This window comes from Calliphora vicina, chromosome 3, assembly GCF_958450345.1.
Source record: "Calliphora vicina chromosome 3, idCalVici1.1, whole genome shotgun sequence".
Lineage (NCBI taxonomy): Eukaryota > Metazoa > Arthropoda > Insecta > Diptera > Calliphoridae > Calliphora > Calliphora vicina.
Window position 1 is genome coordinate 63,315,158 of NC_088782.1, and position 65,061 is coordinate 63,380,218.

The following is a 65,061-nucleotide window of genomic DNA, read 5'->3' on the forward strand; positions in this document are numbered from 1 at the left end:
CGACCTGTACTCTGCGCACAAGGTTTACATGGACAGCCAGCCGACCAGCCAGCCAGCCAGACGGACTGACGGACGGACATCGACTCAGAAAGTGATTCTAAGTCGATCGGTATACTTTAAGGTGGGTGTTAGACCAATATTTTTGGACGTTATAAACATCTGCACAAACGCATTATACTCTCCCCACTATGGTGGTGTTGGGTATAAATATATGAAATGGAAACTCAAGTAACGTTACGTAACGTCACTAAGATACCTGCTCACTTCAGGTACCTTGGTAACGACCACTCATTACAAAACAAAGTATTTAGTAACAATTTGCCATTACCAAAATTGTTCATGGGTACATTTGAAAATATCTACAATCGTAATACTTCATTTGCATATTGCTCTTTGATTTCCACATCTCGGAGTATTTAGCAGTATGTCTGCTGTAAGTCGGAATTTATCATTTTATACAAAGGTCAGGGTGTGTATCCTGACAACTGATGCTCGAAGAAATTCCGTGCTAGTTCATCCGCAGTTTCCTTGTCTGCGCTACAGAGCCATTGTTAAGGACTTTTTATGAGCTGGAATGGAATGAAACTTGGATACAAATCTTTACAAACATCTAAGTAGAGGCCATTCATAGTGACACTGCGAGTTCAGTTTTTTCACCAGGTCAGATATTATGTTAAATGGACTGATTACAAAGGGCAACAAAATCGAGAAAAATTTAAACCATTACACAATTTTGATGTATTGTGGGTCCAGTAGTACAAATATGGTCCAGAATTTTAAGTAAAATTATGAATTTTTTTAAACGTTTCTCCACATAATTAATGATTACTAAAAAACGGTTAGTCCGATATTATTAAAGTAAACTTAAAAAAGTGGAATTTGCATAACCTTTAATGCGTTTATATATTGCGTTTTAATCGGCTCAGAAGTTTCGGAGTATGGTCGGTCAAGCCCGACTATATAATACCCTACACTAAGTAAAAGAGCAAAAAAAATGTTTCTTTTAAAATTTCAATAATTTATATTTTTGAGTGATTTTTGGAAGTGGGCTTTATATGGGGGCTATGACCAATTATGGACCGATCACCATGAAATTAGGTCGTGTGATTTATGTCTATATTATAGTTAACTATGTTGAATTTTGTGTGTTTACCAACATTTTTAAGCGATTTATGCACGTTAAAGTGATTTTCGGAAGCGGGTCTATATGGGAGCTATGACTAATTATGGACCGATCGTAACAAAATTTGGTGACATAAATTTTGTGTATATAAAACTTATTTGGAGCGGAACTTGTGGAGATACATATATAAATTAAACATTTATGACCGATAAAGTAAAATTTCGGGAGGACATCTGCACAAACGCATAACACCCTCCCCACTATGGTGGTGTAGGGTATAAATATATATTTTTTACCTGAAAATAGCAAATTGTTTGGTTTTAAAAAAATCATGAAAAATAAATAACGGCAGAAATTGTTCAGGTTTATTGCTCTATCGCCAAGCCACATGTAAGAGCAACAAAATGAGACATCGACCATAAAAATCCATGGATTCTTTTTGAATTTATTCACAATTAACTGAATTTGCTCATTTTAACAAAATTTAAGTTTTTTGTTTGATATACAAAAAATTGAGTTTTAAATGTTCTTCTCTCTATTGATTGATTTTGAAAACATTTCCCCATGCTATGTATAAATTTTCAGATATATATTGCGTTTCAATGGGCTCAGTAGTTTTGGAGTTATAATAACAAATTGAAGCAAAAAATTTATTTTTATGTGAAAATATAAATTTTTATCGCAAAGCCACGTGTAATAGGAACAAAATGAGATATCGATCATAAAAATCGATGGATTCATTCATTCACAATTAAGTGAATTTACTCATTTTCACAAAACTTTTCTAAGTTCATTTTAATAACATCAGACTAACTCTTTTTAAGGTATCAATAATTATGTGGAGAAACGTCTAACAAAATTTACTTAGGTTGACATGATGCATCAAATCTATATAGTGGTTAGTCAAGCCTTTTTTGCTGTGGACCTGTGTTATCCCATTTAAAAAGAAAAGTGATTCGCTTAAGAAAAACTGAGTATGCTGTATTACTATGTATGATCTCAACTTTGATGTACATGTCAATTTTTCCAAGTATATGGAAGGGAAAATATTAAAATTCAAAGGTCACCATGTCACACAGCTCATTAAACAATCGATCTCTTGCGCACCAAATTTGGTAACCGTGTTATCGTCTAATAACGTCCAAGCTATTCATGATATAGAACCAGAAACCTTCAACAAAGTCTTCAAAAATTGTACTGACGGGATAAGCTACTGCACATTCAGCCGAGGCAGTCACATGAATGGAATCGTGTGAATATTTGTTTTTTCTAATAAAGCAATAATATACTACATACAAAAAACAAGTTTAGTTAATATAATTTTTAAAATTAAACTTGTAATTGGACAACCGTCTATTTCATATACATATATCTCTCAATCTGTAGGTATATCTAATTCCCAACTTCTCACATAATAATAAATATGTAACTTCTAAACAAATAGCCCGATTTTAATAAAATTTCCCATGGTGCCCCAAATTGGGACACCTCGGGTATATCAAAAATGTATATGGAATTTACTAGAAGAGATCTAGAAAAACTTTTGGGGCATTGTGGCTCGAGACCCCCTTGGTGTTTTTAGCCCAATTTTAAAACTTAAACTTATCAACACCTCATCTTCCTCCGTACTGAATGTTGACCACTTTAAGGAAGTTTTCATAAGCCGATTATATTTCAATCTTCCGAAAATTTGTTCCAATAAAGTTTTCATCCAATAGCAAAAAAAAATAGGCAATGAAATAAGAAACTAATCTACAGCAATGGGACATTGTTTTAAAGTTGGGCTATTCGTTTAGAAGTTACAGCTTTATTTCCACTTTTTCAGTTCCTCGACTGTGCGTCCCTTGCCAAATTTCATTCTATGAACCATTAGTAGATATTTCAATAGTTTCAGTCTTATGATTCATATACTTCAAGTCAATATTCAAAGGAAAAACAAATTATTTTATTATGTTTTAAACCGCAATGGATAAATTTACTTACATTGGAAATTTCCATTACCAATCAATATTTTTTTACACCCAATAGTTTGTGTTATAAACTACTTACTTTAACCACAATATATATTATTTTAATAATACTTATTCTTACATTTGAGCTCTTTACGATTACTATATAAAGCCAGTGAATTTTGTTATGGACAATCAGTCAATCTTTAAACTGTAGCAAAAATGAAAGTATTTCAAATAATAGTTGTAGTGGCTTGCATTATTGCTGGCGTTACCTGTGATCCAGACTACGTAAGCTACAATTAAATAAATATTATTTTTTTATTATATTCAATTAAAATATTTTATACCGTTTTACAGAACTCAGTACGATTAGGCAATGGCGTTCATCTGGTTTCAAGCACGAATTAGATGTTGACGACAACTTCAAATGGACATTTTCAAACATATTTTATATTAAATAAAATGTCTAAAATGCTAAATTAAACATTTATTTAACTGTTACTATGTTGTAGTGAATAAAAATTATATAAAAGCAAATATAAAGAATCCATATGTTACCATGAAAAAATTCCCAATAAAGCTACGTTTTCGTATACACCGTAATCGGCCCCATACACCGTAATCGGCACCGAAAACGAAATTCCATACATTTGCACCGAAAAAAAGTTCGTTTCACAACATTTTTTCGGTGCAAATGTATGGAATTTCGTTTTCGGTGCCGATTACGGTGTATGGGGAAACGTAGCTTAACTCCTATCAAAAATGAAATAATTCCCAAACTTGAAAAATAAAATAACTACCAAAGGGTACAATAAAATTACTCCCCATAATCGGCGGTATCATAATTTTAAAAATATTTGATACGACATAAGGACCAAGCCTATTGAAACTGGCTGAAATCGGTTCATTATTTCAACTAGCCCACATACAAATGTTCACCCGAAATTGGACTTTATCGGTCATAAATGTTTAATTTATATAAGTTTTAAGAGTAACACAAGTTTTACTCCAAATAAGTTTTATATATTCCGAATTCATGTCTCCTAATTCTATTATGATCCGTCTATAAATAGTCCCGCTCCCATATAAGACTCGCTTCCGAAAATAACTTAAACGTGCATAAATCTCTTAAAAATATTGGTATATATGTACATAAAATTCAACATAAATAACTTTCATATAGACATAAATCACACGACATAATTTCATGGTGATCGGTCCATAATTGGTCATAGCTCCCATATAAAGCCCACTTCCGAAAATCACTCACGAATATAAATTATTGTAATTTTAAAAGAAAAATATTTTTGCTCTTTTACTTAGTGTAGGGTATTATATGGTCGGGCTTAACGACCATACTTTCTTACTTGTTTTATTTTTCAACATAGTCGATTTTTTCGAGGTCATCAAAATAGCAATTTTTTTTGAGATGGTTTCTTCATTGGAGTCAAATCTTTTTCCGCCGGTTTGGAAACAAGCAATAGTCACTCGGGGCTAAATCCGTAGAACAGGGTGGAGGAAGGAGCAATTCGTAGCATAATTCACGTATTTTTGCCATGGAAACTGCACATGTGTGCACCTTTTCATACCTAAGTGATCATTCAAATTTGAAACCACTGAGCCACGTGAGATGCCTATGACTTCCATCTTTTACTTCAATCTCTTAACTTCAATCTCTTAACGGCCAACACTATATCCTGTATTTTGTGAATTATTTCGAGTGTAGGAGACCTCCAGAACGTTAGGCATCTTCCGTGCTTGTACGGGTACAACGAAAATCAGTAGACCACTTTTTTACCATTGACATTGATGGTTCAGAGCTCCCATAGAGTTTATCAAGATTACATTTTTACTTTCACTTTTTTACATTTTCTCCTCAAGTCAAGCGGTAGTCTGCTACAGTTGTCCTTTCAGTTAAGAGCTGGAAATTCAAAAAGTATCGGCCTTATTAACCTGCCCTCTTATTTGTGTTACACACCTGATCATCAAAGTCCGTCTGGGTTATAAAATGCGGCGGTACATTATCGCCCATATAATTTCGTGTTGGAAATAATTCCAAAATAATTTTCGGTTAAGAGTCGATGTTCAGCGATTCAACATCAGTAGCAGATGGAATTCTGTGGACTCCTCTGATGAAGCATTAGGCTTTGAAGTTGAACGTAGTACAGCTGGCTTCACTGAATCACATGGATTGTAAGGGATTTTCTTCTACATTGATTCTTCATCCTTATGGTGTTGGCCTTAGTCTAGCAGAAGTAGCTCGAATCTCAAGAATGTTCACTTCTCTTCAATCAAGTCACTGGATAAACATACATAACACAGGGCAACTAAATCGAAAAAAATTTTACATACTTTTTAAACCAATACACAATATGGATGTATTGTAGTTCCAGTAGTACAAATATGGTCCAAATTTTTAAATTATATGAAGATGTTTTTTTTTTAAATATCTTTAGGTAAAATTGAGAATTTTTTAGACGTTTCTCCACATAATTAATGATAACTCAAAAACGGTTAGTGCGATATTTTTAAAATAAACATAGAAAAATTACATAGCAAATTCACTTAATTGTGAATAAATTCGAATAGAATCCTTAGATTTTTATAACCGATATCTCAATTTGTTCCTAATACATGTGGCTTTGCGATAAAGTATAAATCTTAACACTTTCTGCCGTTTTCGATTTTTCATGATTTTTTTAAAACAAAACAAGTAAAAGTACTATATTCTCCTGTGCCGCCTTAAATACCCTCCAACTAAATATGATGATATAACAATTGATATTTTATTTCAAATGTACAACAAATTGTATATAATTCAGCAATTTATAATTGAAATTCCTATTAGAACGTATAAAAATTAACAATTTATATACTTAATAATTAGTTAATACATTTGGATCAACATTTTTCCCTTTTGACCTCAAGTGAAGAAACAGAGTATAAACAAGTAAGAAAGTATGGTCGGTCAAACCCGACCATATAATACCCTACACTAAGTAAAAGAGCAAAAAAAATGTTCTTTTAAAATTTCAATAATTTATATTTTTGAGTGATTTTCGGAAGTGGGCCTTATATGGGGGCTATGACCAATTATGGACCGATCACCATGAAATTAGGTCGTGTGATTTATGTCTATATTAAAGTTAACTATGTTGAATTTTGTGTGTTTACCAACATTTTTAAGAGATTTATGCACGTTAAAGTGATTTTCGGAAGCGGGTCTATATGGGAGCTATGACTAATTATGGACCGATCGTACCAAAATTTGGTGACATGAATTTTGTGTGTATAAAAATTATTTGGAGCGGAATTTGTGGAGATACCTGAATAAATTAAACATTTATGACAGATAAAGTCCAATTTCGGGAGGACATTTGTATGGGGGCTAGGTGAAATAATGGCCCGATTTCAGCCAGTTTCAAAAGGTTTGGTCCCTGAGCCGAAAAAATAATATGTATCAAATTTCATCGAAATATCTTCAAAATTGCGACCTGTACTCTGCGCACAAGGTTTACATAGACAGCCAGCCAGCCAGCCGACCAGACGGACGGACGGACATCGTTTAATCGACTCAGAAATCTGTGATTCTAAGTCGATCGGTATACTTTAAGGTGGGTGTTAAACTAATATTTTTGGGCGTTACAAACATCTGCACAAACGCATAATACCCTCCCCACCATGGTGGTGTAGGGTATAAAATGGGTATACAAATATATTTAGAAAAATTTCAAAATATTTGGTTGTCGGACTTATGTGGGATCTATGATTCGATTGTCATAAAATATTTTAAAGTGATTTTTATGTATTTATATGAGAGCTGTGGCCAATTATGCACCAATATTCACAAAATTCAGTACTATGATTCTTGGATACAAATTACTAATCGGTGTAAAATTTTTGTTCAGTATAGATTTTTATGGATATTTGTGCAGGTTAATGTGTTTTCCGGAAGTGGTTCTTATATGGAGGCTATGACCAATTATGAACCTATCATCGTAAAATGTGGTACATCGATTTTTGTATATATTGAACAAATTTGTTTGGAATTTCATCCTTATAACTAAATTTGTAAGAAATTTATGAGGATTTTAGTGATTATCGGAAGTGGACCTTATATGGGAGCTATGGTTAAATATGGACCGATATTCACAAAATCCAGTAGTATGATTGCTAGATACAAATTACTGATCTGTGCGTAATTTAATTTTAATATCAATTTGTTTTAAATATTTTTTAAGGTTAATATCTTTTTCGGAAATGGGCCTTATAGGGGAGCTATGACCAATTATCGACCAATCTACATACAATTTAGTACAGTGATTTCTATGTATATTTTTGTCATATACATTTTAACATGATAAAGATATTTATGAGTACTTAACTGATTTTCTGAAGTGGACGTTATATGGGTGCTATGGTCAAATATGGACCGTAACAAAATCCTCTAGTATTATTTCTAAATATAAATTATGGATCTTTGTAAAATTTTGTTTTGATATTGCTATTTTTAGATATTTATGTAGGTTAATGTGTTTTTCGGAAGTGGTCCTTATATGGGAGCTATAACCAATTATCGGCCGATCTTCATAGAATTAAGTACAGCGATTTTGGTATATATGGGGAATATTTATGACGAATTTCAACTTAATAGCAATATTTATAAGACATTTATGCTTATTTAAGTGATTTTCGGAAATGAACTTTATATGGGGGCTACGGTCAAATATGGGCCGATCCACAAAAAATTTCGTGTTGTAATTTTTTTAAGCACGAAACTTATTTTTCCTGCAATTTGTGTGGATACTGCAATTTTGTAGGCATTTACAGACCATATAACCATATTTCGGGAAGAAATTTGTTTGGGGGCTAGGAGAAATAATAGACCGATTCTTATAATTTTTACCAGAGTTAGTACTTTTAACATAAAAATATTGTGTGTAAAATTTGATGGTATTATCTGCAATATATTTGCACAAATAACAAAAACTATTTTAAAATTATCAAGTTTTTTTTTAGGTTGTCTCACATTTTGTTCATAACTCTGGTTCCACGAAACCGATTTTGCTGATTTTCAATACCAAACTGCTTAGAAGAACAATAAGCATTGTTCAAGTTTTCCAATTTTGTTTGTCTATTTTGGGCGTGAGCGTGTTTTATACAGACAAACAGACAGACGGACATGGCTCAATCGACTTAGAATTTCATAAGGATCAATAATATATATACTTTGTTGGGTCTCGGGTGAGTATTTCTCAATGTTACACACGAAAGGACAAACTTATATATACCCTCATACAACACTTATGGTGGTGGAGGGTATAAAAAGGAAATTCTTTAATATTTTGATAAAGTCTCGGCTAGGTCTTGAAAAAACATGCCTGCGCGTACTATTTATCTCTTATAACTTCCGAGATATAGGCATCTTAAAATTGAAATTTTTAAATTTTTGTCATACCTTGATAAAATTCTTTTAAAATATAGGTCGTAATTTTTGACCGAATGGACTTAATTTTTTTGGTTAGTTAGACAACTAAATTACCAAAAATATACAAGATATTTCAGAGCAATATCAATTATGGATTACAAAGATATTTGATGTTTTTTGGACGAAAAGGTGACTTAACTCTTTTTTTTATTAAAAAAAAAAAACTTTTTCTAAGAACATATAACAATTTTAAGTTTTCTGTAAGGTATTTTTACAGAGAATATTTTGGTATAACATACATGTTAAATTTTTCGAATATGTCGCCCTTCGGAATACGTGTTCTAAAAACCCAAAGCAGGGATTTGAAAACTTTGATGTGTTCTCTAATTATCCCCAAAGTAGTTTCCCACCCCGAAGGAAATGTGGACCCCATGTATATAGTAAAATACCATTTTTAGGATTTTCGCTTAAATTTTTAGGAATTGCGGGATTCTCTTTGACCTTTTGACAAGTTTTTATACACTTTGTTATATAGAATGCCAATTTAAAAAAAACGTTTAAAATGTCATTGAGTTTTGTTAATAAAGACTTTATTACATATTTATTGAGTATCTAAAACAATAATTCATATCAAAATTTTAATAGTATTGCAATTATTGGGAACAATTTGATCCAGATATATTTTTTTGTTTAGATAAGTTAATTTTTGTTCTTACAACGTCAAGTCAATATCACAATTAGATTCAAAAATATGCCATTTTTAAAATTCAGTCCTTCAAAAATATTGCACTTTTGCATATTTTACTATAAAATGTAACTAAGGCAGAACCAATGACTTGTTGTTGAATAAAATCTTAAGAAAATGTATCCAAAAAATTAAAAAGTGCAATATTTTTGAGGGACTGCGTTTTAAAAGTGGCATATTTTTGAATCTAATTGAGATATTGTCTTGAAATTTGTTTTTGTGTTTAAAAAATTTACATGCCGAAGGTACCCAACTTTGAGCCCCCATAGCGCCGCCCCTGGATCATTTGTTGGACCCATTTTAATAACTTTAACTCGAATACTCCTTGTTTACGCCCGCGTCTTATTATCCCGATCAGACCAGCCGTAAAGAAATGCCAGATTTATTTCCAAAACAATTTTATTCTGCCCCACTGTGCGTTACTAGACCACTAATCGATTTATAACTAAGTTTATATATAGATGAAAAATATTTTTATATTCCTTTATTACTCACTTGAATTTAGTATGAATTATTCAGAATATTTTTTATACCTTCACCACAAGTGAGTGCTAAAGATAAATATGTATAAGATTGCCATTGCGTTTTTCTACAATACTAATTAGTGATCCTGTATATATAGTAGAGTGTCCCTTAGAATTAAATTTTTTGAAATGTTGACATGGTAGCCCCTGAAAACTTTCGTAATGACCTAAAATACCACCAACAAATTTTTTAGCTTGTTCTAAGAAGGGCAACCCGTGCCGACTTTCAATTTAGTTTTGAGGTGCATTTACAAGGGGAAAAAATGCATTTTTTCAGTTTTTTTTTAATTTTTGCCATTAAGTAATTACTTTTGCAATTTAATTTAAAAGAATCGAAATGTGTACGTAATTATCGTCCTAATGAGATATAAAAGACAAAAATTGGTTAAAAAATGTTAAAGTTATTAAAAAATCGCCTCGCCATTAACGTGTCTCAAGACACTAGAACAAGAAATGTAGGAACAAAATGAACATATTTTGAGAAATATTAAAACAAAAGTTTACTGTTACTTAAAATATATCCATATTTACTTGTATATGAGCTTGTATCTTCATAGGATACAGTTAACCTATTCGCAGGTACAACCAAAAAAAATATTTTTTTTAACGACAGTTTCAAAACTCCAATTTCAAATTTAAACAAATTTCAGAATTTTTTGATCATCACATGGGGATTTATTTACAACATAATAGGGAATAAAAATGTGAAAAAATATGTCCAAAAAAAACCCGTGTCTCCCAGTTTTGCCCAAATCCATGTACTTTTTTTTATGGGCCCCAAAGAATTGGGACCTCGGTGGCCGTTTTGCGAAAAAGTTATGATTTCTCTGAGTCAAAGTTGTAGCCCTTGTCATAAAGAACAAAAATTGTGAACATATAAAATCAAGATCAAAATCGCAAAAAACTTTAAAAAATTCGATTTTTTACTTTTCCTTTCCTGTTCGGGTTCATAGATATCATGACTTTGGGCAAAACTGGGAGACACGGGTTCTTTTTTTTTTTGGTCTTTTATCACGTAGTGGTGTCCGTATATGGTTATTAGTTTTCGTGTTGCACTGTGTTTTCAACCACCATACAAGCGATCCATATCCAATATTGGTGGGTGTACACTAGTTGCAATGGCGTCAATGAGAGCCTCACGCTTTCGCCATTATGAGATTGCCTCTATAACACAGAGACTACAAAAACGTGAACTCGACAGGAAACGGTAATATCCAATAACCGATATTTACTGGAGTGCGTATTGTACAATAGTGTGAGGCAAGACTCAGTGTTCTCTCTGTAGCTGTGAGCACAATGCTGTATGACAATATGGAGAAAGAAACATTTAGGAAAATGTGAAAACAAATTGCCACATTTTCAAGGGAAAAATATATCATGATTCATGACTATGTCCGAGTAACTGTTAATTAAATAACACTGTGCAACAGTGAAAAAAAAACACGCGATCATAACTGTATAGGTTCGACTCTACTACCAAAGGGTAGTAAAACCCTATACTCAGTTTGTCTATTTTGGTGACCGATTTTTTTTATGGGCCCCCAAAGTTTCTGAAAATCAGTGGGGCCTCTAAAAAAGGTGTCATCAGTTTTTGGTTAACAGCTAATTCAGATTTTGTGATACGGCTTAACTTTATATGGCAATAATATAGCTAAGAGTCCGCCAAATAAATTTTGTTAAAACTTTTTCCAAAAAATACATTTTTCGTGCACTTTTGTTGTCAAAAAAATAGTAAAAACCTAAAATTTTTAAGCTACAAAGTGATTTTTAACAGCTATTTAGAGTGCCTAGATATGTTCAGATTGCATTCATATGTTCATAGGAGTTATTCAACTTTACCGTAGCTACAACTTTGCTAAATATTGTTAGTGAAAAATTAGGAGTCCCTGGAAGTTATTCTAAAAAAAGGAAAAAAAAAAATTTCTTCCTATATTTCTTTCAACAAAAGTGCACGAAAAAGCTATTTTTTTTAAAAAAATTTTAACAAAATTTATTTGGCGAACTCTTAGCTATATTATTGCCATATAAAGTTAAGCTGTATCACAAAGTCTGAATTGGCTGTTAACCAAAAACTGATGACACCTTTTTTAGAGGCTCCTCAGATTTTCAGAAACTTTGGGGGCCCATAAAAAAAATCGGTCGTCAAAATGGACAAACTGAGTACAGGGTTTTACAACCCTTTGGTAGTAGAGTCGAACCTATACTTTCATGATTTTGTTTTTTCCAAAAGTCTTCATTTGTTGCATAGTGTAATGGTTAAATCAATCCAATAAAGAATTATTTTAAATACCCAATAGTTACTGTTATAAACTACTCTAACCACAATCGATAATATTTTAATAATACTAGCTGTTACATTTGATCTATTTACAAATAGTATATAAAGCCCTTTCTAAATAACATTGACAATCAGTTAAACTTTAAGCTTTAGCAAAAATGAAAGTATTTCAAATAATAGTTGTAGTGGCTTGTATTATTGCTGGCGTCACCTGTGATCCTGGCTACGTAAGCTAAAATTAAATATAAATTAACTCATTTACTATTATTATTATTTAATTAAAACGTTCTACATATATTTAATTACAGCACGCACTAAGCTTAGGTGATGGTAATGTTCGAATGATTTCACAGTCACGTTAGATGTTGGCGACAACTTTAAATGACAATTTTCAAACTTTAAAAAAATTTCTAGTAAATGGTTAAAACTCTGCTGAATAATGTTGTAGTGAATAAAAGTACATAATTGGTATTAAAGCAAAGTTTAGGTATTTTGTTATTATATGAGATTGTGCTTCACAAGTGTGTTAAAATAATTTATGAAGCAATCATAAATCTTCAATTCTGAGTGGCTAACATAGATCGACATTGATGAACTTCATTAGTTTTCAGCAATCAGGTCAAGTTTAAATATGCACAAGCATATTTAAAATAAGCTAAAAAGGTCATGCTTAAACATGCACAAAAAAAATTGAAAATAAGCAAACAGATAAAAAATGGAAAATATGCAAAAAAAAAAGAGTGGATATGCATAGGAAAAATCAAAAAATTGTAGTAAAAATTGTTTACAAAGAACCAGAGCGCCAGAGATTGATCCTTTTATAAAAGATGTATGAGTATTTAAGTGATTTTCGGAAATTGACCTTATATGGGAGCTATTAAGGTCCAATATTCACATAATCTACACCATTTCCAATTGTATTTCAGAAATTTCTAATTATATTTCAGAAAATTCCAATTGAATTTCAGAAATTTCCAATTATATTTCAGAATTTTCCATTTATATTTCAGAATTTTCCAATTATATTTCAGAATTTTCCAATTATATTTCAGAAATTTCCATTTATATTTCAGAAATTTCTAATTGTATTTCAGAAATTTCCAATTGTATTTCAGAAATTTCCATTTGTATTTCAGAATTTTTAATTTATACTTAAAAAGTTTCTAATTGTATTTCAGAATTTTCCAATTGTATTTCAGAAATTTCTATTTGTATTTCAGAAATTTTCTTTTGTATTGCTATTAGAATTTTCTGAAATACAAATCGAAATTTCTGAAATACAATTGGAAAATTCTGAAATACAATTAGAAACTTTTTAAGTATAAATTAAAAATTCTGAAATACAAATGGAAATTTCTGAAATACAATTGGAAATTTCTGAAATACAATTAGAAATTTCTGAAATATAAATGGAAATTTCTGAAATATAATTGGAAAATTCTGAAATATAAATGGAAAATTCTGAAATATAATTGGAAATTTCTGAACTTCAATTGGAATTTTCTGAAATATAATTAGAAATTTCTGAAATACAATTAGAAATTTCTGAAATACAATTGGAAATGGTGTAGTAGTATCGTTTGTAAATAAATATTACGGATCTCTGTAAAATTTTAATTCGATATCGATATTTTTCATATACTATATGTATTTATGAAAATTGATGTGTTTTTTGGAAATTTACTGATCTTCATAAAATTCGGAAAAGCGATTGGTAGCTATATGGGAATTATTCATGTCGAATTCCAACCTATTATTATTATGTCCTGTGGTTCCTATAAGGAACAAAGGGCCACCATAAACTGATTCCATTCAGTTCTATTAGATGATTTATGCTTGATTTCCCTCCAGCTAAGACCGCTTTGTGTTACCTCGCATTTAAGTTGACGCCTCCATGTGTGCAATGGGCGGCCTCTTCTTCGCGTATTACCCTGGGGTGTCCAGTCAATGGCATTTTTTGCTATATCTGCTCTGGGCCTGCGCAAAGTATGGCCAATCCATCGCCATTTTCAATAGAGTATTTCAGTCTGGATTGGACGTTGATTTGTTAAGCTCCATAGATTTCCGTTTGCTATTGTTGCAGGCCAGAATATCCGAAGAATTCTTCGCAAGCATCGGTTGGCAAATACCTGTATAGCATTTATGTCACGTGGCAGCGCGTTCCACGTCTCGCTCGCATAGAGGAGAGCGGATTTGACACAGCTGTTGAACAACTTTATTTTGGTGTTGAAAGATATGATGGCTGATTTCCATATTGGACTTAACATGGCCCTTGATATGCGGTATGCCACATCGTTACTAGAGCCGCCATTGTTCGTAATGATACTACCGAGGTAACAGAAAGACGTTACATCGTCCAGGTCGACGTTGCGTATTTTAAACCTGTTGGTATTGATGGTGTTACATCGCATGCTCTTGCTCTTGGCGGTGTTTATCTTTAGACCAGCCTTTGCCGCTTCGATCTCTAGAGCCTTCAGTTTTGACACCATGTCTCTGTGGCTATGTGACAGTAAGCAGATGTCGTCTGCATATTCAAGGCATTCAAGGCGTTCATTGAGGCCCCATCTAATTCCTCTTCTAGCTCGAGTTGTATTACGTATGATAACGTCGAGCACAATGTTGAACAGCAAAGGCGCAAATACGCATCCTTGCCTGACTCCTGTAAGGACTTCGAAGGGGTTACTTAAGATATTGTCATGCACTACTCGACAGCAAACATTCTTATAGAGTGATTGGATAAGATTTATAAGTTTTGGTGAAATACCTTCACAAGCAAGAGCGCTCCATATCGCGTCATGTCTTAAGGTATCGAAAGCTTTTTCGAAGTTGATAAAGACCATATATAAAGGAGACTGCCACTCGTTGGACTGTTCCGCAATCATCCGCAATGTATTAATGTGATCAATACAAGACTTCTGTGGACGAAATCCAGTTTGCTCCTGCCGAAGTTCCGGCAAAATAGCTTGGGATATTCTATGATCTTGTTCACTGCACTGAGAATTGTTATACCTCTCCAATTTTTACATTCCGTTAGGTCCCCTTCTTGGGAATGTTTACGATAATACCCTCTTTGAGCCGTGCATCCAATTCGTTAGTAGATCAGAAGATTTGGATCAGTGGTTGTAGGAAGGACGATGATGTTTGGCTGTCTGCTTTGATCATTTCAGGTGCAATGTTATCTGCTCCAGGGGCCTTATTTGCCTTTAAGGCTGAAACAGCACTTAAGATCTCGTTAAACTCGGGAGCCTCAATTGGGATATCTTGTCTCACGCAATGGCTAGTGCAAGTACATATGCTTTCAGTAGCAAAGGTTGGGTTGGACAGCAAGCTAGAGTAGTGTTGTCTCCATATTTCGAGTTGTTCCAACCGATATGTTGTTAGCACTCCCTCGCTGTTCTTTAGGGGCTTTGTGGTTGCGAAGTTTTTTCCAGTGAGCTTTTTGGTGATACATAAAGATCTCTTGGTCTGTGCTCTTCCGCTGCATTTTGGGCATCGCATGCGAGAATTGTATAAAAGCGTCTTTTGTCGCTTCTAGCGTTTCGCTTTACTTGTTTGTCTTGTTGACTGTAGACCTCCCTCAGCGCAACTTTCTCTGATCGAGTTCTGGCTGCATTGAGTTTAGATTTAGCATCTCTTCTGGATTGTATCAAATGCCAAGTGTCATCAGATATCCATTGCTTTTTCCGTGGTGTTCTGTAACCAATATGCACTCTGGCGGCGTCCTCAAAATGAGCTTGGATGTTTGGCCATTCAGTAACCGGATGGGCGCGTTCAACATTTAAGCCTTCCTTAAGCTCCGTGATGTAGTTATGCCTCCTAGCAGGGATTAGCAGATTCCTTACATCGTATTTCCTCGCTGATGTTTCGGGTCTTCGGATTGCAGCGACCTTAAGACGGATAGATGCTATTAAAAGGTGTTGATCGGAAAAGCATTCCGCCCTTCTTTTAGCTCGTACATCGAGAAGGCTTCTGCGCAAAGTTTTGCTGATGGCTATATGGTCTATCTGGTTCTCCGTCATGCCACCTATAGCCTTAGTATAAAAAGGCCCTAAATCGATTTATATTTTATTTATTATTATTATTTTATATCGATTTATATGGGAGCTACTCGAATTCTCTTTGCACAAAACGTAGTTGTACCGGATTTTGTATGGACACTGGACCAAATTTCATATGTCATTTATTATCACATTCTTATTGAAAAGTCGAATTTTGTGATATTATAGATGGCAATATCTCGAAATCGACTTTTGCGAAAGAGGACTTTTTTATTGTAGAAAATTATTCTCTGGTGTATCAGAGGCAATGTTTGTTCTAGACTTTTTTATTTCAGAATTTTTTGAAAAGATACCGTTATTTTTATGTTACCCAAGAAAATCGCATTTTTGACCTTCAAAACAAAAAAATTTGGCTTGACAATGTTCAGCATCTTTATTCAGGAATGTTAGGACTACATTTTTTGCAACAATAGGTGAAATAGAAAAATAAATAATTTCAAAACCTTTCAAAAGAGGTATCTGTGATGACTTTTTTTCAAATAACCCCCTCTAACTCAGAGAGCTCTTGACCGGTCCTGTTGAAAAATTATGCCTGCTATCCAATAGGACTAACATTGGTGCAAAATTTCACCCCGATCGGAAGTAATCAGTTTTAAAAATTTGTTCACTTGACATGAAATCCCCCATATATGTAGGTACAGTTTACCGTACTTCAAAAAAATAATACCCTAATATCCATACCAGGGGCGGGGTTATCGGAAGCCTTTACAAAATAATTAAGAACATAATGGACCATCTAAAATGGGTTACTATATTTTGATATCGAATATGCGATTTTTGAATTTTTGCCCTAAAGTTGAATTTTACAGAAAAAAATAGGCGTTTTTTGAATGGACCTGGTCTCCTCGGTATCAAAAATTGTAATATTTTTTTCATTTAAAATATTTGGTGTAAAGTTAGCTTTTCAAAAAGTATAAATTCATTATACATCCTTTTGGAAATTTTTTAGATAACATAAAAAGAAAAAAAGTACTTTTTTCCCAAAAAATAGCAAAAAATCGCCTTTTTTATTTTTTTTTTAATCAAATGCATGTAACTTTGGACTCAGTCATGATTTTTAAACAATTTTTTATTTGATATATATATACCTCTGTTGTTAATCCTATGAAAGAAAAATGGAAATATTTGGAACCGCGGTCATCAAAAAACTGGAGTAGGGTGGCTAAAAATGTTGAAAATTTAATTTTCAAATGCATTTCGATTCTTTTAAATTAAACTGCAAAAGTAATTATTTAATGGCAAAAATTTAAAAAAAAAACTGAAAAAATGCATTTTTTACCCTTGTAAATGCACCACAAAACTAAATCGAAAGTCGGTACGGGTTGCCCTTCTCAGAAAATTTTGGTCATTACAAAAGTTTTCAGAGGGTACCTATCAACATTTAAAAAAATTTAATTCTAAGGGACACTCTACTTGTTATGTGTTAACTAATAGTTATACTGACTGTTTTCATACACAATTATTTTTAACCGACAGTATGATTATGAGTTAACGCATAACCAGACTTCGTGTTAATGGGGATTATGCGTTTTTTTAAACGATAATATTTAAAATGAATGTTTTTAATCCTGATCTAATATATAAACAAATTTCACATTGAAAAATTTTTTTTTTCGTTTTATGCTAGTGTTGTACGTTTTGTTCAGCACAAATTGTTTTAGAATCCATTTACTAGTAAAAAAATTAAAAAAATTTTGCTAACTTGATTGTTTCTAGAAAATTTCAATCCAAATATTATAAAAATATCGAAAAACACATTTCTGAAAAAATGCGAAAAAGTACCTATTGTTCTATGGCTCCTAACATGTAAAATTTACATTTTGTTCCTATTACATGTGGCTTTGCGATAAAGCAATAAACCTGAACAATTTCTGCCGTTTTCGACTTTTCGTGATTTTTTCAAAACAAAAAAATTGTTATTTTCACATAAAAAATATATTTTTTCTTCAATTTGTTATTAGAACTCCGAAACTACTGAGCCAATTGAAACGTAATATATAAACGGATTAAAGGTTATGTAAATCCCAACTTAACATCGGACTAACCGTTTTTTAGTTATCATTAATTATGTGGCAAAACGTCTAACAAAATTTATAAATTTACTTAAACATTTTTTTTAAAAAAAGCTATCCATAGAACTGAAAAAATTTACCATTTTTGTACTTAGGTTGCCATGATGCATCAAATCTACATAATGGCCTTTTTTTTTGCTGTTGATCTGTGTAATCAAAAACCCATCGCTAACTTGATTTTTTAGCCAAACAATTTATAAAACCAGTACCAAATGTATAAACATTTGTTTACTTTTTCTATAAACAAAAAGTAATTCTAGCCTGATTTTTAGAAAAATTAATTTTAGTAAAGACGTATGACTAATATCAATCAATTATAACAAGTATACATACCATAGCAGGCAGGGAACCCATAAACAGATGGATGAGTGGTGTTCTAAAATTATGAACAGACGCTATTTTTGAAATTTGTAATCAGGAATCCCGCAATTCCCAAAAAAGTATTGAAAAATTCCAAAAATGGGATTTTTTCGTTTTTTGGCTATAATATCCATACTAGGGGCGGGGTTATCGGACCCCTTTTCAAAATTATTAAGAACATATTTTGCCATCTAAAATAGATGGCCCAAATTTGATATCGACTATGCGATTTGAAAATTTTTGCTCTAAATTTGAATTTTACATAAAAAATAGGAATTTTAAAATGGCAAAATCTGACACTGTGCTGTGGTGGGAAACTGTGATAATAACTTCTTTTATTTTTGTCCATTACTTATATGAGAACAAATACCTTAAACCTTTATTCATTTCTTTTTGCCAGGATACACTAATGATCAGTACTTTTTTACTTTGTGGTGAATTTATAAGTTTCATTTAAAATATTGTTCGAAATTGAACTTGAATTCAAATATAACGTTTTTAACGGCTGATTTAAATGTAGCATAATGCTTTCAAATAGCAGTGATGTAATAGCAAACTGTAACATATCTGTGGGCATTATTAACATTGAATAAAAAGCTTTCAGTTGACCATTGATCGTAAGTATGGCAACGCTGTTTGCTGCGACCGTATATTCGAATTCGAATATTCAGTTAAAGAACATTGTAGAAAGTACACCACAGATGGTGTATGTATTAGAAAGATCTAGAATATACGAGCTTTGACAGTTAAAGAGCAGTCTAGAGTGCAGATGACAGTGTTATAAATAGTGGCAGAGGTTGCATTAGTTAGTGAGTTTATCAGAGACGCTATTTGAATACAGTGAATTCGTGTACATTATAAAGTGTGACTGTATTTCTGCGAATTTATAAACGTGTATAAAAAACATTGAGTGACTATTTAATTCTGTGGTTGTTGTACATCTATATATAAAAAAATAAAATAGTCCATATATGTAATGTCAAGTGAGAACGGCTGGAGCGATTTGGCTGATTTTTTTTTGTAAAGAAAAAAAATAAAAAAAAATTACGGCTAAAACCGGCTTTTTTGAGTCCAGTCAACTGTAATAAAAAAGCCCCTAAAGTATGCACTACAAATTTAGATATTTTATTTATTTTATCTATAAATAATTGGAATATATCACAAACAAGCATAATTTGAAAAGCGCGTAATACAATTATTATGAATTTATAATTACGATATTTTTATTTTACCACAAAAGTTTTATTTTTATAATTTAATCATCCACTTATAATCGAGATCTCCAGAAACATCTATAAATATGTTGGAAGGTTCTTAATTTTATTAGTTATTGTCGCAGTTCCTTGCATTATTGCCTTCGCCATGGCAACTCCAGGTAGTTCACAAAAAAAAACCCAAAAGATTGGTTTTAAATATTTCTATTAGAATTTTGTTACATACATATCGCACTGGTTCCTCTAAAGTGCGTCAAATCAAAATTTTTCAATTTTCACTTTTTCCAAGAAATAGATGTGCAGTGGTCATATCTACCGGGTAGATATACAGTGGGTAGATTCTACCCACTGTAAAAATCTACTATCATTTTCTTCACTCTTTCGCCGAAATTACAGTTGTATCCTTACAGTTGTTTCATTGTAATGTATTGAAAACAAAACAGTTTTTTGCTTCTACTGAACATTTTAAAATTTTGAATTAACGCTCTTTAGAGGAACCAGTGCGATATGTATTTTTGTACAGAATACAATTACAGGAGATAATACTGCTAATAATGCACTGGAGAATAGTAGTGCCGGAGATTGTTTAGTCAAAGGTACAAAAAAGGATGTACAACGCTCTAAGCATTATCCAGGAAAATACATATGTTTATCCAGAGAATTGGTTGAGGCGAACTGAGGATTATTTCTGCCTGACTCAGGCGATGACTGAAGAATGAATATAGAACAAGTAAGAGTACTATATTCGGCCGTGCCGAATCTTAAATACCCTCCACCTAAATATGATGGTATAACAACTGAATAATATACTTAACAATTGTTAGAAATATTAGTTTACGCAGACAATATTTTATTTCAAAAGTACATAATATAATTGAAATTCCTATTGGAACGTATGAAATTTAACAATTTATATACTTAATATTTAGTTAATATGTTTGGTCAACATTTTTCCTTTTTTACCAGATTATAAAAAAAGGGTATACAAATATATTTAGACAAATTTCAAGCTATTGGGTTGTGGGACTTATATGGGAGCTATGACCTATTATGAGTCGATTGTCATAAAATATTTTAACGTGATTTTTATGTATTTATATTGGAGTTGTTGCGAAATATGGACCAATATTCACAAAATTCAGTAGTATGATTTTAAAAATTACTGATCGGTGTACTATTTTGGTTCAATATATGGAAGCTATGACCTATTATGGACCTAAGTATTTGAGAGCTATTTTTGTACAATTTTATATAAACAACGTCATTATCAAAAGTGGACATTATATGGGAGATATGGTTAATTATGGACCAATATTTTAAAAATCTTGTAGTACGATTCTTGGATACAAATTAGTGATCGGTGTAAAATTTTGGTTCAGTACAGATCAAGGCATATTTAACCAGGTGGCAGCGTAACGCCAGCTGACTATTTTTTGCTCTACTCGTGCTTTGCCTTGTGAAATGTCAAAAGCTTGTTTACAAACATTTTTAAATTTGTTATAAGGTTAAAAAGATTATTTTATATTTAAAAAAGTGAATATTTGTCACCGCTTTATGTGTATAAAATATTTAAAAGTGTTAAAAAAAACTATTTCATTTATAAAAGTGCGTTTTTGCGAATTTTATTTTGACACTTTACACGGTTTTACACAAACAAAAATGACTATTGTTCTTGTATTGTTGTAATTGTTGTAGTTACGCTGCCACCTTGTTAATACATCTTGGTACAGATTACTTTAAATATTTGTGCAGGTTAATGTGTTTTCCGGAAGTGATTCTTATATGGAGGCTATGACCAATTATGGGCCTATCATCGTAACATTTGGTACATCGATTTTTGTGTACATATATTGAACAAATTTGTTTCGAATTTTAACCTGATAACTATATTTGTAAGAAATTTATGAGGATATTAGTGATTTTCGGGAGTGGACCTTATATGGGAGCTATGGTTAAATATGGACCGATATTCACAAAATCCAGAAGTATGATTACTGGATTCAAATTACTGGATCTGTGCGTAATTTCATTTTGATATCGATATGTTTTTAATACTTTTTAAGGTTAATATCTTTTTTCGGAAATGGGCCTTATAGGGGAGCTATGACCAATTATCGGCCAATCTGCATAAAATTTGGTACAGTGATATCTATATATATGAGTATAACTTTTGTCGAATTTTAGCATGATAAATGTATTTATAAGAGATTTATGAGTACTTAACTGATTTTTGGAAGTGGACCTTATATGGGAGCTGTGGTCAAATATGGACCGATATTCACAAAATCCAGTAGTATGATTTCTAAATATAAACTATGGATGTGTGTGACATTTTGTTTCGATATTGATATTTTTTAGATATTTATGTAGGTTATTGTGTTTTTCGGAAGTGGTCCTTATATGGGAGCTATAACCAATTATCGGTCGATCTTAATAGAATTAGGTACAGCGATTTTGGTATATATGGGGATTATTCGTGTCGAATTTCAACTTGATAGCGATATTTATAAGACATTTATGCTTATTTAAGAGATTTTCGGAAGTGTACTTTATATTTATATATTTCTTTTCCACGAAACTTTTTTTTGCTGAATTTCATGTGGATATTCCTATTCTGTAGGCATTTATATACCATAGAACCATATTTCGGGAAGAAATTTGTATGGGGACTAGGAGAAATCATGGACCTATTCTTATAATTTTCACCAGAGTTACTCCTTTTATCACAAAAGTAACGAGTGCAAAATTTTATGATATTAGCTGCAATAAATTTACAAAAAATGTCCAAAAATATGTGAAAATTATCAATTTTTTTTTTAGGTTGTCCTACATTTTCATTCATAACTTTGGTTCCACTGCACCGATTTCGCTGATTTTCAACACCAAACTGCTTAGGACAATAATAAACATTTTTCTTGCAACTCTACAAAGTTTGTTTGCGTATTTTGGACGTGAGCGTGTTTTACACAGACGGACAGACAGACGGACATGGCTCAATCGACTTAGAATTTCATAAGGATCAATAATATATATACTTTGTTGGGTCTCAGATGAATATTTCTCAATGTTACACACGGAATGACAAACTTATATATACCCTCATTCACCACTTATGGTGGTGGAGGGTATAAAAAGAAATCCTTTACAATAGCTGTTATTCATTGAAGCCAAGTGAACTACGTTCGACGTCAAATCCTAAGGCTCGATCAGAAGTTTCCATAGAATTTCATGTGTTTTTGATGTGGAATCGTTTACATCGACTCTCAATATTATAATATTTGAATAAAATATACAGTTGTACTCTGAATATTATAAAATTGGGTTATTATCATTATTAATAGTTGCGTCAATTATTCGATTTGATTAGCTGTAATACATACTTTTTATTAAACAACCTATAAACCCTAATAAAATCACCATTTTGCTGAAATTTTTGTTCTGTCATAAATATTCGGCTGTTCCGAATCTTGAGTAGCCACCAACAATACATACATACATATATTTCTGATATAGGGGTTATATGGGGGAAGGGTCACTTATGGACCAATCCTCAGAAAAGTTGGTAGAAAGATTTAGGTTCATATAAAACTTGTTTATGTCCAATTTCATTGTTTAAGACAATTATGAAGTATTGGAACTAGGACCAAATGTTAAATGATTTTTGCCATATAATTTCTGAGTACTTAGAACTAATTTGTGCAATATTATATCAGGATTGCCTCATAACCAACTTATTGATGACTGCTCAACCAGTACTCCGGGGGACATTTGTATGGGGGATAGGTGAAATCAGGAACCGATATTGCCGATCTTCAATACCAACTAAACCTTGTCAACAGTAGCGAGAAATTTCCATTCGTTGGGGTCCTTTGATGGTGAGTATAAAACAGCAACCAATTGCTCACCAAATCATATAGTGAATGTGTTCCATCGTTTTCAACGTGCGAGTGATGGTTTGTACGGTTCAGAATTGGTGATTTTGACACGGAAGACAAAGATGGGCCAGGCCAACCAAAAACGATTGAAGAGCAAGTATTGGAGGCTTTGCTCCATGAAGGGAGCTACTCAATCAGCAATTTCAAAGCGTTTGCGAGCAGCAGAATTCATCCAAAAGCAGGGAAATTGGGTACCATACCAATTAAAGCCGATAGACCTTGGATCTGATGCTTGAACGCTACAAAAAAGAAATAATTTTTGCGCCGAATCATTACTTGCGATAAAAAATGGATCCATTACAATATCCCGAAGCGAAAGTGATGGTATATGAACCAGCCAAATCGACACCAAAGCCAATTATCCATGGTGCTTTGGTGTCGATTTGGTGGGAGCAAAAGGGTCCCATCTATTATGTGTTAAAAAGTATTTAGAATGAAGTGGCTGGGAAGTTTTGCCTCACCCGCTTGAGAGTCCAGATCGTGTCCCGCATTTTTAAGTCATACCCAATAGATTTCAAATAACACAAAGGTTTTTTTTTTGATTTACGAACAGTGTTCGTCGGAAAAGGTTCGTTGCATAATTATGACGATAAAAACATCTGCTATTCCTTGGAATTTATATCAATACTAAATGAATATAATTAATATCGGAATGTTTTCTTAGTTTTTCATTGTATGCCATGCTTTTACCATTGAACGTATAAAAAATATCCTGCGATTTCAAAAAATTTGAATACTTTTCCTAAGAAGTTCGCTCTGCTAAATTTCGTAAGTTTCTAAAGTTGGCAAGTTTTGATCAAGTCCATTTTTAGCCAAACTACTTACATAGATCTTCAGATATTCAAAAATGGCTATTTACATAGGGAGATAAACAAGTTTGCGTATCTCTCTTTCTCTCAGAACAAACTTTTGTTGTAAAGTAAAATAAGGGATTTTTTAAGTTTATTTTAAAATATTTTGAAAATCATAAGAATAAACAGTTACATAAACCTTAAAATTTTTTTAAATAGAGAATGCTTGGACTTCAAACTTTGTCCTCCGCTATTTGCGACCATTGGGCATTACCGTGAATACCGATTTTGAGACCTGAAAAAGTAGTATGTTACTTCAGGTGTCAATTAAATACAAAAATATGACAACTTACACTATGTGGATGCCAAATTACTCCGGCAACAATGCAAGCGATTACAAAAACTATTTGAAATAACTTCATTTAATTAGCGATCAATTCGTCCGTTCTGCGTAAAATTTATTAATATACTGAGAAACAGTTTTGCTTCAAAGAAAGTTTATAATAAAACATGAGTAATTGGTGTTTTTTTTTATAGAGGCGGAAAACATTAAATTGAAATTAAACAGAGAAGCACGTCTTTAATATCCATCCAATTTGCTTTATTAATTAGATTATTTTATGGCATAATTTTTTATATACAATTTTTATATGTTGCCGTCGCGGCTTTCGCGTACATCGCTTAACCTGGATATACAATTTTCATACACCCTTAGCAGTAAATCAGGCTGCATTTCACAAATAATGCGTTGAATATTCGTACTAAACAACCATAATTTTTCGCAAATATGAACGGAGTACTATGCTTAACTGTCAAATCAGCTGTAACAGAAAACAGTGCTGCCAATTTAAAGTTCTACGGCTCTAAAAAACACCAAATATTTTGCAACGCTTACAATGGCGGCCAGGTATTTAAGACAAAAATTGTTTGCTAAATTCCATGTGACTCTCAATTATTTTTCCAAATATTTCCACAAATATGTATGCATGAGGACTAGGCTGGCCCTTAATAAGCGAAAGTTGGATTTTGACCATTCTCACCCCCCAGTCTGGTGAACATTAGTAAAAGAATCATACTGAAAAATTTTTAGGTAAATCGGTTGGGGTTAAAACGTGCCGCAAGCCCTCTGAAGTTTTGAGATGCATTTACAAGGGGAAAAAATGCATTTTTTCAGTTTTTGTAAAAATGTTGCCATTCAAAAATTGCTTTTTCATTTTAATTTAAAAGAATAGAAATGTGTACGCAATTGTAGTTCTAATGAGACATAAAAAACAGAAATTGGTCAAAAAATGTTACAGTTATTAAAAATTCGCCAGGCCATTAACGTGTCTCAGGCAACTAGAACAAGAAATGTAGGAACAAAATTAACATATTTTGATAAATATTAAAATAAAATCTTATTTTTACTTAAAATATATCCATATTTACTTGTATATGAGTTTTAGTCTTCGTAGGATACCGTTACCCTATTCGCAGGTATGACCAAAGAAATACAATTTTTTTAACGGCAGTTTCAAAACTCCATTTTCAAATTTTTAAAAATGTTGTTAAACAAATTTCAGAATTTTTTGATCATCTCATGGACTTATTGATAATACAATAGGGAACAAAAAATTATGAATATATCTCTTATTGTTTTTCCGTACCTGCGATTTAAATTTTGAAATTTTCGAGAAAAACCAATTATTTGGCAATTTTTTGAATTTTTAAAATCTATCCAGAATATTATAGTTCAGATAATTCTAAATATACTCTGAAAGTTTTACTAAAAACGGACAATCTTAACCCTTAAATGGTGAAAGCCAAATGTAAAATTTTTCAATATTTGGAATTTCTCTTGAAAAGATATCGAAATAATGTATATTTTTGGGGCGATTTTGATGAAACTTAACAAAAATATAACACAAAGCCTAGTATTTACAAAAACAGCCGAAAAATTAAAATTAACCCTATATAGCACTTGGGGTTAAAATGACCCCAAACTTTTAAAATCATAATTTTTTTATGGTTTTAGATAATAGGTCTAACCTTGGTTCAAATTTCAAACTGATCGGAAGACATCGATTTTAAAAATTGGTTCACTTGACATGAAATCCCCCATATATTTCAACGTAGTCATTATAAATGTCATCCTCAATATCACTTTCGACGACCGTTTCAAAATCACAAAAATCATTTTGATTATTAATTCTGCTAATATTTAGCCAGCATATCGTCCCCTCAATAAAACAAGTAGTGTTTAAGCAGATACACCATTATTTTTTATTGCATAATAAGTGAAATTCTACTTCCACAAAGTGGGTCAAAAGATCAATTGAAATATTACTTTTGTTCCAGATGTGTTAGTATACTAACACAAAAATTTTAAACTCATTTATTTCGAAAGCAAACAAATTATACACTATTGTTTTATTAAGGGGACGATATGTTCTGTTTCGAAGTCAATTCTAAAATCATTCAGCCTTTTTTTACTAAATAACAAATATTTTATTCCGTACATTTTATTTTTATTGGTTCAAGTTTTAAATTAATTATTTTGTAAGACTTGTTTTTAGTATTGAAACTTCTTGCCGGAATATTTATATATTTATACAAGGATCTATCGGACCACTCATCTACAGTCCCTTTATCTTTAGTTATTTGTCGAATTTCAGAAACAATAAAATTTTTATGAGTTTACTTATTTAAATTTGGAATTATTCAATTTAAATATTATTCTACATAAAATTGTTCGAATTATTCGTTATTAGAAAATAGTTAGTTTTAAATTGTTCGAATAATTAAGAAATTATTCGATTAATCGAACGATCATTATTCAAAAGAATAACCAACAATCTGGGTCCTTTTAAAAGTCTAAGACGATCTAGCTTTGTCCGTCGATCTGTCTGTTGATGGTCAAAGAAATGTATACACATTTTATCTTTATAAAAAACTAGTTAAACCCGGTCCGCCTTGCTGGGCTTTAGAAAACATCTGTTTTATATTGCATCTCGATCTCGATTTTAATATACAGTGTCGGAAAATGTCGGTAATCCAACCTTCAATGTTAATACATGTGGTGGCATTTCGGCTGAACAATGAATTCAAAAATTAAGTAGGACAATTGACGACTTGTTCTACGTTCATTACTGTGTCAATCGATTAGTATTTTATTGTTTCGCCAGACACTTTCAATTGTATTTGGTCATCGACCTTGTTAACATCATAAATTTTTAATTAAAAGTAGATTTCATATGGAAATTTCTTCTCCATCCACCTAGTATGCAAGAGTAAACAAAATTGTTTATCACAGACCGAAAATCAAAAATCTGACTATACACTGTTAGCCAAAAGGCTTCCTGAAGATTCCGTGAAAATTTTATCAAAATCGGTCCAGTAATTTTTGAGTCCATACGGAATATACATACACACATACATTTTTATGAAATATATGGCATTAGCGGTATAATGTTAAAATTTGATTTTGCCACACCCCTCCGCCCACAGACCGAAAATCAATAATCTGACTTTACAGTGTTACCCGCTAGGCTATTCTGAAGATTTTATTATAATCGGTACCGCCGTTTTTGAGTTCATTCGGAACATACATCCATTTTTATATATATATGTATATATGAAAAATGTATGAGAAAATTCGAAAATCTTCTTGACGAAAGCACCGAATGGACCTAATGTAGTATTTTAGGTGTCTAAAACCATATTCAGAACATTTCCTTTCCAATGATACCAGTTTGGAGCTAATCGGTTGGATGGTCTCAGAATTTATAACGGACATAGGTAGAAACATTTTTTGTATTTTATATATATAGATTTATTAACATTTTTAATTTAATTTAAAATCTAAAAATTAGCCCAATAAATTTAACTTAAAGTCTCCATTTTGCTGTGTATTTCCCTGATTATTTTTGCCTCCAATTTCATTCTGCAAAAACAAATAATTACATTTATTTTATAGTTTGTTACATATATAGTTATGTGGACTTACATTTCCAGGAGCTGCCATAGCCATGGCAATAATGCAGGAAATTGCTAAAATTGTTTGAAATATTTTCATCTTGCAAGATATCTTCTGTGTGTTGCTTCCTTTCGAGAACTGTAGAACATCTGCGATGCGTATTATATTTATACAGGTGTCCAGCAAAATTAAAAATTATGTGAATGATTAAATTTATTACAAATAAGATTGTGGTTTGAAGTACAAATATAAACCATATCCAAGTTATTAATTTATAAATTGCTGTGAGAGCTAAATGTACATATATATGAGCATTTCCATGTCATCGAACGTGACATTTCTACTCCTATAGCGTGGAATAGATTTTGCAAAAATAAGAGTAAATGAAAAATAATTTAGTTTTTATGTTACATTCGAAACATTATTGTCCAAAATATCAGGCGATATAAGGGTACGTGACATCAAACGGAAGTAATTTTGAGGTACATGAAAAAATTCGTGACATAACGTACTCGACAGATAACAAGGTCGGGGCTATAAATACGGTTTGCATAATATTTAAGAACTTATTGGAACAATCAATTTCCAACATATAGATATACATGTTCCTGTAGATCTCGATTATAAGTGGATGATTAAATTGATTAAATTAAAACTTTTGTGGTAAAATAAAAATATCGTAATTATAAATAATTTCATTACGCACTCTACTAATTACACTTGTTTGTGGTATTTAAATTATTTATAGATAGATACGGATATTTCAGATGAAAATTATAAATTTCACCACAAAGTTTTATTGTAATAAATTTACACATCCTTTTATAGTCTACAACTCCAGAAACATGTATAAATATGCTGGCAAGTTCATTATTTTATTAGTCTTACAAAGAACCTTGGAGCCTAAAGTACTTTTGCAATATGAAATTATTTCAAGTTATTGTTGCAGTTTCCTGCATTATAGCCTTTGCCATGGCAACTCCAGGCAATGTAAGATCATATACTGCAAGAAATTTTTAATATATTGTAAATATTTGTAATATAATTTAATTAAATTTGTTTTACAGAATGCAATTACGGGAAATGGTAATACTAAGAATACACAGAAGAATAGCGATTTCGGTTTTAAATTATTCAGATAATTTATACCTTTAATTGAATGATATTATTAATAAATGACAAAATAACAGTTTTATTGTAATTTATTTTGTTTAATATTTAAGATTATAAGAGGAGGGTCAATATATCCGTGACTTTTTAAATTTCCCGAATTTTAACTGAAAGGGCAACACGCCTGTCAGTTGACTCCTGTCAAAATCTGAACAAGCTGCGTCATTTAGTTTGAGTTTGACAATCATTAAAAGCAGACTACATCTTAATTTGAGGAGAAATTGGAAACAAGTGAATTTCGTCTGCTCATTAAGTATTACACTCTGATACAAAATGACATTTTTTGTCAGAACTTGAAAAGCGACCTAATGGGGGTTATAGGCCTAGGTGAAGACATACTAAAACCGTTTTCAAAGATTTTGAAACACCCTCAAAATTTTAAGTTATTTTGAAAAAACTGTTTTATTGTAGGTCGTAGTACTTTAGTACCTATAACTCACACATTTTTAGACCGATTTCAAACTTTTAAACAAAATTTAAAATTTGTTCATTATATATTAATGCTCATAACCAGGGCAACCAAAAATATGCTCTAAAAAAAGTGTTTTATGCGCATAAAATATGCACTTAAAAACGAAAAATATGCTCTTAAAATATAAAAAATATGCACTTAAAAATAGTTGATTATTGTTTGATTTCAATGTTTTATTAAAAATAATATAAGAAGTAAATAAAAATTTGTTTAGTAATTAGTTGCATAATATTGTAGGGAGAGAATATTAAGAATTTCTCGAAATGTTTCTATTCTACATAAAGCTTTAAAATCTACTTTTTTATCATTTGAATTATGTTTCCAAATCGCTATAGAGAGCGTTTGTATTTGTTTGGTAAAAAAATTGCAGTGGATTTTGGAGCATTTTTTTTTTTTTCTTGGTCCAGCACTCAGGGGATGACCCCTACTCATGCAAAGCATTGTGTTGGAACTAGGAAAATAGGTTATGGGTGGGAGGATAGAGGGAGTAGTGTTTGTGGACATTAGATTTGAATTTTCCTATATTGAAAGTGACAGGAAAGACTTCAGGAGAAAGATTATTCCACATACGGACAGTACGGCTAAAGAACGAATTTTCTCTGTAATGTGTTGTGCGATCCACTGTCCAGTCGACAACGAATTGGTGAGCCCTTGCCGAAGAACGTGTGTTGCGTAAAAAACTACGGGTTTCGGGAACAAGTTCCCTAATTTCTGCAGAGCACATACCATTGTAGTATCGGTAGAACAGTGAAACACAACCCACATTGCGACGATGTTCCAGTGAGTCAATAGAGCTGGATACCCTACTGTCACCGATAAGCACCTTCGCCCTCTCCTGTACGCGGTCGAGTAACTCCAAAATAGACTTCGAAGCACCGGCCCACACATGAGAGTTGTATTCCATTTTAGGTCGGATATAAGTGGTGTAAATAGTAAGGAGATCAGATGGAGTGAAGTAATTCTTACACCGTTTAAGGAAACCAAGGCACTTGAATGCTTCTTTCGACACTCGAAAAATGTGTTTTGTCCAGCGGACATCGCACTGAATACTCATGCCTAGAACATCAAGAGCTTCTGATTCCTTAATATTTACACCACCCATGAAAACAGATGGAGCAACATGATCTGTTGTGCGTTTGTGTGTTAACATACAACATTGAGTCTTGCGTGCGTTGAAATTGACTCTATTCGCACAACCCCATTCAGAGATTGTCACAAGATCTTGGTTAAGCGTGTCATTCATGTTTTGCCTCATTTTTATTATTGGAACTCAAAATACCGTGACATTTCCTATGTTTCTTCCTTTCTCATCAATTGATTATTTTTTAATGATTTCCTAATATCTTTGTTACAATTTGTAATAAACGTATTATTTTCGATATTTTTGAACATGATATTTTCGATGGATCTTAATATTCTGAACATTTGCTGAAAAGTTGTTTAATTTTACATTAGTGGTAAACTGTTAATGCCCAACCATAACTGTCTCAAGCAACCTTAAATTTTTTTTTTTAAATGTATCCAAGAAATGTATAAGAAGTTGCCCATTTTCTTTTCTTTTATTTTTTTTATGTATTTTTTACTATTTGTTAAATTTTGATATTTGTGTGTGAATATTTTTAATTTAATTCAAATATATGGAAACTAATATCCCTTAAGTCGATGAAAATTTAATGAAGATAAGTCGATTATGGATACTCTATTTTTTTCTTTAAGTAGCTTAGGCCTTAACAAAATTGTAAAATATAGAAATGAAAAATTACTATACAAGCAATAAAATTATATTTAGAAAACAAAATAATGGAAATAAAGAAAATATGCAACAAAAATATGCAGTTATGAGTTAAATATGCAAAAATATGCAGTAAAGACCAAAATATGCAAAAATATGCACTAACAAATCGATGCCAAAATTCTTATAATTGTCTGAAACGGATAAATAACTAACTCATATGTTTATACGACGCACAGCAAAAAATATGATATTGCATATTTTTGGTTGCCCTGCTCATAACGTAAACAATAAATAGAAAAAATTAAAAAAATAACACATTCTTATGTTAAAAACGATGTCAAATCTAAAAGACTAAATAAAATATGCGACATTCAAATAGAATCAATCAGTCTTAAAATGATTAAAAATAAAAAATCATCATTAGAATTCGTTGTTTTCTTAATATTTTGTTGCATATCAATTATTTCTAATAACAGCATCGAATCTTTTGGGATTGAATTTAACAAACTTTCGCATGTAGATCGGGAAATTGCATACCATATTTCCTGAATTTTCTGCCAAAGTTCTTCCATGTTTTTCAATTTTTCAGGTCCGACTTTGGCTTTTACTATTTTCCATAGGATTTAGGTCTGGTTATTGAGACGGCCATTCCATAACATGAATTTTGTTATATAAAAACCATTTTTTGGCAAGACCTGATGTGTGCTTTGGGTCATTATCTTGCTGGAAGAGCCATTTTAAGGGCATATTCTATTCTGCATGTGGCTTTATAACATTCTCCAAAATATTTACATACAAGTGCTTATCCATATTTTCTTTAATCCAATAAATTGGACCAACGCAATACCAAGAAAAGCATCCCCATATAATAATATTTCCCCAACCATGTTTAAACGTTTTTGGTTATTGCCATTTTTTGGACGTCTAACCATGTCATCACTACCAATTAAATTAATGGTCGTTTCGTCCGTCCACAACACATTTTGCCACTTTTTTTATATTTTCTGGCCCACACCAATCCTTATGATTGCTCCTGGTTTTAAATGAAATATTGGTAGTGATTCTATTGTAATGTCCGTCACTGTATATCAAATAAAGAAAGTATTATTTAAAAATCATGACCGAGTCCAAAGTTAAATGCATTTGAATTTAAAAAAATTAAAAAAAGTACTTTTATGCTTTTTAAGTTATCTAAAAAATTTCTAAGGGGATGTATAATGGATTTGTACTTTTTGAAAAGCTAGCTTTACATCAAATATCCTAAATGAAAAGAAAAATTATAATTTTTGATACCGAGGGGACCAGGTCCATTCAAAAAATTCCTATTTTTTATACAAAATTCAAATTTAGAGCAAAAATTCTCAAATCCCATATTCGATATCAAATTACTATAATCTATTTTAGATGGCCCAATACGTTCTTAATTATTTTGTAAAGGGCTCCGATAACCCCGCCTCTAGTATGGATATTATAGCCATAAAACGAAAAAATCTCATTTTTGGAATTTTTCAATACTTTTTTGGGAATTGCGGGATTCCTGATAACAAATTGCAAAATTTGTTTCCATTTTTCCATTTTCAATAAGAAAATCTATATAAGTGTAAAACTTCATTAAAAAATATTCATAAATAAAAATTTTATTTCAATTTGAAAAATTTGAAAAACTCAATAAACAGCTTTTTTTGTCATATTTTTCAAAAAAGTATTCCATGAATTTGTTAATTTTCAAAAGTTGTATACATTATTGGAAAGTAGACAAAATCCTCTATCCAGTGCTATATAACATGTCTACCTTATGTTTTTTTACGTGGCAAATAAATTAGGGAAAACTTAACCCGATTTGATAGCGTCTGTTCATAATTTTAGAACACCATCCATCCATCTGTGTATGGGTTACCTGCTATGTTACGTATACTTGTTGTAATAGATTAATATTAATCATACTTCCTTGCTAAAATTAATTTTTCTAAAAATCAGGCTAGAATTACTTTTTTGTTTATAGAAAAAGTAAACAAATGTTTATACATTTTGTACTGGTTTTATAAATTGTTTGGCTAAAAAATCAAGTTTGCGATGGGTTTTTGATTACACAGATCAACAGCAAAATAAGGCCACTATATTGATTTGATGCATCATGGCTACCTAAGTACAAAAATGGTAAAATTTAAGTAAAATTATAAATTTTGTTAGACGTTTTTCAACAAAATTAATGATAACTAAAAAGCGGTTAGTCCGATGTTAAGTTGGGATTTACATAACCTTTAATCCGTTTATATATTACGTTTCAATTGGCTCAGTAGTTTCGGAGTTCTAATAAAAAATTGAAGAAAAAATATATTTTTTATGTGAAAATAGCAATTTTTTTTGTTTTGAAAAAATCATGAAAAATCGAAAACGGCAGAAATTGTTCAGGTTTATTGCTTTATCGCAAAGCCATATGTAATTGGAACAAAATGTAAATTTTACATGTGAGGAGCCACAGAAGAAAAGGTACTTTTTCGCATTTTTTCGGAAATGTGTTTTTTGATATTTTTATAATATTTTATAATGAATTGTATCTCATGTATTGATATTACTTAGTTTGATCAAACGAACAATGTGTGGAAAGTCTCCTATCATGTCATATTCTCACAATATCCTAGTATTTTACGACTCGGCGGCTCGGCTTAGCCGACTCTTAGGCGTTCGGTGTAGGTCTCTGCTGGGTGGACCAAAATCATATTGTCTTAGAATTTTACTAGGACCCAGAATATAATTTTTGGTTCATTGACCAATATTTTGATACGTTACAAACTTAAAAAAACCCCTATTTGTTAGGTTGTTTGAGTAAAGTTAAGACGGATATAAAATTAGGGTAAAAATTTTGTTTTATAAAATTCCTTTATTCATAACAAAAAAATATTTTTTTCTAATTATTGCAATTTTTAAGCTTAAGCAATGACATTTAATAGATTTTTAATGGTCAGTGAAACTGACAATAAGACATTGTCATCAACATCTAACGATTATTTGCCTAAAGTTCCACCTATATATGACTGCCTATTACCAGTATTACCTTGTCCACTCATAAAGTTCTGTAATAAAATATAGAATATTTTAATTAAAAGAGAATAATAATGGAGTTAATTCTTATTTCAAGCTAACTTACTTCAGGATTACAGGTGACGGCAGCAATAACGCAAGCCACTACGATTATTATTTGAAATACTCTCATTGTTGCTAAACTTTATTGACTGACTGATTGGAAAATGAGAAACGCAAATGAATTTATATAGCAATTTGTAAAGAGCACAAATGTAATGAGTTAATACTTCTAAAATAATATATATTGTGGTTAAATGAGTTAGAATTTCCAATCGCCAAAAAACTAAAATAGTGTTACGAAATTGTACTTGAATTCAAATATAACGATTTTAAGGGCTGATTTAAAAGTAGCATAATGCTTTCAAATAACATTAATGTAATAGCAAACTGTAACATATCTGTGGGCATTATTAAATAAAAGCTTTCAGTTGACCATTGATCGTAAGTTGGCAACGCTGTTTGAATTCGAATATTCAGTTAAGGAACATTGTAGAAAGTACACCACAGATGGCGTATGATCTAGAATATTCGAACTTTGACAGTTAAAGATCAATCTAGAGTGCAGATGGCAGTGTTATAAATAGTGGCAGAGGTTGCAGTAGTTAGAGAGTTTATCAGAGATGCTTTTCGAATAAACATCAACTAAATGCCTTAAAGTGTGTTGTGTTTTTCAAGTAAATTCGTGTACATTATAAATTGTGTCTGTATTTCTGAGAATTTATAAACGTGTATAAAAAACATTGAGTGACTATTTTATTCTGTTGTTGTACATTTTAAATAAATAAAGAGTTGTTAAAATTTTCAAACTACTGAACGGCTTTTATTTGCAATCAAAAGTATCCGGTTTATTTAAAGGAAATAAACCAACGTTTTGAAAAGGTTAAAACGTAACAATAGTTTGTATTTTCTAGACACTTATAAAATTTCAAGAATTTTAAAATTTTCGGGCCCATGAAGCTTTTCACAAATTGTCTCTATTGATTGGAACGGCTTGCTTTTGAAAATCGTTTAAACAGATAAAAGTTAATGAGGTAGTTCAAAAAACATCTTCAACACAAATTCAAATTATCAGGCCAATAAAATATTTTTAATTTGTTTACATTTTATTGTAACATATTGTTACGTTTTAACCTTTTCAAAACTTTTGGTTTATTTCCTTTAAATAAACCGGATACTTTTGATTGCAAATAAAAGCCGTTTAGTAGTTTGAAAATTGTAACAACTCTTTATTTATTTAAAATGTATAACAACAGAATTAAATAGTCACTCAATGTTTTTTTTATACACGTTAATAAATTCTCAGAAATACAGACACTTTATAATGTATACGAATTCACTTGAAAAATACAGCACACTTTAAGGCATTCAGTTGATGTTTATTCAAATAGCGTCTCTGATAAACTGACTCACGACTGCAACCTCTGCCACTATTTATAACACTGCCATCTGCATTCTAGATTGCTCTTTAACTGTCAAAATTCGAATATTCTAGATCTTACTAATACATACGCCATCTGTGGTGTACTTTCTACAATGTTCTTTAACTGAATATTCGAATACAAAGCTTTTATTTAATAATGCCCACAGATATGTTACAGTTTGCTATTACAGCACTGTTATTTGAAAGCATTATGCTACTTTTAAATCAGCCCTTAAAATCGTTATATTTGAATTCAAGTACAATTTCGTAACAATATAATTTCTTTGCGAGATGGTTGAATAGCCATCCATTTGAATAGAATCCATTCGAATGTGTCAGTATAAATGTCGTAAGGGATAATACTTCCAGAAATTGGTTATGAAATTTTATACAGACCAGTTGTTTTTCCTCTTTAAAAATAGTCTCAATGGATTTTATGCTGAAAACTAATGAAGTTCATCAATATCGATCTATGTTATACAAAATCCACTTTTCCCAAGAAATCTTAACGTTGAAAAGCCAATCAGAATTGAAGAGTTATGATTGATTCGTAAATTACACTGTGTGTAATTTTTTGAGTCATGGAAATATACACAGAAAAAACTATTTCTTAAACCGTTTTAATTCAAATATTTATACCATATTGAACAGGTTTCAATTATTTCATAATTAAATCAAGTATTCATTTGCTCAAAAACAAAATTTTTTGATATTTTCTATTGAATTTTGAGTTTTGAATTTGATTATTTTGACAATTGCATATAAGTAATTAAATATATGTAGAATGTTTTAATCAAATAATAATAATAATAGTAAATGAGTTAATTTATATTTAATTTTAGCTTACGTAGCCAGGATCACAGGTGACGCCAGCAATAATACAAGCCACTACAACTATTATTTGAAATACTTTCATTTTTGCTAAAGCTTAAAGATTGACTGATTGCCAATGTTATTTAGAACTGGCTTTAAATACTGTTTGTAAATAGCTCAAATGTAGGAGTTAGTATTATTAAAATATTATCGATTGTGGTTTAAGTAGTTTATAACATTAACTATTGTTTATTTAAAATAATTACTTTTTTATCAATATTGATTGGATTGATTTATCCATTGTTTAATTTACAGTTAACCGGTACATAGTCATGAATCATGAATGATGAGTTTTTTCCTAAATGTTTCCTTCTCCATATTGTCATATAGTATTGTGCTCACAGCTACAGAGGGAACACTGAGTTCCCTCTGTAGCTGTGAAGGCGTGAAGCTGTCATTGACGCCATTACTACTAGTAGTACACCCACCAATATTGGATATGGATCACTTGTATGGTGGTTGATAACACAGTGCAAAACAAAAAAATATAACCATATACGGACACCAGTACGTGATAAAAGACCAAAAAAAAAGAACCCGTGTCTCCAAGTTTTGCCCAAAGTCATGCTACCTATGGACCGGAACAGTGGAAGAAAGGTAAAAAATCGAATTTTTTAACGCTTTTTTTAGATTTTGATCTTGAAGATGAAGTTTTTTGATTTTATATGTTCGCAATTTTTGTTCTTTATGACAAGGGCAACAACTTTGCCTCAGAGAATAAATCAAAATTCCGAACTGTTTGCATGATATGAGCCTGAGAAAATTATCACTTTTTTGACACCGAGGCCACACATTTTTGGGGGCCCATAAAAAAATGCATGGGCAAAAGTGGGAGATACGGGTATGTTTTTGGACTTTTATCACGTAGTGGTAAAATTACACACAGTGAAATGGTACGTACCCATGATTTTTGAGTGGAAAGGGTGAATCGAAGAATGGCCGTGAATATTACACCAGCTAAAAAACATCTACAGCCACAGAGAGAAAAGATGGATAACCATTATAAAAATCTAATTTATTTGAGACTTAACTTTTGGGGATATAATAAAACATTAAATATAGCAATCAAAACCAATAGCTATTATATATTTTACAAATTTGTTATATCTTTTGAAACGAAAATAAGAGCGAACATTTGTAGATTTCTCGTTTTCCTTTTTTTAAATCTTTTTTTCCTTTGTTTTAAATCTTATAAAAAGCCTGGTATTCATTAATCTGAAGACATGCATTTTTAAAATGTTTCCAGCTAAATTTAAAATTTGAACAACAGAGCTAACGTTGGTGGCCTTTAAAAAGGAAAATTATAAATTATTTTTTGTTTTTTTTGTTAAAAATGTTTCAATTTAGTTTTTTAGTAAAATCAGAAGCCATTTTCATTTCATATATACGTACATATATTATCTATGTACATAATTAGTGGAACAAGTATTCGTGATATGTCCAAAAATATTTCCAAAAATCATAGTTGTGTTCCTTTCTTGCTCACACTTACCTCTGCCATGTTGAACCAATTTTGCTGATTTGGGTCCAGAAATTATCTGTGGCTTTTGGAAAGTTAATTTCAACCGACATACAGACAGACATCGCCGTTGCATTTTTACTATATATAGAGGATCACTAATTAGTATTGTAGAAAAACGCAATGCCAATCTTATACATATTTATCTTTAGCACTCACTTGTGGTGAAGGTATAAAAAATATACTGAATAATTCATACTAAATTCAAGTGAGTAATAAAGGAATTTAAAAATATTTTTCAACTATATTTATATTTAGTTATAAATCGATTAGTGGTATAGTAACGCACAGTGGGCAGAATAAAATAGTTTTGGAAATAAATCTGGCATTTTTAAACTGCTGGTCTGATCAGGATAAAATGAAGCGGGCGTAAGCAAGGAGTATTCGAGTTTAAGTTATAAAAATGGGGCCAACAAATGATCCAGGGGCGGCGATATTTTTAATTTTTAAACACGTGCCATTTTTTGTTTCCCATCCGATTATAAAAAAATCAAGTCAATCAAGTGCAATATTTTTGAAGGACTGAGTTTTAAAAATGGCATATTTTTAAATCTAATTGAGATATTTACTTGAAATTTGTAAGACCAAAAATTAACTTATCTAAACAAAAAAAATATATGTGGATCAAATTGTTCCCAATATTTGCAATCCTATTAAAATTTTGATAAAAATTTTTGTTTAGAAACTCAGTAAATAAATCTTTATCTATAAAATTGTCATTCTAAATAACAATGTGTAAAAAAAACTTGACAAAAGGTCAAAGAGAATCCCGCAATTCCTAAAAATTGGAGCGAAAATCCTAAAAATGGTATTTTACGATATTGCCCATGGGATCCACATTTCCTTCGGGTTGGGAAAATATTTTGGGGATAAATAGAGAACACATCAAAGTTTTCTAATCCCTGCTTTGGGACTTTAGAACACGTGTTCCTAATTTGAAATTTTGATAAAAAATAGGTCAAATTCCGAAGGGCGAAAAAGTGAACATGTATGTTATACAAAAATGTTCTCCGTAAAGATACCTTACAGAAAAACTTAAAATTGTTACATTTTCATAGAAAAACTGTTTTTAATAAAAAAAATTAAGTCTCCTTTTCCCCCAAAAAACATCAAAAATCTAAAATTTTTTGGAATTTTCAAATTGAAAATAGTTTATTTTTGGATACATAATTGATATTTCTCTGAAATATTTTGTATATTTTTGGTAATTTAGTTGTCTAACTTATATTACGACTTACATATATTTATAAAAAAGTGGACCAAGGTATGACAAAATTTAAAAAATTTCAATTTTGAGATGCCTATATCTCGGAAGTTATAAGAGATAATTAGCAGGCGCAAGCCTGTTTTTTCAAAACCTAGCCGAGACTTTCCCAAAATATTAAAAAATTTAATTTTTTTTTAATTTTAAGTTATTTAAAAAAATTCAATTTTCAATTTTACATCAAATGTTTTAAATGGAAAAAAACTATGAAAATGTTTGATACCGAGGGGACCAGGTCCATCCAAAAAACTTGTATTATACCCTTCACCTTCGTGAGAAGGTTATATATAAGTTTGTCATTCCGTTTGTAATTTCCACAATATAATTTTCCTACCCTATAAAGTATATATATTCTGGATCCTTATAGATAGCGGAGTCGATTAAGCCATGTCCGTCTGTTGAAATCAATTTTCTGAAGACCCCAGATATCTTCCGGATCTAAATCTTCAATAATTCTGTCAGACATGCTTTCGAGAAGTTTTCTATTTAAAATCAGCAAAATCGGTCCACATATGAAGAAAAAACCAGGACAACCTCGATTTTTGACCTATATCTGGATTACTAAGTCATTAATATAGACTGATAGATATTTCAAAGACCTTTGCAACGACGTATATAAGACCATATTAAGTTGGACCTACAATGGGTCAAAATCGGAAAAAAATATTTTTTAACCCGAATTTTTTTTTCACAAAAAAAAAAAATAAAATTTTTTAGAAATTTAAAATAACAATTCGAAAAAAAATGTTTCCAAAAAAATAAAAAAAAACTTAAGAAAAAAATTTTTTGTTTACCTAAAAATATGTAAAATTTGTATTTTGAAGTATAATTTGGTGAAGGGTATATAAGATTCGGCACAGCCCAATATAGCTCTCTTAGTTGTTTCTTTTTAAGTTATTTAAAAAATGTTCGAGAAGATGTATTAGGAATTTATGCTTTTTGGAATGCTAATTTTACATAAAATATTTTAAATTAAAACAACTATGAAAATGTTTGATACCGAGGGGACCAGGTCCATCCAAAAAACCAAATTTTTTATTGAAAATTCAACTTTAGAGCACAAATTATCAAATCGCATTGTCGGTATCAATATGTTGCTACTTTGGGACCCCTAGACAAGCCCCTGGTGGGAGCATGAGGTAAACTCGACAACACTTCCTCTTTGCACATGTCAAATTTCATTCAAAACGAATGTAGAGAACAAAAATTTGGCTTAATTTTTCATATATCCGAGATACATCACTTTGGGGTCTTGTAATTTGAGTACAAGGTTTTCATAGACTGACGAACGGACATCGCTTAATCGACTCAGAGGGTGATCCTTAGCAGTTTGGTATACATTAAGGTGGGTGTTGGGACAATATTTCTGCACGTTACAAATTAGCAATTAAAATATTAAACATTTTAATCTATTTATTACGTCTTTCTCATATCATAATGTGTATGAAAAAATTCATACTCAAAATTTAAATGTTTTCGTAATAAATTTTGCATATCAATTGGGGTATTCACACTGTCTACTATTTAGTCATATTGTCATAATGTCCTAATATATTATGATAGTTTAAACAAATTTTTGTTGCGTTTCAAAGAAAAAAGTTCTAAACTAATAACACTATTTGAACTATGTTTATTGTTTTGTCATAAAATAATACTTTTTTTATTTAAAACACAACAACAACTATTATAATATATTAAGACATTATGACAATATGACTAATAGCAGACCATGTGAATACCCCAAATATGTTTATGTAGAAATTCATTCCTCATATGAACATTTTTTATCTTCGTTTGAATGCTTGGTAGGTATACAAACTTCAGACGTCATTGTGGTTACGCCGAGAAATAAGAATAAATTTATATATTATTTTATAAATGTAGCTATTTGTCATACAAAATCCATTAATTGACTAATTACTGAGAAAATTATTTTTGTTTAACCACATTTATGATTATAAAACCGCAGCAAAAATAATGTTGTAGAAATAATTGTATCACTTCTACTGCTGCTATATGCTTAAGCTACTTCCAGTCAACATTTATAAAAATTAAACATGTTGCTACCTATGTTATCTGGCGTCTTTAACCATATTTCGATTTGGAGAAATTAAAGAATTTCTACTTGTTAGAAAATCATTTCTGGTATGTCCTATCCAAATTGGAAAAACAGCTTGTGTTCATTTTGTGAAAACAAACGTACTTTTAATGATCTGACAATAGATGTCCCCAAAAAATCCCCATTTCATAATTGAAATCCCCAATTTTGTCCCCAAAATGTTATTATGTTAGAGAAAAAAAATGTTTCTATCTTTACGTATTTGCAATGCCTTTGCACTATAGTTCAAAGTATCACTTTTACCGTGCGAAATTAATAACTATTAAAGTATTCTACTGTTTGATACCAAAATTGGACCATAGATAGAAATACTTATATTTTCAACAAATTTAAGAAAAAAAAAATTAAGGGCCTCATTTTATAAAACGCAACGACAAACGCTAAACAAATTTTGTATGGAAATAATTCAAGTTTCAAACCTTTTTCCCAGTATTCTTCATACAAAGTGCTTACGTTTGTGAACGCTTCATTTTATAAAATGAGGCCATAAACCTTTGTCGACCATTAACCCATCAGTAGAAAAATAAAGTAAATTCATTGCTTTTGATTAGAAAAAATTTATTTCATATTAGTTTTCAGTCAAATTAGTTGAATCAGTAATTCATTTTGTAAACACATTTGATTCAAAATATTAATTGAAGTATCAGATAAAACTTCGCACAGTGATATAGAAAAAAGAGGGAAATAAATCTGTAATTTCTAAATCCTTAGTTAGATTTGAATAAAATTTGACATGCGCAAAGAAGAAGTGTTGAAGAGTTTAAATTTTGACCGCATGAGCCCACCAGGGGTGTGGCCTGGGGTCCCAATATTATGATATATTAGGGTATATTCAATTTTTAAAACAATCATATTTCTTCGTCTGTGTCTTATATTATCTGCTTCGAATGTATTAATACCTTGTGTACTGTGGATGTCAAAGATACAAATCTGAAAGCATATATCACCATTAAGACATATAGTGTTTTCATTTCGAAAATTATCTTCCTTTCTTCTGCATTTTTGACATTTTACTTTTAAGTAATTGTAGACAAAATGGCGGACTTTTTCATCCAATAATTACTTGCAGCCCTTAGGAATAACAGGAGCACTAATTTTCTTCACAGTATATTTAATAATAGCATCATACTTTGTGTCTTTTGGGCGTTCTTTTAGCCAAATTTCAAAAAGTTCATTTTTTATAGCACAGTAACCTAGAAAAAATTAAATTATTCAGAAAGCGCAAAAATGCGCAGTATGAAATAAAGTGAAATGAATTCACAACATTTCAATATATTTATTTCTTTTTATTTCAAGTTTAACAAACGTTAACATTTTTTTAAAAGCTTCTATAAAGTTTTGTAATCAAAAGAAATTACTTTAAGGTTATGTTTAAAAATTGTAATTTTTAATATAAAGGGAAATAGTTTCCAAATATTTAGGAAATAAAAATTAAGTACTTAGCCGTCTGGTTGTTTTCCATTTTAAACATTATTTAAATTATTCACACACTTTCCACAATTAACGGTTAAAAGTTACAATACAATATTGATACTATTCACAATTTTTTAAAAATGTATCGAAACTTTGACTTTGAAGTAAGTCGTGCTGTCAAGCAGTATTTTGTATTTTACAAAAACCAATTGCGAATTTGATTGTATTGGAGTTTTAGTAACAGATTGACAACAAAAAATTAATAATCACCCCTATCGGCAATAACATGTGAAATTTTGTTCCCATGAAATATCCATTTCCCTCGAAAGGAAAATTGCTATCGGAAATATCATGATGAACTTTACATTCACAATAGTTGATTTTGTTCATAACAGCTGTTTATTGTTTACAAAATTCCATCTAAAAATTTCACAACAAGGGAAATTTTTTTCACTTGAACAAAGTTGATGAACGAAAAAAGGAATAGGGAAAATATTTCATGTGAAATGTTGATTCGCGATAGGGGTGAATAACAACTTCGAAATTTGAATTTAGCACGGAAAAAGTGATACTTTGAACTATAGTGCTTTGTAAAAATATATTTACAATTTTATTTTTTCTAGTAAAAATAAAGAAAAACTAAAATAAAAAAAACCGATTAACCGTTTTTCATCTAAAACCGTATTCGAAAACGGTTTGTTATTTCTATTGTACAAAATTCAGTTTTTGATAATATCATCCTGAGACTGTGGGCCTCATTATGTAAAACGAAGCGTTCAGAAACGTAAGCAATTTGTATGAAGAATACTGGGAAAAGGGTTTGAAACTTGAATATTTTTCATACAAATTGTTGTTAACGTTTGTCGTTTCCTTTTATAAAATTAGACCCTGTATTTTTTTAAAATTTTTAAGTTTTACATTTTTAGCCTGGAAAACTTTAATGAAAACAATACTGTATTCTGTAAAATACTGTTTTCGTTGTTATAAAAAGGTCAAGTTGCGGAAAATTATAAAGTCGGCTAGTTGACCGGCTTCACATATGATCTCTTACTCTTCAGATTATCGTAATGGATTAATTTTTCATCGCAAGTAATGATTCAGTGCAAAAATTATTTTCTTTTATTTCACGGCTTCAAATCCTATGGTACCCAATTTTCCTGCTTTTGGATGAATCCTGCTGCTAGCAAACGTTTTCAAATTGCTGCTTGAGTAGCAGCAAGTTCTCCCAATGATTTTGCAAGCTCTTGTTGAGTTTTACAACAATTTGTATGGAGTAATGTTTCCAATTCTTGGTCTTCATACTTTTTTGGCTAGCCTGGGCGATCTTGAACCTGACAAACTATGGGTCTAATTTTATAAAACGAAACGACAACGTTAACAAAATTTTTCTATGGAAAAAATTCAAGTTTCAAACCCTTTTCCCAGTATTCTCCATGCAAATTGCCTACGCTTCCAAATGTTTCGTTTTAAAAAATGAGACCCTATATCTCGCACATTAGATACGCCATCTATTGCAAATCCCGCATTTTTAAGTTTCTATATTTTATTTTGGGGCCTCATTTTATAAAACGAAACGACAAACATATTTTATATGGAAAATATTCAAGTTTCAAACCCTCTTCCCAGTATTCTTCATACAAATTGCTTACGTTTCTAAACGCTTCGTTTTACAAAAAAAGGCCTTTAATTAATGTTTTGATATTAAATTAGAAAGTGTACTAGAAACCGAAAAGTCCCGAAAGCATGTCAAACTTTTTTTTGTGAGAATAGAATAGAATTTTCTTTTAACGTTTGTCGTTTCGTTTTATAAAATGAGGCCCTAAAACTGTTTAAACATTTAAACTCCCAAAAAATTTAATAAAATGCATGTAACACCCCAAATTTTGTTAAGATCCCCAAATCCCTCCCCGCGATATTTTGTCACCAAATTATTCATGAAATTCCCAATTTGGGGAAAAATCCCCACATCTGGATACTCTGCTTACAGTGTTCTATTTACATTTTGATTGAAAGATCGATGTTCAGGTAACCAATTAAAATAAAGAAAAACTGTTTTCGATTGCTTTGATGTGATATCATCATGATTTAGTTTATTGCAATGCTCTATGATACACAACATTTTTTTTTGTTGCCAAACGCGCAAACAAAAAATGCTGATGTTGATCCGACGTGGGAATAGGCGACATACAATTGACCATGCGAGGAACATGGATTTTAGAGGTTAATGTCGCAAACACGCAATGACTTACCTGGATATTTGTTAATTATCATTGCGAATGCAAGCCGTACCGGAAATTGCAAGCATTTAAAATCGTATGACATGTCGGTCAGAGCAATTGGGGTCCGTGATATCAAAACGTATTCTCCTTTGTACTTTCCTTTTAGTATTGTTGCTTCGATGATGTTAATCATCAGACCCGACCATTACAAAGACGTGGTTGGTTTATGTTCCGTAACATTATGATTACCGATCCGACTTTCAGTTGGAGATTGTGAGGCGGTAATCCACGTAATTCCAGCCAGTTTAAAAAAAAGGTTTGATAGTTGACGACATCATCTTGGGAATTAACGGAATCCACTGATTTGTACGTCATCAATTCGACAGGAATTTCACTTTAGATCTTAAAATTCAATTCGTTGACATCAATGTTTTACGCAGCCAATATAGCACGATCGTTTAACTAATCATGATTTTTGGAATATTGTGCAATATTTGGAAACACTTCTCGTATGAGTTCGGATTTTGATTCGGTAAACTGGAAGAAAGAGACTGGAAATTGAATGCAGCCGGTCAAAATGTCAACCGGGATTTTTCCGTTGCAAATGTACAGCGATTGTTTGGAAAATACTTCTCCAGTTTGATCGTTCTGCAGCTCGACAAGCATGTTCACAATCAATTTGAGTCTCTTGACGTGATTTCACAAAACGGACAACTTCAAACATGGAATAAGTACATCAGCAGGGGCTAACCTTGGAATCACTGTCATTGTTTGCCGAAAATCATCTGACAAAAGAATCGTCGGACCACCAAACCGGATTTGATTGTTTCGTAAGTCTTGCAACGTTTTGTCTAATACCCCAAATTATTTTTATGCACCAAAGAACACTCACTCCAAACAATCAGTTTGCTTTAGCCATCGCGCTGTTCTTGGAAATGTTGCATAATGAATTTTCATTGATTTGCATATTTAATGGCAACTTAAGTGTGAATAAGCAGTTCGACCGCCTTTTAACAACGTAGGTGAAATTCCTGTGCAAGTTCAATATTATTCTGCGAGCGTCAATCAACGCGATCAATAAAGTTTTTCCAGTTCCACCGGGAGCGTCCAAATACAAATCCCTCCAGTTCAATCTTTCACAACTTTCATAAGACTGTCGTACGCATATTTTTGTTGTCGATTCAACAGAGTAAAGTTTGATCCTTCACACATGGCATTTTTGTATTTGCTCCACAAATCAGTCGGCTTGGATGTTCGAATTTGATGAGCATTAGACGAAAACAGTGCATATCCGAGGGTGTATTCCCAATGAATGTCATTCTCTAATAATCGCAAGCGTTGATACGCTTCTTTATATAACAAACGCAAGTAGAAACACTCATCGTTTCTTGGACCTAAGGTGACCTAATGCGTCGCACAGTGGTATATATAAAAAGAGGAAAATAAATCTGTAACTTATAAAACCTTATTCCGATTTGTATGAAATTTGACATGAGAAAAGAAGTGTTGTCGAGTTTAAGTTTTGACTTTTGATTGCATGGGACCACCAGGGGTGGGGCCAGGGGTCCCCAAAGTAGGTCACTTCGGGCATGCTCAATTTTTAAAACAATTATATTTCATCGTCTTCTCGTCGAGCACTATAAAAACCCCGTCGTAGCTATCAATTATCTCTTATATCTTAGGAAATATTCGCATTTGAAAATTAAATTTTGAAAATTTTTACCCACCCTACTCCATTTTTTTTACAATATAAGGGTTTAGAATTTACAGATTTATTTACCTCTATTTTTTTTCGATACCACTGTGCGTTGGTGAAAAATAAATGTAGGAAACCTGAAACTGGATTTAATTTTTTCCGCCGTTGATATTTTTTTTCACGATTGATTCCAAGTGTAATATCTTGACATTTCGGAGTATAGCGGCGTTCGGTCAAATCTAGTCAATTTTGTAGATGGCGGTCGATCAACACGTTGTAATACATTCTCCTCAGAAAAGTACACTCTTTGACTATTTTCCAGATGTACGGCTAAATGAAGAACAGTTAGATGTCTTTCATGAATGGCAAATGAAAACATGTGCCAAATTTCTGATTCGTTATGCTAACATAGCGGCACATTTGAAATTTGTATGATTTCATCGTATGAATTCTCCGCACTAACTCAGCCTTTGGTTACATATTTGGGAATATTTTTGATAAGTGGGCGTATTAGTGGTCCTGGAAAATTTTTCTCTCTGTAAGAAATGTTTGTGGAAAAAATTACCACATCGATCCAGGCATTCTGCGATTTTAGATATTTCAAAAAAAAGTGGTCATGGTAAATTTTTCTTTCAGTAAAAACTTAAATTGGACTTATTCGCCAAAATCTTGAAAACATAGTAGAGTAACTTCGGGTAATGTGGACTACCGTTTTGTTTTTTCTATATTTTGGCCACAATATATATGGATATTAAAAGAGTTGTGAAGCAATAAATTAGCTAATGTATTCTCTAATGGTTTTTGCAGTTGAATATTTTTTCCGTTAAAGGATAAAAAATTTATGTGAAAATATTGTAAGGAACCCAAAAATCAGCATTAAAAAAATTGGAGGGTAATATGGACCACTATATGAGGGTAATACGGACTAGTATTTAATACATAAAATTCATGAACCAGCTAATCATGAATGATTAAAAAATTTAATTTCAATATATTTTTATTAATACAAACTAAAAAGTCGCGTTCTTGGCTTAGATAGATTGCTTACAAAGTACATAGTTATTGTCGGGTAATATGGACCAGTAGTACATAATCAAGTAATTTAAGTGGTCCACATTACACGAACTTGGGTTACAGTGGTAAAAAGTTATTTTTACCTAATAATCTAAATGTGCTTAAATTCTTACCAAATATATGCAAAACTACGTGTCCACTTTAACTATATAAAACAACCAAACATTAAATTCTACCAAGTAACTTTACCAAATTTTGTTTCTTACTTGAGCCGAAAAAAATTTTGAGCAGGCGCATTAATTTCAATACAAGAATAAAAAGTCAACATATCAATAACTCATGAAAGCAAATGTGCAATTGTCGTTTCAAACAAATTGTAAAATGTACGACAAATCAGTTTTATCATACCTTCAATAGTTTCTGAAAAAAGACACTGGTCCACATTAGACGCATAGTCCACAATACCCGAAGTTACTCTAGTTATTTCTGAAATAAGCTAAATTAATTTACCATTGTCTCTTTTTTAAATGAAACTTGTTATTTCGTATCAAATCAAATAGATCATCCTTTATTGTCATTTAGTCCAAGTCTTCAAAAAACATCAGATACATCAATTGAAACTTTACTTATAAATTAACAACGTTAATATGTTTTTTTTATAAAATATTTACTAAAATAAAATTGTCTTCTTAATTAATTTGTTGTAAAATAATTTATTAAGATTTTCAAATATGTTTCAGTGAATCTCCATTTAAATACACAATGTAAATTAACCGCAATTGCAATGGACCTGTACATTGGATTGATGATTACCACGCGCTCCCCTTCCTTTAATAAACTGAAAAGAAACATAACATTTTGAATAAGTAATCATACATTAAAATACATATTTTAGAGAAATAGGAATTCGTTTTTGAAGACCGCACAAATCATGAGGGCTCTGTAAGACACGTCGCACAGCGGCTGCAATTTTTTTTAATTACAAAAAGAGGTAATTAAAAAATGTAAAAGGCATATGATAGATACACTATGCAACAAATGAAAAACACAAGATCATGACAGTATAGGTTCGACTCTACTACCAAAGGGTAGTAAAACCCTATACTCAGTTTGTCCATTTTGGTGACCGATTTTTTTTTATGGGCCCCCAAAGTTTCTGAAAATCAATGGGGCCTCTAAAAAAGGTGTCATCAGATTTTGGTTAACAGCTAATTCAGACTTTGTGATACGGCTTAACTTTATATGGCAATAATATAGCTAAGAGTCCGCCAAATAAATCTTGTTAAAATTGTTTTCCAAAAAATAGCTTTTCCGTGCACTTTTGTTGAAAAAATATAGGAAGAACATTTTTTTTTACTTTTTTAGAGTAACTTCCAGGGACTCCTAGTTTTTGAATAACAATATTTTGCAAAGTTGTAGCTAGGGTAAATCTTAATAACTCTTGTGAACATATTAATGCAATCCGAACACATCTAGGCATTCTAAATAGCTGTCAAAAATCACTTTGTAGCTTAAAAATTTTATTTTTTTTACTATTTTTTTACTGTAAAACAAAAATTTTTTGTTAAAAATGTGTGTTCGAGTGTATACTTCTCTATTATGCTGGAATAACGAAGAATGGGCAAATCATTATCGGTATGATCCGGGCGCATCACTTTATCCAATCTTGATCACGCAAGACCGGCTTGATGTAAGATAAGATATATGTATATAAAATGGAGATTTTCCATCAAGAAAAATAAAAACTTTAAATTAATGAAAAATTTTAACAGTTACAGATATCACAATAAAATTTGAAAGTAATATAGATCTAAATGTTCTTAAGTCAATGGCATCACTAACGTTGCCATTCTTTGTTTTCAAACATCGAAATTCCTAAAACGGGGAAAATGTGTTCCAAAAACTGAGTTTTTTTTAGAAAATAGCCCACTATTTGACGTTATTTACTGTATGATAGTAAAAAAGTTAGTCAAATTTTACTTTATACGTTTTTGCATTAAGTTGTCTTTCCAGATCATAAAAAAATGTACATAGCCACGAAGAGAATTAGTTTTTTATAAAAGAAAAAATATGGGGACTTTTTTGGGAAAAAACTTAAAAAACACACGCATACAAGTTGAAATATATAAAAAGAAGCTTCAACTTTGGATGCGTGTAACTTTTTATAGGACGAAATAATTTATATCAGGTTGGTTTTATTTTCTTTATAATTTTATCGCAAATATATGTATGTCATATATAAAAAATAAATTTCGACCTTTCGTAGGCACATCATATATAAAATACAAAAACAAGTAAGAGTACTATATTCGGCCGTGCCGAATCTTAAATACCCTCCACCTAAATATGATGGTATAAAAGCTGAAATAATATAATAATTGTTAGAAAGACTAGTTTACGCAGAAGATATTTTATTTCAAATGTACAAAAAATTTTATCTAATTCAGCAATTTATAACTGAAATTCCTATTAGAACGTTTGACACAGTTAATTATTGTGTTTTAATTGAGAAATTGTCGTCTAAATTTAATTTTTCTAAATCTTCGTGTACATTATTATTTTCTTACATAGGTAACCGTAAACAGTTTGTTGGAACTGGGTTAAACGATCTACAATATCTGAGTGTCAAAGTGGCGCACAGTGGTATGAGAAAAAAAAAGAGGGAAACAAATCTGTAACTTCTAAACCCTTAGTCCGATTTTAATGAAATTTCACATGCGCAAAGGGGAAGTGTTGTCGAGTTTAAGTCTGGACCTCAACATTTTTCCCTTTTAACCTCAAGTGAAGAAACAGAGTATAAAAAAGGGTATACAAATATATTTAGACAAATTTCAAAATATTTGGTTGTGGGACTTATGCGGGAGCTTTGACCTATTATGATTCGATTGTCATAAAATATTTTTAAGTGATTTTTATGTATTTATATGAGAGCTGTGGCCAATTATGGACCAATATTCACAAAATTCAGTATTATGATTTTTGAATACAAATTACTGATCTGTGTACTATTTTGGTTTAATATATGGATGCTATGACCTATTATAGTCCTAAGTATTTAAGGGCTATTTTTGTAGAATTTCATATAAACAACGCTATTAACAAGAGTGGATCATATGTGGGATCTATGCCGAATTATGCACCAATATTTAAAAAATCTTGTAGTACGATTCTTGGATACAAATTACTCATCGGTGTAAAATTTTGGTTGATTGTAGATTTTTATGGATATTTGTGCAGGGTAATGTGTTTTCCTGAAGAAGTTCTTATATGGAGGTTATGACCAATTATGGGCCTATCATCATAAAATTTGGTACATCGATTTTTGTATATATTGAATAAATTTGTTTTGAATTTCAACCTGATAACTATATTTGTAAGAAATGTATGAGGATATTAGTGATTTTCGGGAGTGGACCTTATATGGGAGCTATGGTTAAATATGGACCGATATTCACAAAATCCAGAAGTATGATTACTGGATTCAAATTACTGGATCTGTGCGTAATTTCATTTTGATATCGATATGTTTATAATACTTTTTAAGGTTAATATCTTTTTTCGGAAATGGGCCTTATAGGGGAGCTATGACCAATTATCGGCCAATCTGCATAAAATTTGGTACAGTGATATCTATATATATGAGTATAATTTTTGTCGAATTTTAGCATGATAAAGATATTTATAAGAGATATATGAGTACTTAACTGATTTTCGGAAGTGGACCTTATATGGGAGCTATGGTCAAATATGGACCGATATTCACAAAATCCAGTAGTATGATTTCTAAATATAAATTACGGATCTGTGTGAAATTTTGTTTTGATATTGATATTTTTTAGATATTTATGTAGGTTATTGTGTTTTTCGGAAGTGGTCCTTATATGGGAGCTATAACCAATTATCGGCCGATCTTCATATAATTAGGTACAGCGATTTTGGTATATATGGGGATTATTCATGTCGAATTTGAACTTGATAGCGATATTTATAAGACATTTATGCTTATTTAAGAGATTTTCGGAAGTGTACTTTATATGGGGGCTATGGTCAAATATGGGCCGATCCACGAACAATTTTGTAATATAATTTCTTTTACCACGAAACTTATTTTTGCTGAATTTTATGTGGATATTCCTATTCTGTAGGCATTTATAGACCATAGAACCATATTTCGGGAAAAAATTTGTATGGGGGCTAGGAGAAATCATGGACCGATTCTTATAATTTTCACCAGAGTTACTCCGTTTATCATAAAAGTAACGAGTGCAAAATTTTATGATATTAGCTGCAATATATTTACAAAAAATGTCCAAAAATATGTGAAAATTATTAATTTTTTTTTGAGGTTGTCCCACATTTTCATTCATAACTTTGGTTCCACTGTACCGATTTCGCTGATTTTCAATACCAAACTGCTTAGGACAATAATAAACATTTTTCTTGTAACTCTACTAAGTTTGTTTGCGTATTTTGGACGTGAGCGTGTTTTACACAGACGGACAGACGGACAGACGGACAGACGGACAGACAGACGGACAGACGGACATGGCTCAATCGACTTAGAATTTCATAAGGATCAATAATATATATACTTTGTTGGGTCTCAGATGAATATTTCTCAATGTTACACACGGAATGACAAACTTATATATACCCTCATTCACCACTTATGGTGGTGGAGGGTATAAAAAGATCGAGCAAAATTTAAAAAGAAATTAAACCTAAATATCTGTTGAACTAAAAGAGATAACCTACAGATAAAGCATATTTTTGTAGACCTTTTGGAGATTTTTTTTTAAATGTGTGATATTGAGGGTCCACTCACTGATCCCCATTCCGAACACCTCAGCCGAGTAAATAATACAGCACAACATAGAAGTGTGGACTTGATCATACTATTTTAACAAAAAATCGTTGTTTTAGCGTCAAAAAATAGTAAAAACGAAAATTATTAAGGTACAAAGTGATCTTCATGTGCTATTTAGAGTGCCTAGACAAGTTCAGAATGCATTGATATGTTCTCAAGAGTTCTTCAACTTTACCGTAGCTACAACTTTGCTAAATATTGTTAGTGAAAAATTAGGAGACCCTGGAATTTATTCTAAAAAAAGTAAAAAAAAAAATTTTTCTTCCTATATTTTTTCAACAAAATTGCACGAAAAAGCTATTTTTTGGAAAAAAATTTAACAAAATTTATTTGGCGGACTCTTAGCTATATTATTGCCATATAAAGTTAAGCCGTGTCACAAAGTCTGAATTAGCTGTTAACCAAAAACTGATGACACCTTTTTTAGAGGCCCCACTGATTTTCAGAAACTTTGGGGGCCCATAAAAAAAATCGGTCACCAAAATGGACAAACTGAGTATAGCGTTTTACTACCCTTTGGTAGTAGATTCGAACCTATACTGTCATGATCTTGTGTTTTTTTCACTGTTGCACTGTGTAATCGATCAACCTAATGAGTGTTTGAGAAGGGTTCTATACCTTTTATGTGCCTACTTATAGGTTAGCAAAGTTGAAATTTGTGGAAAACCAATTTTATGGGAAATAAAATAAAATATTTTTTTTTTAAATTTTTGTTTTTTTATGATTTAAAATTATTCTAGAAAATATTTAAAATATTCTTATTGCTTTTATTTATTTTTAATTTTTGTTTGCAAAATATTGCTCTCAATCTGTAAAAAAAGTTATATCTAATGGGTTTTCACGGTTATATGTCATAAATAGCCCAAACAAATTCATTAAACACATTTTTGGAGCCATGTACTTTTCAAAATTTTACCTCTAGCAAGGACGGGCAGCTGGACATTTTTGCACTAGTTAAAGGAATAATCAAATTATTTTGAAAATATGGAAAATATAGAAATGGGCATAGAAACTAGCAACAATAAATTTCTGTGAATTTATCAATAATTGGGAATTCAGCACACAAATTCTTAACATACAAATTTATAGTTCATTTATTATACCCTTCACCTTCGTGAGAAGGTTATATATAAGTTTGTCATTTTCCGACCCTATAAGTCTATATATTGTGGATCCTTATAGATAGAGGAGTCGATTAAGCCATGTCCGTCTGTCTGTCTGTTGAAATCAATTTTCTGAAGACCCCAGATATCTTCGGGATCCAAATCTTCAATAATTCTGTCAGACATGCTTTCGAGAAGTTTCCTATTTAAAATTAGCAAAACCAGGACCCATTTTTTGACCTACATATATCTGGATTCCTAAGTCTATATAGACAATATGGATATCTAATGATAGATATTTCAAAGATAATAATATAAGAGTAAGACCATAGTAAGTTGGACCTACAATGGGTCACAATCGGGAAAAATATTTTTTAACCCGAATTTTTTGTTCACCAAAAAAATTTTTTTAAAATTTAAAAAAAAATTTTTGAAATTTAAAAAAAAAATTAAAATAACAATTCGAAAAAAAATTTCCAAAAAATGAGAAAAACAACTTTGGAAAAAAAAATTATTTCGTTTACCTAACAATATTTAAAATTTGTAATTTTAAGTATAATATAGCTCTTTTACCTGTTTTGAATCAAAATTGAGAAATATTGAAAAATTGAATAGTTGGATAGTTGTTAAATATCGATTTGCCTGAACAAGCACAAAGCAAACAGTACAATTTTCTTTTTTATTCTCTTTTTAATAAATATATCTATCAATAGAATCAAAAATAATGACGATCCGTTACCTAGTTTTCGAGTCCAAATTACCTAAAAATGGTCTGTTTTTTTAACACTTAAAATCAGTCAACTTTGAAGGGATATATCTTCTGAACCAAAAATCCGATAAATTTTCAACTTTTTGACATAATTGCACAAGTTAAGTAATATGCCCGCTTTTTACATATCAGGGTTATAACAATTTACACAAATTTCCCTCAGTAATAATAGGTTATGTAATTTAAATAAAAAATTCAAATATTTCTTACATTTCTCGGTAATGGTATTGGGGAAGCTACAGCTGTAGCTTGCACTGCCATTATAACGCAAATAGCAATAAATAAAAATAATTCCGATAATTTCATTTCAATAAGAGTATTTTTTCGATGTTCTTAAACAAGTTTATTATAATCCAATGTTTAAAGTAAGACTGAACTATTTATTTGATCGTATTAATTTATATTGAAGTTGGATTATGAGGGTTTTCTTAAACAAGTTTATTATAATCCAATGTTTAAAGTAAGACTGAACTATTTATTTGATCGTATTAATTTATATTGAAGTTGGATTATGAGGGTTTATCCACGGAGTATATTAAAAAAAATATACACTAACAACCAAAGGGCACTTTCACTAAGAGACAAAGGTCTATATAGGCAGTGCAAATTTTTATATTCATTAGTATGGCGCCTTTTGTTAAGAAAAAACGAATTGAAAGATTACTTTTACCATTTATTTTTCAAGTGATCTGAGTCAGAATTTGTAATAATTCGAATATGGTTTTTTTTGTTCACCTTGAAACCCACTTTTAAATTTCATACGATTTCACTCCAAATTCAAGGGTAACATTAATCCTACGAGAATTCTTTGAAAGAGTTTGTTCATATATAAAAAAAACACCCTAATGTAGATATTGAAATATGTTTCATTTGAACTGTTTCTATAAAAAACAAATAACCAGACATTGAGAATACGGTTCTAAAGATATTTATATGTTTTTATATTTACTTTTAACCGCATTCCAATTCTTAATAAATTTAATCATTCTCATAGGTTTTAATAGGCTGGCGATACATATCGAAGGCTTATATTTAAAAAGGGATATCTGCACATAACAAATTGTTCAGGAGGGCAAACAATATTCCATCTTCTACAATAGGAGAAGTATTAATTCTTCCCCTAAATCTCTCAAACAAAAATCAATCATTAAAATCCATTACATTACATGCTTTAATTCTTATAAATACTTTATTTGACTTGCTGGGTTTGTGGTTCTATATATCTGCGAAATCTCTAAATTTGTAAATTGCTCAAAAACAAAAACTAAAAAAAAGAGTTTAAAATATTTGTTTTCTTCAAAATTGATATAATAGATACAAGATATAAACTGAAGAGTTTGGCATCAAAAACTCATTTTTGGCAAACCGGCAGATAGCTCTTTCTGAATATAAGCCTTCGATATATTCAGTCTAATGAAAAATATGAGGATGATTTAATTTATTAAGAATAGGAATGCGGTTTAAATTAAATTTAAAACCATATAAATATGCCTAAAACATAAATGTATAAATATCGTTGCTAGCACTAAATTTCTACAGTTCTCGAAAGGAAACAGCCAACAGAAGTTCTCTTGCAAGATGAAATTATTTCAAACCATTTTAGCAATTTCCTGCATCATCGCATTGGCTGTGGCGACTCCCGGCGATGTAAGTCATTATATAAATTACTCTGTACAAGTGTCAAAATTAATTAATTTTACTTTTTGCAGAATATAATTAAAGGAGATAATAATAATGGAAATACACAAACAAATACAGATTTTAAACTTAAATTGGGAAAATAAGACCAATAATAAATTATGAATATGTTCATATTATTATTTATTTTGTTGTTGATATATTGTAATGTGTAGTATTCAAAAAATAAAATATTGATAAAATTTGTATTAAATGTAAAAAAATAAAAACAAAACAAAACTTGAAATACGAAAAAATATTCCTGAAATGTGTTACCTTACTGATTTTGAAGATTTTATGAATGAAAACAAACAAATAAATAGATTTGGCAATGAATTTCGAAATATGTATAATTAAATAAAATATGTATAATTGGGGCATTTCAAGTCAAGTGAACCAACTTTTGAAATCGATGTCTTCCGATCGGGATAAAGCTTAGATATTTTCCTTGAAGATATATTTGGTCGGTTAGTGGGATGCGAGTGGGTATATAATTTTTGACTTTTTATACCCTGCACCAGCATAGTGGGGAGGGTATTATGCGTTTGTGCAGATGTTTGTAAAGCCCAAAAATTTTGGTCTAACACCCACCTTAAAGTATACCGATCGACTTAGAATCACATTCTGAGTCGATTAAACGATGTCCGTCCGTCTGGTCGGCTGGCTGGCTGTCCGTGTAAACCTTGTGCGCAGAGTACAGGTCGCAATTTTGAAGATATTTCGATCAAATTTGGTACATGTTATTTTTTCCCAGGGACCAAGCCTATTGAAACTGGCTGTAATCGGTCCAGTATTTCATCTATGCCCCATACAAATGTCCTTCCGAATAAATGTTTAATTTATAAATGCATCTCCATAAATTGCGCTCCAAATAAGTTTTATATATACAAAATTCATGTCACCAAATTTTGTTACGATCGGTCCATAATTAGTCATAGCTCCCATATAGACCCGCTTCCGAAAATCACTTTAACGTGCATAAATCGCTTAAAAATGTTGGTATACTCACAAAATTCAACATAGTAAACTTTCATGTAGACATAAATCACACGACCTAATTTCATGGTGATCGGTCCATAATTGGTCATAGCCCCCATATAAGGCCCACTTCCGAAAATCACTCAAAAATATAAATTATTGAAATTTTAAAAGAAAAATGTTTTTACTCATTTACTTAGTGTAGGGTATTATATGGTCGGGCTTGACCGACCATACTTTCTTACTTGTTTTTTTTGCAAAATCCAACTTTTTCCAATATGGGCCCTTTTTTTATAAATTTTTTCAAAATAAATATTTTGTAACGCAAAATATACAATTTTTTAATTTTTTCAAAGGAAAAAAAAATTTTTTTTTTGCTAAAAAGAAAGCTTAGTTGATTTCCTTTACGTTCTATTGCGATGCGAGTGGAATAAATATCATAATAAATGTTTTGTAACTGAAGATATAAAATTTTAGATTTTTTTTTGGCAAAATCAAAAACTTTTTTTGACTTTTTTTTTAAAATGGGCCCTTTTTTTAATTTTTTTGCTGTAAAGAAAGCTTAGGTCTATTCCGACCAACACCATCGGTCGCTTAGTGGGATGCAAGTGGGATATATATCAAAATAAATGTTTTGTATCTCAAGACATACAATTTTTGTGTTAAAACATTTATTTTGATAGATACCGCATCCCACTATGCGACAAAATAGGTCATAAAGGAAAAGACCTAAGCTTTCTTTTGAGCAAAAAAAAACATTTCAAAAATTGTAATTCTTGAGTTACTCGCATTCCACTAAGGGGCCAAAGTTATCTTAAAGGAATGGACCTAAGCTTTATTTTGAGCCAAAAAAAATGTTTAAAAAAGGGCCCATATTTGAAAAAAATTATATTTTGCAAAAAAAGTCAAACATTTTATGTCTTGAGTTACAAAATATTTATTTTGATAGATATCCCACTCGCATCCCACTAGGCGACCAAATAGGTCTTAAAGGGATAGACCCAAGATTTTTTGTGAGCTAAAAATTAAAAAAGGGTCCATTTGAAAAAAGTCGACAAAGTTTTGGATTTTGAAAAAAAAATATAGATATTTTAAGAAAAAAAGTTCCCATTTAAAAAAAAAGTCAAAAGAGTTTTTGCTTTTAACAATAGGTAATAAGATACATGGATAAGAAAAAACACCTGCTTGGCCAAAATGTCAAATTTTGATCCCCTCTAACTCAGAGAGTTCTCGATCGATCTTGTTGCAAAATTTTGTCTTGAAATGCCCCAAATATATTTTATTAAATTATACGTATTTCGAAATTCATTTCCAAATCTATTTATTTGTTTGTTATCATTCATAAAATCTTCAAAATCAGTAAGGTAACACATTTCAAGAATATTTTTCCGAATTTCAAGTTTTGTTTTTATTTTTTTAATTAATTTGAAATTTAAAATAAATTGTTTACATTTTAATACACAGTTTATCAATATTTTATTTTTTGAATACTACACATTAAATAATAATATGAACATATTCATAATTTATTTATTATTGGTCTTATTTTCCCAATTTAAGTTTAAAATCTGTATTTGTCTGTGTATTTCCATTATTATTATTTCCTTTAATTTCGGGAGTCGCCATAGCCATGGCAATAATGCAGGAAATTGCTAAAATGGTTTGAAATAATTTCATCTTGCAAGAGAACTTCTGTTGGCTGTTTCCTTTCGAGAACTGTAGAAATTCAGTGCTAGCAACGATATTTATACATTTATGTTTTAGGCATATTTATATGGTTTTAAATTTAATTTAAACCGCATTCCTATTCTTAATAAATTAAATCATCCTCATATTTTTCATTAGGCTGAATATATCAAAGGCTTATATTCAGAAAAAAAAAAATTTACAATAAAAAAATGTTTGCCTGTATCAATCAGATCAGTTGCGAGTAACGGAGGGTTAATAATTGGTTAACATTACGCGTGTGGCTCAACATTTTTCCTTATTAACCTCAAGTGAAGAAACAGAGTATAAAAAGGGTATACAAATATATTTAGGCAGCATTCAAGAGATTTCTATGTATTTTAATTGAATTTCATCTTTACAATAGTTTTATGAGTATTATAGTTATTATCGCAAGTGGAACTTATATGGGTACTGTGGCCCCCCAAGTATATTATTTTGGTTCAATATATGGGAGCTATGACCAATTATGGGCCAATCTTCATAAAATTCGGTACAGTTATTTTTATGTATATGTGTATTATTTTTGTTGAATTTTAGCATGATAAAGATATTTATAACAGATTTATGAGTACTTAACTGATTTTTGGAAATGGAGTTATGGTCAAATATGGACCGATATTCACAAAATCCTGTAATATGATTTCTAAATACAAATTACGGATCTGTGTGAAATTTTGGTTCGATATTGATATTTTTTAGATATTTATGCTGATTAATGTGTTTTTTGGAAATGGTTTTGGTATACATGTGGATTATTTTTGTCGAATTTCAACTTGATAGCGTCATTTATGAGATATTTATGCTTATTTCAGTGATTTTCAGAAGTGTACTTTATATGGGGTCTATGATCAAATATGGGCCGATCCACGAAAAATTTGGTAATGTAATTTTTTTACCACAGACTTATTTTGGCTGAATTTTCTATGGATACTGCTATTCTGTAGGCATTTATAGACCATAGAAACATTTTTCGGGAAGAAATTTGTATGGGGGCTAGGAGAAATCATGGACCGATTCTTATAATTTTCATCAGAGTTACTCCTTTTATCATAAAAGTAACGAGAGCAAAATTTTATGGAATTGGCTGCAATATATTTACACCAATGACCAAAAATATGTGAAAATTGTCAATTTGTTTTGGTTCTACTGTACCGATTTCGCTAATACCAAAATTCTTAGGACTTTGCTAAGTTTCTTTGCGTACTGTTTTACACAGACGGACATAGCACAATCGACTTAGAATTTCATAAGGATCAATAATATATATATGTTGTGGGGTCTAGGATGAATATTTCTCAATGTTACACACGGAATGACAAACTTATATATACCCTCATTCACCACTTATGGTGGTGGAGGGTATAAAAACGTAGTATTAACATTATTTGTTTTCTTCGAAATGGATACCATAGATAAAGGATATAACATTGAAGAGATTGGCATTAAAAACTCATTTTTGGTATACCTTCAGATGGCCCTTTTTGAATATAAGCCCTCTGCCTAACAAAAAAATATAAGGATGATTTAATTTACATATTAAGAATAGAAATGCGGTTTAAAATAAATTTAAAAATGTATAAATACTTAAAATGAAATGAAAATGTATAAATATAGTTGCTAACGCAGAATTTCTACAGTTCTCGAAAGGAATCAACGCAAAGAAGTTCTCTTGCAAGATGAAATTATTTCAAATCATTTTAGCAATTTCCTGCATCATCGCACTAGCCATGGCTGCTCTCGGGCATGTAAGTCATAATATTATAAAAAATTAATTGGCCAATTCATATCATGTCATATTGTGATAATGTCCTAATATTTCACAATGGTTTTTATTGCTTTTCAACCAAAAAAATTCCTTAAATAATACTATTCTGCACGCTATGTTTATTGTGTTATCGAGCCTCCGAGTCGTGATATATTATGACATTATGACAATATGACTGATAAGAGACCTTGTGAATTGACCATATATGTATAAGTGTGAAAATTAATTTACTTCAAAAATTATTTTCTTTTCACGCAACACATTCTCATGAATTCATTTACTAATGAATTAGTTACTCATTTTAAAACACGAATTTATAAACGACATAAAAAAATTCTTAATACGTTTATATTGTACTTAAATTCAAAATCATGTCCAACTAGCTCAAATTTTTTAAAGCATATCTAGGGTTTGGGGTTTACCGGATAATTTTATTTCCCGGGAAACGGAAATGAAAAATTTCATTTCCCAGGATTCCCGGGAATCCCGGGAACTTCTTTTCAACTAGAAAAATAAGTAAAAAAGGATATTATTTTACAAAATTGTTTAATTTTATTAAAAGAAACTGAAAAACAATACATTACAATTCATTCTACTAACATAAAACCAAAACAAAAAAATGTTTAATAAAATATTTGGAGATCATTTGTTACTATAAAATTAAATATTAGCTCTTGTCCTGGTAATAGAGCAAAAGAGCAATTAAGTATCACAAAATTTCATATAAATAATGTTATATGTTCGTCAAGAACTATTTTTTTTAAAAAATTGAGTTTTCAAAATGCATTCAGTAAGTCATTTGACGATTTCTTATTTTAGTGGCAAAGTTTCCAGACACCGAGGTGGTGGCTTTATCGTTAATAAAGCATTATAAAGACAATATAAATTTTTAGCTACTTGCTTCAAGTAAAGCTAATTCCCACTTAAAACGACTTTCAGCATGTGATTTTAAATGTTTAGGATTTTCAATATTGATTGAATAATCTGATTCGTTTTTAAAATTTTGCTCCATTTGTATTTCGGAAACATCATCATCATCGCTTTGAACAGATGAGGGAACATTGCGGTCAAATAGGCGCATGTATGAACATTGTATTTTTGTATCATAATTTAGCTTATTATGTTGTGAAGTTATAAGAAATTTTACATAAGTCTGCTGTTGTATTGTTGATTAACTTTACATTTTATAGCAAGAACAATTTTTTGAGAAATCGTAGAATTTTTAGGTAACAGCTGTTCATAAAGAGTGTTCGTCATAGCAAAATGTCGGCTTAATGCTTCTACTGCATCCTTAATGGGTTTTAAATCCTCCACTAATATTTGGAACAAGCCATTCATCAAACAGAGATGTTATATTTATAATTCTTCTAATTCTTAAAAAGTTTTATCTAAAGAGGCTTATATTGTAAATCAGCAGTTTAGGTTTCAAATCAGACTAAATGTTTGACATAATGTTTTCACAATATGCATATAAAAAATGCACCAAAACATGAGATTTATTAATTGTAGTCCCAAATTTTAAAAACCGGTTAGCCGAGTGATATAAACCAGATAAACCGGTTAACCGAAAACCAACTTTTTAAATTTAACCGGCTAGCAAAAAACCGAGATTTTGAAGAACAACCGGGTTTTTGGTTAACCGGTTTATAAACGCTATGAACAAGAGACAAATTTAATAATTTGAATACCCTAGAATTTACGCAAGGTCAGAAAAAATATGTGAAAATTATCAACATTTTTGGAGGTTGTCTTACATTTTGGTCCATAACCCTGGTTCTACTAATACGATTTTGCTGATTTTCAATACCAAACTGCTTAGAAAAATTACAATAATTTCATTAATTTCGCTTATGTATTTTTAGCGTGAGAGTGTTTTACACAGACAGGCAGACAGGTCGACCTAGAATATTATAAGGATCAGATGAATATTTCTCAATTCCTACATACGGAATGACAAACTTATATGCACCCTCATTCACCACTTTTGGTGGTGCGAGTTATGGGGAAAATAAATCAATTGGGTTCGATCTTATTTTATTCCAAAAATCGATTTGTAGTATAAAAATCTCAAATATCTTGTAGGTAAATTCGGGTAAACAGTTTTGTACTTTTTTCAAATATGAATACAGATTTGAATCATTTGTGTTCATATCTATATTACATGTCCGCAAAATGAAGTACATATTTTGAAAACTCAAACTTCACGAGTCTTCATGATCGAAAAGGAATATTCGTAATTGTATTCATAATTTTACTTTTTGAATATTATAAATTTGTACACTTTCGATGACAAAAGCACATATAATTTTATATACTTAAAAAATAACAAAAAAAATATGTAAAATTAATTTTTTTACTACTTTTTTTTCGTTTTTTTTTCAAATGTATTTCAGTATTGAAAAAAAATAGTTTAAACACTTATTTTTCTTGTCAATTTCTTAATTTGATTTCGTTTTTATATCACCATATAACTTTCCGTCAAAAAGTGTGTGATGAAGTGTGATGAAGTGTTATACAAAATAAGGGGGTTGGTTAGTTTAAGTCTTTATTTCATTTTTTAAATATTGTAGAATTCACATGCTTTGCACCACTGTATATAAAACATAAACATCGAATTAGAATGCATTGCGGTTATACTTTATAAAAATGTTATTGTACAATATTAAAATAAACTCTCAACACAAAACTCTTTCTAAGGGGTTTTTTTCCATTTACATATAAAATATTTTTATGTACCATAATTAAATATGAAAATATCGACGCACTATAACACATTGTAAAACATTTAGAGTCGTTCATAAAATATTTAACGAAACGTTTTAATGAAAATTCACTAATTTATTATTATTTACATCTAAATATTAGTGAAGAATATACCAAAGAGTGCGTTCTGCATTAGGTTAGGTTATAAAGGCAGCTAGTTATCAACCAGCTCACTTGGGTACATTAAATTGGTCCCTTTGTGTTACCCTAAGGATCATGCTCAGGGCCTCAAGAGGTCATTCACATGTTAGAAATGGGTTCAATGCCGAACCAACCTGACGCACGAATGAACGAATCCAACCTCCTGACATCCAGAGTAGATAGATCCGCTAGGCCGTGCAAAAATGGACTACCTATTGTCGCAGTCCGCACCCCTGCTAGGGCAGGGCAAAGACAGAGGAGATGTTCAATCGTCTCATCCTCATATTCATCATGGCAACTCCTACAGAAGTCATTGTATGGAGTATTCAATCTCCTAGCATACGCACCTATCAAGCAATGCCCGGTGAGCGCTGATATCAGAGCTCGTAGCCTAGACCGAGGTACATTGACATATGATGGTCAAATACGGGCCAAGTGAGTCTCGATATCGAGCAATTTGTCAAATTCTGCATTGATCAAAACAAATATTATACGGACAGCCACAGTCTGAACTATAAAGCAGGCAGAAGAGGCAGACCTTCCCAATGGAAGTTCTATTCATGATGGAATATTACGGTTTTATGTCTGACCGCATATTTTTCATCGCTTCTAGAGAATCGGTTGCGTTTTGTACAGGATCCTTGAAGATGGTCTGGCCAGAATTCAGCTGCTCATAATAGATAGGACCCTTTTGCGCCTACCAAATACTGGTTTTGGTATCGATTTGGCTGGTTTGCCAGGATTCACTTACGATTTCTTACACTTCAGGTTATCGTAATGAATCCATTTTCATCCAACATTTCTGGTCTCTCAGCTTCAATTCCCTGCTGCTTGCAA

General features: G+C 31.0%; 8 long non-coding RNA genes across 8 annotated transcripts; 4 read left to right on the forward strand and 4 right to left on the reverse strand.

Moving 5' to 3' along the window:
• Nucleotides 1–3,265: 3,265 nt before the first annotated feature.
• LOC135956023 (uncharacterized) lies at nucleotides 3,266–3,621 on the forward strand. The gene is made up of 2 exons (XR_010576330.1): nucleotides 3,266–3,363; nucleotides 3,433–3,621. It is a non-coding gene; the product is annotated as an uncharacterized LOC135956023 (long non-coding RNA).
• Nucleotides 3,622–12,168: 8,547 nt separating this feature from the next.
• LOC135953177 (uncharacterized) lies at nucleotides 12,169–12,531 on the forward strand. The gene is made up of 2 exons (XR_010576197.1): nucleotides 12,169–12,277; nucleotides 12,359–12,531. It is a non-coding gene; the product is annotated as an uncharacterized LOC135953177 (long non-coding RNA).
• Nucleotides 12,532–24,614: 12,083 nt separating this feature from the next.
• On the reverse strand, nucleotides 24,615–24,967 carry LOC135953944 (uncharacterized). Its single transcript, XR_010576230.1, has 2 exons — nucleotides 24,834–24,967; nucleotides 24,615–24,775 (listed from the first exon to the last, which is right to left on the reverse strand). It is a non-coding gene; the product is annotated as an uncharacterized LOC135953944 (long non-coding RNA).
• A 3,299-nt stretch (nucleotides 24,968–28,266) lies between these two features.
• On the reverse strand, nucleotides 28,267–28,586 carry LOC135953651 (uncharacterized). The gene is made up of 2 exons (XR_010576226.1): nucleotides 28,466–28,586; nucleotides 28,267–28,402 (listed from the first exon to the last, which is right to left on the reverse strand). It is a non-coding gene; the product is annotated as an uncharacterized LOC135953651 (long non-coding RNA).
• Nucleotides 28,587–29,310: 724 nt separating this feature from the next.
• LOC135953208 (uncharacterized) lies at nucleotides 29,311–29,636 on the forward strand. The gene is made up of 2 exons (XR_010576199.1): nucleotides 29,311–29,425; nucleotides 29,503–29,636. It is a non-coding gene; the product is annotated as an uncharacterized LOC135953208 (long non-coding RNA).
• A 5,037-nt stretch (nucleotides 29,637–34,673) lies between these two features.
• Nucleotides 34,674–35,042, reverse strand: LOC135954263 (uncharacterized). Its single transcript, XR_010576249.1, has 2 exons — nucleotides 34,961–35,042; nucleotides 34,674–34,886 (listed from the first exon to the last, which is right to left on the reverse strand). It is a non-coding gene; the product is annotated as an uncharacterized LOC135954263 (long non-coding RNA).
• Nucleotides 35,043–48,967: 13,925 nt separating this feature from the next.
• On the reverse strand, nucleotides 48,968–55,536 carry LOC135956058 (uncharacterized). The gene is made up of 2 exons (XR_010576336.1): nucleotides 55,383–55,536; nucleotides 48,968–49,271 (listed from the first exon to the last, which is right to left on the reverse strand). It is a non-coding gene; the product is annotated as an uncharacterized LOC135956058 (long non-coding RNA).
• Nucleotides 55,537–56,684: 1,148 nt separating this feature from the next.
• On the forward strand, nucleotides 56,685–57,108 carry LOC135955832 (uncharacterized). Its single transcript, XR_010576307.1, has 2 exons — nucleotides 56,685–56,819; nucleotides 56,882–57,108. It is a non-coding gene; the product is annotated as an uncharacterized LOC135955832 (long non-coding RNA).
• Nucleotides 57,109–65,061: the final 7,953 nt, after the last annotated feature.